The sequence below is a fragment of the Antechinus flavipes genome, chromosome 6 (genome assembly GCF_016432865.1).
Source record: "Antechinus flavipes isolate AdamAnt ecotype Samford, QLD, Australia chromosome 6, AdamAnt_v2, whole genome shotgun sequence".
In the NCBI taxonomy this organism is placed as follows: domain Eukaryota; kingdom Metazoa; phylum Chordata; class Mammalia; order Dasyuromorphia; family Dasyuridae; genus Antechinus; species Antechinus flavipes.
Genome location: NC_067403.1, coordinates 139,797,234 through 139,869,322, shown reverse-complemented (window position 1 = coordinate 139,869,322; position 72,089 = coordinate 139,797,234). Strand labels below are relative to the sequence as shown.

The following is a 72,089-nucleotide window of genomic DNA, read 5'->3' as shown; positions in this document are numbered from 1 at the left end:
CGACTCTTATTGCCGAGGCTAGTGTTTCTAATACGATATTAAATAATAATGGTGATAGTGGGCAACCTTGCTTCACTCCAGATCTTACTGGGAAAGGTTCCAGTTTTTCCCCATTGCATATGATGCTTACTGATGGTTTTAAATATATGCTCCTGACTATTTTAAGGAAAAGTCCATTTATTCCTATGCTCTCAAGTGTTTTTATTAGGAATGGATGTTGGATTTTATCAAATGCTTTTTCTGCATCTATTGAGATGATCATGTGGTTTTTGTTTGTTTGGTTATTGATATAGTCAATTATGTTAATAGTTTTCCTAATATTGAACCAGCCCTGCATTCCTGGTATAAATCCTACTTGGTCATAGTGTATTATCCTGGTGACAATTTTCTGTAATCTTTTTGCTAATATTTTATTTAAGATTTTAGCATCAATATTCATTAGGGAGATTGGTCTATAATTTTCTTTCTCTGTTTTCAGCCTACCTGGTTTAGGTATCAGTACCATATCTGTGTCATAAAAGGAGTTTGGTAGGACTCCTTCAATCCCTATTTTTTCAAATAGTTTATATAACATTGGAGTTAATTGTTCTTTAAATGTTTGGTAGAATTCACATGTAAATCCATCTGGTCCTGGGGATTTTTTCTTAGGGAGTTGATTGATAGTTTGTTCTATTTCTTTTTCTGAGATGGGACTGTTTAGGATATTTACTTCTTCCTCTGTTAGTTTGGGCAAGCTGTATTTTTGGAGGTATTTTTCTATTTCATTTAAGTTGTCGAATTTATTGGCATAAAGTTGGGCAAAGTAACTCCTAATTATTGCTCTAATTTCCTCTTCGTTAGTGGTGAGTTCTCCCTTTTCATTTTTAAGACTAACAATTTGATTTTCCTCTTTCCTTTTTTTAATCAGATTTACTAAGGGTTTGTCTATTTTGTTGGTTTTTTCATAGAACCAACTCTTAGTTTTATTAATCAATTCAATAGTTTTTTTACTTTCAATTTTATTGATCTCACCTTTTACTTTTAGAATTTCAAGTTTAGTGTTTGACTGGGGGTTTTTAATTTGTTCCTTTTCTAGCATTTTTAATTGCAAACCCAATTCATTGACCTTCTCTTTCTCTATTTTATACAAATAGGCCTCTAGAGATATGAAATTTCCCCTTATTACCGCTTTGGCTGCATCCCATACATTTTGGTATGATGTCTCATTATTATCGTTTTCTTGGGTGAAGTTATTAATTATGTCTATGATTTGCTGTTTTACCCAATCATTCTTTAGTATGAGATTATTTAGTTTCCAATTATTTTTTGGTCTACTTCCCCCTGCTTTTTTGTTGAATGTAATTTTCATTGCATCGTGGTCTGAAAAGGATGCATTTACTATTTCTGCCTTACTACATTTGAGTTTGAGGTTTTTATGTCCTAATATATGGTCAATTTTTGTATAGGTTCCATGAACTGCTGAAAAGAAAGTGTATTCCTTTCTGTCTCCATTACATTTTCTCCAGAGATCTATCATATCTAGCTTTTCTAGTATTCTGTTTACCTCTTTGACTTCTTTCTTATTTATTTTCTGGTTTGATTTATCTAATTCTGAGAGTGCAAGGTTAAGATCTCCCACTATTATAGTTTTACTGTCTATTTCTTCTTGCAGCTCTCTTAGTTTCTCTTTTAAGAATTTAGATGCTACCCCACTTGGTGCATATATGTTTAATATAGATAGTGCTTCATTATCCATGCTACCCTTTAGCAAGATATAGTGTCCTTCCTTATCTCTTTTAATTAGGTCAATTTTTGCTTTAGCTTGATCTGAGATCAGGATGGCTACCCCTGCTTTTTTGACTTCACCTGAAGCATAGTAGATTTTGCTCCAACCTTTTACCTTTAACCTGCATGTATCTCCCCGCTTCAGGTGTGTTTCCTGTAAACAACATATTGTAGGATTCTGGCTTTTAATCCATTCTGCTAACCGCTTTCTCTTTATGGGGGAGTTTACCCCGTTCACGTTTATGGTTCGAATGACCAATTCTGTATTACTTGCCATCTTGTTAACCCCGGTTTATGCTTTCCTCCCTTCTTTCCCCTTTCCCCCCTTCCAAGTATTAAGCTTGTGAGCACCCCTTGCTTCTCACAGCCCTCCCTTTTTAGTATCCCTCCCCCCTCCTTAGAGTTCCTCCCCCTATCTTACCCCTTTCCCTCCCAGTTCCCGTATTCCCTTCCCCTTAGCTTATTCCTTCCCTTTCCACTTTTCCCTTCTCACTTTTCAATGAGATGGGAGAAGTTTCACCATAGATTGAATATGTCTTAAGATTTTTCACTTAAAGCCAATTCTGAAGGCAGTAAGATACCCACTATATTCATCCCCCTCCATTCTTTCTCTCAGATATAATAGGTTTCCTATGCCTCTTCATGAGATGTACTACCCCCACTTTACCCTTTTTCTGGTACAATGTCCTTTCCACATCAATTTCTAGAACAAGGTATACATGTATTCTTTATACATCTATATAGTCAAAATATAGTTCCCAAGATTAATCTTTACCTTTTTAGATTTCTCTTGAGTTCTATATTTGTAGATCAAACTTTTTGTTAAGTTCTGGTTTTTTCATCAGAAATAGATGAAATTCGCTTACTTCGTTGAATGTCCATCTTCTTCCCTGGAAAAAGATGCTCATTCTCGCTGGGTAAGTTATTTTTGGTTGCATACCAAGTTCCTTAGCTTTTCGGAATATCATATTCCAGGCCTTCGATCTTTTAATGTGGATGCTGCCAGATCCTGGGTGATCCTTATTGTGGCTCCTTGATACTTGAATTGGGTTTTTCTAGCCGCTTGCAAATTTTTTTCTTTCATCTGAGGGTTCTGGCATTTGGCCACTATATTCCTTGGTGTTTTGATTTTAGGATCCCTTTCAGTGGGTGATCGATGAATCCTTTCAATGTTTATTTTTTCCTCTGGTAATAAAAATAGCAGGAGACTACCACCTTTCTGTATTCAAACCTTCCTAAGTCCATGCTGATATGGGGACTATCTTTTTATCAATTGTGTATCTAGAACTTATCTCAATATCTGGCACACAGTGGCCCATGCTAAGTGTTTATTGGATTAATTGGAGTTCTACACTTTAGGAAAATCATTTTGGCAGATAAGTGGAGGATGGGTTGCAATGGTGAGAGACTTAGGGCAGGTAGATCAATTAGGAAACTTATAGTAGTCAAAGCAAGAAAGGGTAAGAGCCTGGATTAGAGTGAATGTAAATGGAATGACAGTTAGAAGTCAAGGACAACATCAAAAGATTTTGAGCCAAGTTGACTAGGAGAATGTTAATGCCTTTCTCCATAACTGGAAAGTTCAAAAGACAGGACTCTGAGGAAAAGATAATGAGATCTGTTTTGGAGATATCTAAGGAAAACTAGTTTGAAAAGTCCAATAGCAGTTAGTGATGTGGAAGATGGAAAAATGTATTCAAGGATTGGAGTGCAGCAAGGCACTCCATAGGTGAAGATGGGAGGGGTGTATGTCAGATTCCAGCAAAGAGCATCTAGCACTTGAGGGAACTGAAGTGGGGGAAAGGAAAAAAGTCTTCATGGTTTGCTACTCCTGACACTATGAACTGAACAAGTCATTCTGTACTGGTCAGCCACAATGATGGAATTGTGCTTCTATCCCTATTTACTTCCATTGCTTCCTTACTTCCCTTGCTTTCTTTAAGGCTCAATTCAAACTTCTGCTCTGCCAGGAGACCTAGGTCATAATGTAGATTTTCTTTATATATTCTACATTTATCTGGTATTCATATTACATATTCAACATGTTGTTTTACTTCATCAGAACATGTGATATAAATATCCTTATTTTTTTTCTTCCTTCCCACCTTCATTCCTCTTTTCTTCCTTTTTGCCAGCCTTCCTTTTTGTTTGCTTTCCTTCCTTTCTTCCTTCGATCCTTTTTTCCTTCCTCCATTTCTCTTCCCTTCCTTCCTCTATTCCTTTTATTTCCATCTTTTTGCTTTTCTTCCTTTTTTCCTTTCTTCCTTCCATATCTACCTTCTCCTCTCCTCCCTCCCTTTTCATTATCTTTTCCTCTATCCCCTTCTTCCTCTCTTTCTAGCTTTTTCCTTCTTTTCTCCCTTCCTTCTTTCTTGATTGTTTTCCTTCCTCTTCCTTCTTGCCTTCCCTCCGACTCACCTTCCTTTCTTTCTCTTTCTTTCTTTCTCTCTCACTTTCATTCTTTATTTCTAGCTTTCTCTTTCTTGCTGTCCTTTTCTTTTGCATAATGCCTGATTCATAGTAAGAGTTGCTTGTGGATTGTCAACAATGATTGTTGACTGACTAACTGCAATCTGAATCCCTGGAGTGTAGGATGGGACAGGGAAAGAAAAAGTCCCCAAAGCTCCTGTATCATATGTTTATGTGCATGTATTTTTATTAATTATTCAACACTTATTTTATAACAGCATTGTGTAATGTATAGGTAACTAGCTCCAGATTGAAGTCCTACCACTAACAAAGGTCCTGGGGAAGAAGCAACTCTTTAGAACTTAAAATTAGAGAGAAACAAATGAACTACATTGGTGGAAGGATTGCTTTCATCTGGCAGTCCCCTATAGTAATTAAACAATAAGCTCTATCATCACTTTTATGGATAATAAGGGACCTTGGATTCTATTCACCATACCTCCTATCTTCCAAGAAGATTATGTCAACTCTCTCAGAACTTACCTTACTAAATACAAACAGCCTTTTTATCAGGGAATTAGCCACCAAATGATAAATTATTGAAACACCACAATTTATTAAAATTTCAGCTAAGGCAAGGAGGAGTTAAAAATCTGCATTCATAGATGTACTTACACAATGAAATCCTTGAAGTATTTACATGAAACACACAGAGATTGCTCTCATTGGTAAGTCTGCCAGGAAGTCCAAAGGAAGCTGGTCTCTGACTCTGATTTTTATCCAGCTGTATAAGATGCTTAACTTCAGTCTAGTGCTAAGGAAAGCCAAAGTAAAGGACAGGATCTATTTTAAAAAACTGAAGAGGAATCAGGGGAATACTAAATTAAAATATTTTCTCTTTGAAAACTTGAGGAAAATAGAGGTCTGCCATAAATTATCTCTGAGAATACTTTTATTTTCTGCTCCTAACTTTAACTAACATACAGTGTAACAGTGATTACAATAAATATAGAGTAAACAGTGATTAAAAATTCATAGTTTTATAGCTGAAAGGGACTTTAAAAGTGGTCTCCTCCAGAAGTGTCAAACACAGTCCATGACATTCGCACCAAGGTGCCAGAACTGTATTCAAATGTAATTGGAAAAGTAAATAAGTTAAAACTTAGATAACATTACATTTTTAAACTAAGTCAATATGGAAGCCATGGGAATCCTTATAAACTGTTTCAGATATTCCTATTTGAGTTTGACACTATTGCTTTAATCTAATTCCCTCATTTTACATTTGAGGAAATGTAAATCCAGAAGGGTAAAAGAACTTAACCAGGTTAGTAGTCTGATATAGATATGTCTTTCTTAATTTTTTTTACTACTTTATGTATTTGGTGGGAAAAGAGGGATCAGGGGAGGGGAAATGATAATAATAATAACAATAACAATAGCTCCTGTTCATATAGATCAGGGGTACTTAACATTTTGTTTTTCTTTTCTTTTAAAGGTTGGCTGTCCCTATCTCATTCACATAGAAAGGGATGGAATAAGCCCCACTAATGATCAGCAAGGACTTGCTCCCTTTCTGAAAAAATCTGGTTTACCCTTCCTAAAGTTGTCCATTGTCCCAAACTCTCAGAAATTCACCAAGTTGATTTAGTGAAGATACACTATCAGCTTACCTGATACTACACTGATCACTATAATTCAGAACTCCTGAGATCAAGAAACACAGCAAGCCTCAGCTTCCTCAGTAGTTGGAACAAAAGGCAGATTATTATGTGATAGTTGTTAACCTTTTTGCACCATGGACAACTTTGGCAGAAACTCATTTCTGTGTCTCCTCAAAATAATATTTTTAAATAAATGTATATACATTAGATAAAGGAACGCAATTATATTGAGATAGTTACTAAAATATTTTTAAAATATTAATAGTATCAGGGACCCCAGATTAAGAACATCTGATAAAGATGGGTATCAGGACTGAACCTGAATTCCCATCCTGGAAACCCACCAGCCTTTACATTCTATCTATTCTACTCTTTCCCAATTGACAAAGAAGTCAGGATCTGATGGACATCTGATTTTCAGACCAGTATGCATATTTGGAGTATCACAAACTCAGCATTAAAGCTGAATGAGCCAAATTAAGCATATAAGAAATGGAAGGTTTAGATAGAAACTGATGTTTTTAGGATTCCAGGACACCTCTCTGCCAGATCAGTGTGTTGATTTAATGAGGTGCAGCAGCTTGCATTTCAGGAAAGAGAGAGCCCATGTGATGCTGGCACTAGATTGTCTCCCTCTGCACAGTGTCTGTGTCCTGTGCTATTTTTCCTCACACTAAGCAGAGAGCATTTTGAAAATGCTCCTAAAATCAGAACCCATACCACCTCTGGGTCTGGGTCCTCTCTCCAAATGTCCCAGTAATTATCCTGTATATAAATAATTTGCATCCAAATGCCTTTTAAAGCAAGATCTTTTGTTACTTCCAGTTCATGCTCCCTTTTTGCTGCCCAGTTTTTGCTGTCTTCCACTCCTCAATACTCATCAGAGTCTTAGACACCTCAGTAATTGCCCTTCTTAATCTCCTCCTTTCTAGTGAGTATAAAACTAATTTTCCTCCCCTTTCTTCTTCACAGTTTTATAAACATTGATACCATTTATCATCCCGTTGTCCTTTTCTGTATCTCTTCCAAGTCTGTGATAGCCTTCCTGTAATAAGGCATCCCTAGCCATGGACAATAGTGCAATTGAAATCCCCCTCACTGATCAGCCAGGTTATGATGATCAATGACCTTTGGTAAACTAAGACACCTTCCTGCATGGCTGTAACCCAACATTGCCCTTTAGATGAGGAGCTGTCACATCTTAATATCTGCCTCCTGTGAATCTGGCTTTTTCTCTTGATCAGTATATGCTAAGCATTTTGTCCCTGGTTTGAGGCTTAATTAATCTCTCTGGCTAGTTCATGCATTTATTCCTTTTTTCTTTATTAAAATATACCTAGGCTTGGCTCATCAATTTCTCTAGAAATTCAACTAACTGTTCAGTTGCCCTAGATGGTTCACAGAAAACCTAAGTTATATCTACATATCTATACCTATATCTATATTTATATTTATCTACATCTATATAAAGCTCTTTAGAAGTAGAAACATATAGATGTATGTATCATTAGATTTATATTTATATACACTTAAATATACATTTCTATCTGTATCATGCATATATACTCATATATTTATTTACTCACACATAAATTATGTGTGTATGTATGTATGTGAATATAGTATTTTGATTAGTTGTTTTAGTCATGTCCAAATCTTCATGATTACCATTGGAGATTTCTTGATAAAGATACTGGAAGTGGTTTGCCAACATCTTCCTGACTTCAGGCCCAACAATTATCTACTGTGTGCTTCAACTTCATTTCATTCTCTTTCTCTCTCTAGCTTTGTTTTTGTCTCTCTATGACTCTGACTCTGTGTGTGTGTGTGTGTATCTCTCTTTATATATGTATGTATGTATAAATGTATATGTATTATATATACATATGCAAATACATATACACCCACAAATATACATTTATATATGTGTGTGCATATATATGTATGTGTAAGAATATATATGTGTGAATATACATATGCACACAATACACATATATGGCTAGTAAACACAGTAAATAAAAGTCAGTAAGATCTGCATTTAAATCCTCTATCAGCCACTATCTGCATGATCCAGGATTAGTCACTTAGTCATTCTGTGCTTCAATTTCCACATCTGTAAAATGAGCATGATAATAATAGCACCTACCAGACAGGATTGTTGTGAGAATCAAATGAATTAACATATATAAAGTGCTTTTTTAAACGATAATGTGCTTTATAAAAGTTAGCTATTGTTATCTCATTTGATCCTATTAAATAACTGTAAAAAGTAAGTCCTCTTGCAGATAAGGAAACAAAGGTTTAGCAGGGTCAATGATAGATAAGAAAAGAGCAAAACACGTGCAAATAGAAAAAGTGTATACATACATACACACACACACACACACAGAGAGAGAGAGAGAGAGAGAGAGAGATACAATTTGAAAAACAGGCTCAAAAAGGATAAATGGTAAGAAAGACACATAGCTCATCTTCTCTGTGTCTCTCTTTCCTCATCTGTAAAATAAGGATAATAATCACATCTGCCTTATGTGCCATTTTTTAAATGAAATCATGAAAAGAACGTCGCAAACTTTAAACTTGATCATTTTCATTTAAATGTCAACTAACCTAGGTACAAAAATGCAACCTAGGTTGCAAAAATGTAAGTTAAATGTTTCCTACATTCAATTTTTTTTAAAACTTCAAAATGTCACAAAGAATGATGCTTATCAAATTTGCAGATGACACCAAGCTTGGAAAAAAATCACTAATATTTCAGATTGGAGAGTGAGTATCTGAAAAGCCTCAAAAGCTAAAACATTTGACTGAAGTTAATAAGATGAAACTATATAGAAATAAATGCAAAATCCTATACTTGAGTTTTAAAAAAATCACCTTCACAAGTTTAAGATTAGAAGAGGGAGGGCTAGAGAGCACTGGAAAAAAAAAATCAACTTTGTTAGTTTTCATTTATTAGTTTATTTTTAGTGAATCACCAGCTCAATAATACAACAGTGATGATAAAAGTAATAGGTCTCTATTGTAAATATCAGTTATTATAATTATAAGTTTATTTTAGTTCATGCAAAGGAAAGCTTTTGAGGTAACCCGTATACAGAAAAGGAAGAATAGTTCAGGCCAAAGAATTCACTCGGATTTCAGTCACCAGAGAATCAAAGATACAGTTGAATTAGCCTCCCTGGAAAGGACATGATAGTAGTGAGATGAAGGGGGTAACACTAGGTTCAGTAGACACTCCTGATTTGTTATAGATACCTGCTTCTATCCTCCACATAAGAGGTTAGGGACCATGCTATGACAATCTTAGCTACTGAGGGTAATCCACCTACTGAAATAGGTCAGGCCAATACATTTTACCTAGAGGAGGAGTCTTGTTCGGGCTTACTTGCTTAGATTCCCATCTATCTAGATGTTCAGAAAAAGGAGAATAAGGGTAGTAGATAGGAAGGAGAATTGTGTCTAAAGTAGAGACAGTTTTTTATACCCTAATTATACATGTCAAAGAGGCCCAAAACAAGAGGGTTTTTCTTTGCTTTTAGGAAAATGTCACAGTTCCTAAGGAAACTTTATAAATGTGTAATGAGAAATCTCATGGAGAAGTAGTTTCTCATATCCTATCCCCAAGCTCCTAAGAGACCTTCTAGCAACCAAAGATGGCCTAGTATAGACTGAGAGGCTTTGGCATTGAGTTTGGTTTTGTCATTTACTAGCTATGTGTCCTTAAATAAATCATATAATTTCTCTACACCTTATCTTTTCACCTTTAAAATGAGGAAGTTATAACAGATGGACCTCTAAGGTCTCTTCCAAATCTAATGCTCTATGCACTGTTAGCATATCAGACATGTGGAGTATCTTTTCCTTATTGCTTCCATCTACATACTTGCATATTTTTTCACAGCTCTGATTAACATGAAAGGAAATGTATCAAAATCTCATTTGGCTGATATAAAAAAATAGACTCAACATGTTAAATGTATCTCTCAAGGTCAAAAGGAGTATTTTTAATGAATTAGGTCCCACAACTATAATCTCACAGTTCTAGAGATCTGGTTGTTTTTCCCCCTGAATAGTATTTGGTGACATTGAAAATTACAAAAAGAAAGAACTATATCAGTGATTGCTGAGGGATAATGTACAGAAAATCATGAGATTGTGTATGTTTGCTAATTACCTAGACTTTAAAAATAATATTGAAGATTAAACTTTAAAATGTGTCATGTGTACGTTTTTTCCCAGTAAAATGATGATTAAATTTTTACTAGATTATCTCTGGAGTAGACACTATCTTCCCTTTTTTTGTTTTCTTTTTTTCTTTTCTTGGAACAATCATCTTAGAGTATACATCATGCCATTGAGATTAGGAAGCTAGTGGGAAAGACAGGAGGAGAAGAAAAATGTGCTTGCATAAAGAGGAGCTTAAGAGGGTCTTCTCAGAACATATGCATGTGTGGAGATATATGGAGGAGCTGAGGGGGGCAATTTATGGATTATTTAAGTTCTAAAGGCAAAATATTTAGATCTAGTTAGGAATCATTGTTCAGGCAACCTCATAGAGGCAAGACTTGTTGTTATTCAGTTATTTTAGTGATATCTGAATCTCTGTGACCCCATTTGGGGTTTCCTTGGCAAAAATACAGGAACAGTTTGCCATTTGCTTTTCTGGCTCATTTTACAGATGAGAAACTGAGCCAAACAGGTTCAAGCAATTTGCCCAGGTCACACAGCTAGTTAAACATCTGAGGCCAGATTTGATCTCAGGTCCTTTTGATTCCAGACTCAAAACTATGTCCACTATACCATCTATATGCCTCAAGAAACAAGTAAAAGTCATCATTAGCATTTCATAAGGAAAAAAGGCTTGCATATATTAAGTGCCTATTATGTGCCAGGCACTATGCTAAGTACTTTACAAATATTATCTAAATTATCACAACAATCCTGGAAGGTAAATGCTGCTGTCTCCAATTTACAGTCGTGGAAACTGAGGTAGACAGAATGACTTGCACAGAATCACACAGCTATTGTGTATCTGAATTGTACTGCTCTATTCATTTAGCCACTTAGCTGTCCTTATAAAGGCAAAAAGGAATTGGGATAGGGGAGCACAGAAGAGAGAGCATAGAAAATACATATCTACTTAACATACTCAACAGATTCAGCCCTCTACTCTTGTTTTCTCTTCTTAAGACAAATATGTAGACCTCAATTTATTCTTCATTTTAAAAAAGAACTTAAAAATACATTTTCATTTTCAGAACTATGCCATCCCTTATGGGGGCCTTTAACCTTTCAAAAAAGCCAGAAATGGAATTTTTTTTAAAAAGGCTCAACATGTCAGGTTTCATGGTTATGGGTTAATGACATCACTTCTGCCTCTCTACTTCCACGTATAAAATAAAATATTTAAACTAAAAGGGATCATATGTGTCCTTGTATCATTTGGACCTTTCTAAGTTTGCTAAGGAAAACAGACCTGCTCAAATCTTTAGCTTGTAGGAAGAAAGATAAAAGATCAAACGTCAGAAGAACTTTGGTGTAAAGAGAAGTCAGAAATCATGATTTGCCCATAGGGAACATATTCTCTTTCTCTCTCTCTTAAACATGCACATACCGTGCGCATGCACACACATACACACACACATACTCACAAATACACTGAGAAATTTCAAAGTCACTGTGTTAAAAGAAAACTTTAAAATAGCAAGGGTATCTATAAAGCAATCTCTATTCTGCCCTGAGTTATGTAGAAGAGTAGCTTGTTATATTTATGATAGAGTATAAGAAGCAGATTAGTTCCAAGTTTACCATGATTTTGTATAAAGGTTAAATGTGAGCTCAATCAGCTGTCAATAAGGGCTGCATGCCTACACTGACACCTATGCCCTCTGTATGCCCCAAGGTATAAATTGCTTTTAGATCTGGTCTTTTCATAATCCCAGGAGTTATTGCAAAATGCACTCCTAGAGTTTATCAGCTCTTCTGCACCACTAGTAACAAGAGATATAAAGCATAACAATCATAAAGGCAATGGGGGGAAAATTAGAAATTTTTGTGAAAGGAGATTAAAATACTGAATATTTACTCATTGCTTGGTTGATTATTTAGATTTCATCAACAGAAAAAATGTTGATGATACAGATTAAACTTAACATGTCAAACTTTTTTTTTTCTTTCTGGAGGGCCAGTTAAACATTTGCCAACACATTGTTGACTATATCTCAAAATAGCCTTTCATCAATAGGACTAGAAAAAGAAGTAGGTTACACTTGTAGTCTTATTTTTAATTCATTCATTTTACATCATTTTTAAAAATAAACAATTTTGAAGAAGTCACATTCAGATTTTATGTCTTCCTCCAAAGTTGCTTTTTGTTGTGGTCAAAGGCTTCATTACAAGTTCAGAACTCTCTTAACAGTAAAATCATGTCAAGTTTTTACAAATCCATTAATGCAAATATTCCAAGCAGGAAATCCTGATTGGATATATATATATATATATATATAATATATATATATATATAATATATATATATATATATATATATATAATATATATATATATATATATATATTATATATATATATATATATATATAAATGTGTGTATTTTATATATATAAAAGTATGTGTATGTGTGTATATACCTATGTATAGGTATATACACATGTAAAGGTATGTGCAATACACACACACACACACACACACACATATGAGCACATAAATAAATAAATCCAGATACCAGTGAAGCTTTTCTCCTCTGCCACTGAGAAAAGGAAATATAAAAATAGAAGATAGGCTCAAGGGACAAGGTTACTAACCTGTAACTAGGATGAGACAGCTGGAGCTTTGACTCAGAGTGACAGATAGAAAGGTTGCTGATGAACCTTGCCATGCTTTCACAGTAGGGAGGCAATAGACCTTAGTGCCTGATTAGCAAAAATAAATATTTACCTAATGGGAACTAGTATGAACTTCATTTCCTCTGCGCTACTGTACTCTAAAAATAAAAATGAAGGAGTGAGTTTTACACATGGTGGTCAATCAGTGAAAATGCAAGGATTCAGGAGATTATGAGTGGCTCATGGACGTAATAGATAACCAGAAGAATTTGTCTGTTAAATTAGGGGTTTGGGGGAGTCTGTGACATGGTCAGAATATTCTTCTTACTAAATTTGTTTTTCATCTTATTAGCATTGTTCTGTATTGTACTTATTATATTCTGTTCCTTGATACAAAGATATATACTAACTTTTTAAAATTTTGTAATTAATTCACAGCATGTGCAACCTTGCTTATACAGAATTCAAATCCCTCATTGCAAAATAAAGAGAAGAATAACCTAAAAAGCAGGGTAATTTTTTATTTGTATGTTAACATGTCTATAGTATAAAAACAAAAAAAAATACTTTTTTTCCTCAAAAACAAAGTTCAAATCCTCATGACAATATTCAAAAATCCTTAATGTGTTTCAAGTTCACCATAACCACAATATTATGTGATAAACAAAGGCATATTATTCTAGTCTGATAATAAAATATCCTGTGAACACCTGCCAAGAATAAAAATATATGAATCTTAGAACATTGATTACCAGAGACATTAGAAGAAATTTTGGTTTCTGGTCCAAAGCAGAAGTCCATGAGTCCAGCTATGGGAGAAAAAAAAATGGAGGCAAACTGAAAAGTAATTAAATCTGGGATATATGAAGTCTTCAAGATAATGCTTGCTAGCTTTTACCATCTTTGTGAAGTGGAACAGGGTTTTCAATGATATCTTTATGGTTTGATATGGTCATATTGGCACAAGGGTAGCACATATCCCAATAAGTCTTGCCTAGATTATTCTCCTCCCAGCAATGTAGCAGAGGATCTTCCGGGATTCTCAATTTTCTCAACACTGGCATTTATCCAAAAGATGTGCAATGTCCCATGTGTGGCTTTGAATGAACCTTTAGCTACTATTGCCCTCCCCCATAAAACTATGTATTTATATAGGTATATAGATATAAATATGTAGATAAACAGATATACTTATATAGATATATAGAAATAGATATGCAATATGTCAATATATAGAAGAGGGACAGTGTATCATCTCCTTGGACTTTGGCATGGAATTGGAATACATGTCAATCAAGGTAGACAGAGGTCCCTTTGTCCACATTTGCTTATCTCCACAAAAATCTTCTGTCCCCAAGTGAGTTTTATTATTGCTGGCCTAGGGCTTCACTTCTAAGCTTAGGAGGGTCTTAAGTGAACAAAAGCCTCTTTGGTATTATCAGATATCAATCAATAAAAAGTTACATGATCAAAATGAACCCCCAAAGGACTCCAAATATAATATATGACTGAGCAAATACAGGAGAACCAAAGTTCTGCCAAACTGCACTGAAATTTACTTCATAACAAAAGAGGTGAATTTTCTCCATGGCTGTCACAGATTTCATGGATCCTGAGAAATCCAGCCATTTTTAGAAATCCCATGAAATTTACCTTTTCACTCGAATCCACATGAAATCAGAATTTTTCCCTAAGAGTCCCCATAAAATTGGCACATTTCCTTAGAAGACCCCATGAAATTATAAAGAATATTGCAGATTCTTGGCTCATAGCCTCTCATTGCACATCTTAAAGGAATCAGTTACCTAACAAGATTCTTTTTTTATTTTCTGAAATATTTACCTATAGATCTGATTAACAAAAGCAGGATATCAGTCATTAAGCTGTATTTTCACTAAATGAAAATGGAAACAAAGATTATTTTGCATACCCTGAAATTTTCAGGGAGACATTCTCCAAATTAAGATTCAATAAGTCAAGGTAGGGTATAGGGCATGGGAAGGGGAAGTAATAAAAATAGAAAATTCTCCAAAGTTTACTCCAAAACAGAAATCACTTGACTCATTATCAATTTCAGGTTCTAACTGTTCCAAAGAGCTGGAGAGTTCTATAAAAGTATGCTTTTATTTCTAAAGTTTTATACAAAACTAAACTATGACAGTCTGTGTATTCCAGAAAAGATCTGAAGTTAGGAGTGGAAAAAATTATTTTTCTAATTGTTTTCACATTAGGGAAAACATTTCCTATACCAAATCCAAAAAATTGTTGTCACTAAAAATACAAATTAATTTTGTTGCTTGTGTATTTGCAAGGGCAGGCATTCTGAGTTGTAAAGCTTAAGGTATCAAGATTTGCTAAATTAATAATTATTAGAATAATACTGAGACAAATGAGATAAATATTTCTGTTAGTAACAAGAGATGTATTCTCATTCATTCAAAATCCACTAAGCTTTCTCTCTTCCCAAAGAAGAACTGAAGATTTTAGCACCCAAAGGAAAGACATAAAAGGAAACAAAAATACAAAGCAAAGATAGCTAAGGTTGGATTGAACCCAGAAATATTATTGAAATGATTAGAATCCAGATGTTTTGGATCCCTATTTGGATCAGAAAAATCTCAACTTCTGAGTTGGACCAGCTCAACCTGGGCTTTATCCAGTTCTAAATCCCCTTAGGATTATTAACAAAAAAAAAGAAAAAAGAAAACCAAGCACTTAAGTTAACTGAGCTATACTTTAAATGATTCCCTGAATGTGAGCCAGTGCCCCACTCACAAGGGAAGTGAGAGGGAAAGGGGGGAGAGTGGATGTAGAGGGGAGGGGGAAGTTGCTGAAGATTTTTCCTCCAGCATGGTAATTGACCTACAGAAATTCTAGGCTAGTTTTGAATTTACTGTAATGTTTGCATGTTGAATCATGTGAATATTTATTTTAGATATTTATTCATTTATTATTTTCATCATCTGCACCCACTGACACAGGAAGACTCAGGGGACAACCATGAGAATTGGAATAATGAAAGCAGGTACCCGATGCTTTAAGTTGGAAATCTTAGCAACATAAACTATATCCAAAATAAACAAGGTAAACAGATCGAAGGCACAGAGCTGCTTGGCTATTTCTGATGTCTGGAATTTGGGCTCTGATCCAAATGGAACATTGTTGGCCTTATGATGAAACATTGGACTAGAAGGCAGAGGGGCTCTCCCGAATCTCTTATTATACTAATCGAATTCCTCTTTAAATTTATTATTCTTCAGGCAAATTCACTTTCCTTCTGTTTATAGATGATAGGATTTACTTCTAAAAGGAACATAGAAGATCACCAAATAAATAGGTTGTAGAACCAGGTCTTTCTGACTCCAAATACGGTGTCTAACCTTATAGCACATCTTTGAAAAATCCTGTAGAATATAAAAAATATTGCAGGAATGAAGAAGGGTAAACTTTGTCCTATTTTTTTAAAAAGAAAAAATAGCATATTTCAAAATACAGAACAATGAGCACAGCTTCATCAAGAATGATACATGCCAAATGAACCTCATTTGCTTTTTTGTTAGGATTACTAGATTAATAGAATGAGATATTCTGGATATAGAGTTTACCTAGATTTTAACAAAATATTTAACATAGTCTTTCATTTATTCTTATAGTCAGGATGACTAGATGTAGACTAAAAAATTAGGCAGATTACAAATTGACTAAATGGTTGGTCTTATTCACTAATGGATAGAGGTATTTTAGTGTAGGCCCAAGAGATCTGCATTCTGTCCTGTACTAGTTGATCGTTTGACAAATAAATGTAAAAGCTTTATTTTTTAATCTTAAAATTTTTCGTTTACTCTATTACAAAATGATTCATAAATGTCATTAGACCCAGATAAGCAATGCTACATCATAGAAAGAACACTATACTTTACATCAAGGAGAAATCTGTGTTCAAAATCCCTACTATGATTACTACCCCTCTCCCACCTTGTGAATGGAGCACTGGCTCACATTCAGGGAATCACATTTTAAATATAGCTCTGACATTTAGGTTGCCTTGTAGTCTTAGCAAATCAGTAAACATCAGTTTTCTCATCTGTAAAATGGAAGTAATAATGCCTGTAATACCTCCTAATAAAAAAGCAAATGATATTTTGTAAACCTTAACTCATTATTTACATTTGGTCATTATATTTATATCTGGACATTATTTATATTTGAACTATCCAATTCAGTGGTAAGGAAAAGGAAGTATGGTAGTATGGCTAGATTAAATGAATAATTGAGAAAACCTGAATTCATATTCTGCCTATGATGTTTATGTACTAATTTTGCTTAACTGCATTTTTCTCTTCCTAATACACTCTGGACTCCCCAGGCTTTTACATCTCCATCCCCATAGAGATTTCTGAAGATTTCTCACCCTGAAAATATTTCTGCCCATTTGTCTCCCTCCTCCAATTGGTCAGATCCTTCCTGGACTAAACTGCTTTAAGATAGAGATTATCCTTTTTGCTTGTGTTTGTATTCCCAGAGCTTAACACAATGTTTGACACATATGATATATTTAATAAATGTTTTGTCTACACACCTATTTATCTAAATCTATCTATAACCATATCTTCATATCTATCTATCTATCTAAGCCTCAGGCTATGAGCACAGACAATCTGCATAGATAAAAGTTCACAAACCAAGAAAATAATAATGTAATGACTATGAAATTGTTGCCATACAGAGTAGATTTAGGTTACTGAAATAATTTTGGGGTAATAATGCCTTTATTCTCTTAAGTAGATGGCATTTTGAAAAGAATCTATTTGATCCAGGTTGTTTTTGACAGTGATAGTAATGATATTGTTTATTTAAGAAAAGTAGAGGCTATTAATACTTATTCAAAGGAAGATATGGAATATAAGAATAAGCTTGATGTAAATCAGAAGTGTTTTATTAGCATGATTCAAGAAGTGAATCAGGAGTGACAGTCAAGAAGGGGAGTTTATTTGATCCACTGTGAAATTAAATTGGGGCTTCAGAAACAGTGGAATAGACTTGAAAATTTTAAGAAAGGATTGTGATATTCTTCCATATTCAATCAATTAATCAATCAACAAATATTTATCAAATATCTACAAAGCACTAAATACAGTGCAAGGCTGAAAATGAAAAGACCAAAAAAATAGTACTTGTTTTCAAGGAACTTTCCTGGGGTTCAAGGACCCAAGAAAAGTTAAAATTCACACATATTTTATTAATTAAGAGAAAATTATTCATTTCTTAGGTCTAGGGAAAGTAACTCTCCTTCCTAGATTCAAAATAACATAGAATGATTATGGAATCTAGAATGATAACTTAAAAGTGACCTTTTACTTAAAGGTAAATTGCAACCCAGGATCCAAAAAAGTAAAAATAAAATTGGGTTTAATTGACTTAATATGCACTCTTTAAAGGTTTATACTTATACCTAAGTAAACTTTTCTACTGTAAATAACTGAAATATAACCTGAATTATGATCTGGTTATTGGTTATGATCTGGTTATAATTATCATTCTACAAAATGTAGAAATTGTTTAAATTAAATAATTTGTGTTGAACTGTTAAGATAGATAATATATTAAAATAATATTGGGACTGATTAAAAGAAAGATCAATTTTGGGCACAAACAAATATTCCCTTCTTAAATCTCAGTAAGATAATGTTATTATTTGTTATTATAGCCATTATAATTATCTGTTTTATTTTTTTAATATTTTATTTACTTGTAGTAGTTCAACTTGATCATAATTCTACTCTCAACAATTTCGGTAATGCTGTGATCCTCACCTTTTTTGCTTATAATTTCTGAGGGACTCATTGTCTTCTTTTTACATAATTCTAGTAGGGTGCCAAGATGGCACAGATGACATACAGATGGCTTGGAGTCACTTGCAGTCAAGGAAACTCATATTTCTGAATTCAAATCTAGCCTCAGCTTCTTATTAGCTATGTGAAACTGGGCATTTCATTTCATCATGTTTTCTTTAATTCCTCATCTGTAAAATGAGCTGGAGAAGGAAATAGCAAAACATTCCAGTGTCTTTACCAAGAAAATCACAAATTAAGTAATAGAGTTAGACATAACAGAAATGACTCAACAATAAAAGCTTATTTTTTCAGACATATTATAGAGAAATCTATCAACAACATTTCTCAATTCTTCTCCATGACTTTCTCTTTCTATCCAGGAAGTAAAATAACAATAATAATGACTTCTAAAATCTTTGAATAAAACAAAATGTTTTATACTCTTTCTTTATGATAGTAGGATTGCCTTTTTTACTGCATATAAAGAGATTTGCCTAGTTATGGTGACTGTAAAACTCTCTTCTCTATGCCCTAGAATTTCCAATCAGAACAGACACAACATATGCTTGCTTTGCATAATCTAACATTTCTCTATCTTTCTTAGTGCATTTTATAACCCTTCTCTACCCTCACACTTCTGCTAAATGTCACTCATTCTAGACCATCAGTTTTATAAGTCACTGTAGTATTTTTCAAAAAGTTCTCTTCTTGAAGGAACTGTCCTTTTTACAAATATTTACAAACAAAATCTGAACATTATAAAACACAGTGAATAGTTCTTGAAATATTTGCATAGTAGCTTTTCTCACACTTATCCAAGAACACCAAAATGTTGGGGCAAGGAATAATACCTTAGGCTTCAAAACAAGCATATCCTAAACCAAGTGGAATCTCTCAACTCATCCAGAAGGAGAAGCTGAGTAGGATCTAGAACTGTATGATAGAACCCAAAGAAAGGCCACAGTCCAAGTCCTACTAGGTTAGAGATTTTCCAAAAGAGAAAAACCCAAACAAAAGTCTGGCCATTGTCCTGAAATCTAATCTTGAAGACAACCTTTTAAATTATGTATAATGACTCCCAGCATGAGCTTCCCTTATAACTATTATCTTCCTACTTTCTTCAGAAACTGACCAGGTCTTGGAGAATAGGAAGGTCATGACAGATGATTATACCTTTATTATATTTTGGAAATTGCCCTAAAGGATTTCACTAAGCAATCCTAACAGCTCTGCTAGAGGAATGATATTCCAGTTTTTTAATCTGCTATATTTTCAAGCCAAATCTATTTCTTTTTTTGCATGTTTTTCACATTTCTAAATTTATTCTTGTTTAAATAAGGCCTAGTTGTCCTCAGCCTATCTTTTTCATTTCAATTTGTTGAGCTATCGCTTTGTGTCAAACACTGTTGTAGTCACATTCAAGAGTTTTGTCATGGGCATTATAGAAAATAAACTTTTTATTAATATTGAGATGTATATCATCCAATATTCTGAAGTTGCTCTCATCCTAAAAAAATCTGACACATGCATTCCTGATAGAATAATTAATTCTACACTTTTGTTATTATTGTTTGTTTTGTTTTGTTTTTCTCAAAGACATCCAGAACCTATGAGAGCCATGGAAAAATTTTCCTCTTTAACCCAGTTTGATCTTAATATTTAAAAAGAATATGGTAAACACAGAGTAGAATGTAAACAGCCAGAATAAAAACAAGAGGCCAGTAGAAATGTATGGTGGGAGGAAATAGCTACATGTAAAAAACATCAGATGTGTCAAATTTGAAAGGTTTACTTTAACCACATCATTGGATGGAAGAATTAGGAAATGTGTTTTGCTTTGGAATTGTTTTATGGATTATTTTGTCTTTCACAATCATTTTGCAGGTATCAGAAAATCTGTTTTCCTCTTCTCTTTATCCAAAGAGATTTTCTCAGGACACAATGCTGGTACAACTTCTTAAAATTCTCCTTCAGCAGTAAGACACTGAAATGCTGAGATGGTGATATGCGTTATAAAAACTACCAGTTAAATCCATTGATGTTTGTATTTCACACATTACACAATACTTTGACCTCATCTTCAAAACATGTCTCAGAAACATGAGTAGCAAGTGAGTTGGATTTGCTTTCAGGGTCACTGATCAATGAAAAAGTCCTCAAATAAATCATAGTATTACAGAAGCCCCCCCCCCCCAAAAAAAAAAACCCTGTAAAAATTGGCATTATCTTTGAAAATAGCTGTTGTTTGGTTCTAATTTGTAGGAAATTTTTCTAATTTCAGACTAAAGAATGATGTTTTACCTTCATTAGCTTCAAAGCCTCACAAGATCCAAGGGCTGGGGGAATTTTTGTTGACCCAACAAAGAATTTTTTTTTCTATTTTGTGTAAGAGCTACATTTAAATATTATTCTGATCTGTTAAATTGTATTTAATGTCCAGAAGGAAAAAAGGTTTGTTCTCTTCATAAGCTTAAGTTTGAAAGGTGATAGAGACCAATGAGAAGAAACTAGAAATTATTTAATTTAATTTCTATTCAATAAATTTTTTCTTTATAAATATTACCTAACTATTAAATTAGACAGGCAGAGGGTGGGGAATAGTTACAAAAGACACTTTCTTTTATTGTTGTATATATAAGGTAGTTTTATATCATATATATGTAATAAGATTCTATAAAACTGTACTATTCTGATGGGATATGGGTGGGAATGGTAACATCTGAGGGACATGAGTGAAATTGTCTCAGAGTAGTGTTTAGAGAGGTAATGTGATATAACCAACCTCCCCCCACACACACACAAAAAAAGGCATTAGATTTATTTAAGGATTATTTATCCTTTTAAAAAAATTAAAGGATGTTGACTTGGAACCTGCTTGCTAATTACTATTTATTCTACCTTAGACTAGACAAACACTCTGAGTCTCAGTTTCATCATCTGTAAAATGATAAGGTTAAACTAGATGAACTGTAAAATTCTTCCCCTTCTGGCTCAAAATCTATGGTCAAAATCCTTCCTGTCTTTATCTGCAGAATGAGGGTGTGGACAATCACTAAGATTCTAAACTCTAAGCTATGTGATTGAGATCAAGATCTGTCATCTTTGATGGGCAAATGCACTGAGAATTCTAAGATTTGAGGTTCCTTTTAAAACATTTTAAAACAAGCAACAGGAGTCAAATATAGGTAAAGAACCAAAAAGAGAGGCAATTTTTCTTTTCTCCAATCAATTGACCAATCAATAAACATTTAAGTGCCTCCTATGTTTCAGACACTGTGCTGAAAACTGAAGATATCAAAAATAAAAAATAAAAAGATAGGCCTGCCCTCAAGAAGCTTAAAATCTCAGATCCCCAAATTTCAGTAAATTGGGCCCAGCAAGAGGAATCATAGCTAACATGACCCAATTCTTCATTAAAAGGCATCCAAAAACAAGCAAACATTTGTTACTTTTAAACTGTCTTATTTCCACCTATCTTCTAAAAGGTCATGTAAAACAGGTCTGCTTTTGCATTTCTTGCTTTCATAACAAGTCCCAATTTTCGATTTAATTTCTTTTCTTTTTTTTTTAATTATTAAGGCTTTTTTTAGGAAATAAAGTCAGCACTAAAAATTTGGGTCAAGTTCTACATATTAATTCATTATTTGCCTGACTTCATTTCAGTGTGGGCACTCCTCAGAATATTCTCTAATCACTTTTTGTTTTACCATCTCTATACATTTTCTGGCATCAGCTTACTGTAGTTAATGCATGCTGAATTTTTATCAATGAAAATGATAGTTTAAAAGATGTTTTGCCATCTTCTTCACTTTTAAACCCTAAGAATCATATGTCCTTTCTGATTTGCATCTGAATCTTACTATAATATATGTGTTATCTCCCTCAATTAGAATATGAGTTCCTTAAGAATAAGAACTCATAAGTAAGTCTCAGGACTTACTTACTTTTATGTTTTTATCTTCAAAACTTAGCTTAAGTGCTCTGAATAGAGTAAGCACTTCATAAATGCTTTTTCATTCATTTATTCATTTACATGAAGGAATGGCATTTAGTCAGGTTTATTACACAGATTTATGCACACACATACACATAGACACATATATCCATACCTCTGAACTCTTCAGTTTACAAATGTCTATCTTAATTTTAGCTCCCCAAACCAAACACAATAACCCCAAACAGAATATAGACAATAATAAAAAATATGATGATGATAATGACATTTATATAAAATTTGGAAAATATTTTATAATTGTGCATTTGATCTTCACAACTCTTTGAAGTATTTCTTCCCCACATTTTACCAATGAGGCAACTGAGGCTGGGATGTTTTTTTTTTTTAATTTTTTATTTAATAATTACTTTATATTGACACTCGTTTCTGTTCCGATTTTTTTCCCCTCCCTCCCTCCACCCCCTCCCCTAGATGGCAAGCAGTCCTTTATATGTTGGATATGTTGCAGTATATCCTAGATACAATATATGTTTGCAGAACCGAACAGTTCTCTTGTTGCTTAGGGAGAATTGGATTCAGAAGGTATAAATAACCCGGGAAGAAAATCAAAAATGCAGATAGTTCACATTCGTTTCCCCAGTGTTCTTTCTTTGGGTGTAGCTGCTTTTGTCCGTCATTTATCAATTGAAACTCAGGTCTCTTTGTCAAAGAAATCCACTTCCATCAAAATATGTCCTCATACAATATCGTTGTCAAAGTGTAAAGTGATCTCCTGGTTCTGCTCATTTCACTTAGCATCAGTTCATGTAAGTCTCGCCAGTCCTCTCTGTATTCATCCTGTTGGTCATTTCTTACAGAACAATAATATTCCATAACATTCATATACCACAATTTACCCAGCCATTCTCCAATTGATGGGCATCCATTCATTTTCCAGTTTCTAGCCACTACAAACAGGGCTGCTACAAACATTTTGGCACATACAGGTCCCTTTCCCTTCTTTAGTATTTCTTTGGGATATAAGCCCAATAGAAACACTGCTGGATCAAAGGGTATGCACAGTTTGATAATTTTTTGGGCATAATTCCAGATTGCTCTCCAGAATGGTTGGATTCGTTCACAACTCCACCAACAATGCATTAGTGTCCCCGTTTTCCCGCATCCCCTCCAACATTCATCATTATTTTTTCCTGTCATCTTAGCCAATCTGACAGGTGTGTAGTGGTATCTCAGAGTTGTCTTAATTAGCATTTCTCTGATCAATAATGATTTGGAACACTCTTTCATATGAGTGGTAATAGTTTCAATCTCATTCTCTGAAAATTGTCTGTTCATATCCTTTGACCATTTATCAATTGGAGAATGGCTTGATTTCTTATAAATTTGAGTCAGTTCTCTATATATTTTGGAAATGAGGCCTTTATCAGAACCTTTAACTGTGAAAATGTTTTCCCAGTTTGTTGCTTCCCTTCTAATCTTGTTTGCATTAGTTTTATTTGTACAAAGGCTTTTTAATTTGATGTAATCGAAATTTTCTATTCTGTGATCAGTAATGGTCTCTAGTTCATCTTTGGTCACAAATTTCTTTCTCCTCCACAAGTCTGAGAGATAAACTATTCTATGTTCCTCTAATTTATTTATAATCTCGTTCTTTATGCCTAGGTCATAGACCCATTTTGATCTTATCTTGGTATATGGTGTTAAGTGTGGGTCCATGCCTAATTTCTGCCATACTAATTTCCAATTATCCCAGCAGTTTTTATCAAATAATGAATTCTTTTCCCAGAAGTTAGGGGCTTTGGGTTTGTCAAACACTAGATTGCTATAATTGACTATTCTGTCTTGTGAGCCTAGCCTTTTCCACTGATCCACTAATCTATTTCTTAGCCAATACCAAATGGTTTTGGTGACTGCTGCTTTATAATATAATTTTAGATCAGGTACAGCTAGGCCACCTTCATTTGATTTTTTTTTCATTAATTCCCTTGAGATTCTCGACTTTTTATTGTTCCATATGAATTTTGTTGTTATTTTTTCTAGATCAATAAAGTATTTTCTTGGAAGTCTGATTGGTATAGCACTAAATAAATAGATTAGTTTAGGGAGTATTGTCATCTTTATTATGTTCGCTCGGCCGATCCAAGAGCACTTAATATTTTTCCAATTATTTAAGTCTGACTTTATTTGTGTGGAGACTTTTTTATAATTTTGCTCATATAGTTCCTGACTTACCTTTGGTAGATAGATTCCCAAATATTTTATGGTATCAACAGTTATTCTGAATGGAATTTCTCTTTGTATCTCTTGCTGTTGGGTTTTGTTGGTGATGTATAAAAATGCTGAGGATTTATGGGGATTTATTTTGTAGCCAGCTACTTTGCTAAAATTATGAATTATTTCCAATAGCTTTTTGGTAGAATCTCTGGGGTTCTCTAGGTATACCATCATATCATCTGCAAAGAGTGATAGTTTGGTTTCCTCATTGCCTACTCTAATTCCTTTAATATCTTTCTCGACTCTTATTGCCGAGGCTAGTGTTTCTAATACGATATTAAATAATAATGGTGATAGTGGGCAACCTTGCTTCACTCCAGATCTTACTGGGAAAGGTTCCAGTTTTTCCCCATTGCATATGATGCTTACTGATGGTTTTAAATATATGCTCCTGACTATTTTAAGGAAAAGTCCATTTATTCCTATGCTCTCAAGTGTTTTTATTAGGAATGGATGTTGGATTTTATCAAATGCTTTTTCTGCATCTATTGAGATGATCATGTGGTTTTTGTTTGTTTGGTTATTGATATAGTCAATTATGCTAATAGTTTTCCTAATATTGAACCAGCCCTGCATTCCTGGTATAAATCCTACTTGGTCATAGTGTATTATCCTGGTGACAATTTTCTGTAATCTTTTTGCTAATATTTTATTTAAGATTTTAGCATCAATATTCATTAGGGAGATTGGTCTATAATTTTCTTTCTCTGTTTTCAGCCTACCTGGTTTAGGTATCAGTACCATGTCTATGTCATAAAAGGAGTTTGGTAGGACTCCTTCAATCCCTATTTTTTCAAATAGTTTATATAACATTGGAGTTAATTGTTCTTTAAATGTTTGGTAGAATTCACATGTAAATCCATCTGGTCCTGGGGATTTTTTCTTAGGGAGTTGATTGATAGTTTGTTCTATTTCTTTTTCTGAGATGGGACTGTTTAGGATATTTACTTCTTCCTCTGTTAGTTTGGGCAAGCTGTATTTTTGGAGGTATTTTTCTATTTCATTTAAGTTGTCGAATTTATTGGCATAAAGTTGGGCAAAGTAACTCCTAATTATTGCTGTAATTTCCTCTTCGTTAGTGGTGAGTTCTCCCTTTTCATTTTTAAGACTAACAATTTGATTTTCCTCTTTCCTTTTTTTAATCAGATTTACTAAGGGTTTGTCTATTTTGTTGGTTTTTTCATAGAACCAACTCTTAGTTTTATTAATCAATTCAATAGTTTTTTTACTTTCAATTTTATTGATCTCACCTTTTATTTTTAGAATTTCAAGTTTAGTGTTTGACTGGGGGTTTTTAATTTGTTCCTTTTCTAGCATTTTTAATTGCAAACCCAATTCATTGACCTTCTCTTTCTCTATTTTATACAAATAGGCCTCTGGAGATATGAAATTTCCCCTTATTACCGCTTTGGCTGCATCCCATACATTTTGGTATGATGTCTCATTATTATCGTTTTCTTGGGTGAAGTTATTAATTATGTCTATGATTTGCTGTTTCACCCAATCATTCTTTACTATGAGATTATTTAGTTTCCAATTATTTGTTGGTCTACTTCCCCCTGATTTTTTGTTGAATGTAATTTTCATTGCATCGTGGTCTGAAAAGGATGCATTTACTATTTCTGCCTTACTACATTTGAGTTTGAGGTTTTTATGTCCTAATATATGGTCAATTTTTGTATAGGTTCCATGAACTGCTGAAAAGAAAGTGTATTCCTTTCTGTCTCCATTACATTTTCTCCAGAGATCTATCATATCTAACTTTTCTAGTATTCTATTTACCTCTTTGACTTCTTTCTTATTTATTTTGTGGTTTGATTTATCTAATTCTGAGAGTGCAAGGTTAAGATCTCCCACTATTATAGTTTTACTGTCTATTTCTTCTTGCAGCTCTCTTAGTTTCTCTTTTAAGAATTTAGATGCTACCCCACTTGGTGCATATATGTTTAATATAGATAGTGCTTCATTATCCATGCTACCCTTTAGCAAGATATAGTGTCCTTCCTTATCTCTTTTAATTAGGTCAATTTTTGCTTTAGCTTGATCTGAGATCAGGATGGCTACCCCTGCTTTTTTGACTTCACCTGAAGCATAGTAGATTTTGCTCCAACCTTTTACCTTTAACCTGCATGTATCTCCCCGCTTCAGGTGTGTTTCCTGTAAACAACATATTGTAGGATTCTGGCTTTTAATCCATTCTGCTAACCGCTTCCTCTTTATGGGGGAGTTTACCCCGTTCACGTTTATGGTTAGAATGACCAATTCTGTATTACTTGCCATCTTGTTAACCCCGGTTTATGCTTTCCTCCCTTCTTTCCCCTTTCCCCCCCTTCCCAGTATTAAGCTTGTGAGCACCACTTGCTTATCACAGCCCTCCCTTTTTAGTATCCCTCCCCCTGCCTTAGAGTTCCTCCCCCATCTTACCCCTTTCCCTCCCAGTTCCCGTATTCCCTTCCCCTTAGCTTATTCCTTCCCTTTTCACTTTTCCCTTCTCACTTTTCAATGAGATGGGAGAAGTTTCACCATAGATTGAATATGTCTTAAGATTTTTCACTTAAAGCCAATTCTGAAGGCAGTAAGATACCCACTATATTCATCCCCCTCCATTCTTTCTCTAGGATATAATAGGTTTCCTATGCCTCTTCATGAGATGTACTACCCCCACTTTACCCTTTTTCTGGTACAATGTCCTTTCCACATCAATTTCTAGAACAAGGTATACATGTATTCTTTATACATCTATATAGTCAAAATATAGTTCCCAAGATTAATCTTTACCTTTTTAGATTTCTCTTGAGTTCTATATTTGTAGATCAAACTTTTTGTTAAGTTCTGGTTTTTTCATCAGAAATAGATGAAATTCGCTTACTTCGTTGAATGTCCATCTTCTTCCCTGGAAAAAGATGCTCATTCTCACTGGGTAAGTTATTTTTGGTTGCATATCAAGTTCCTTAGCCTTTCGGAATATCATATTCCAGGCCCTTCGATCTTTTAATGTGGATGCTGCCAGATCCTGGATGATCCTTATTGTGGCTCCTTGATACTTGAATTGGGTTTTTCTGGCCGCTTGCAATATTTTTTCCTTCATCTGAGGGTTCTGGCATTTGGCCACTATATTCCTTGGTGTTTTGATTTTAGGATCCCTTTCAGTGGGTGATCGATGAATCCTTTCAATGTTTATTTTTTCCTCTGTTCCTATGACTTCTGGGCAGTTCTCTTTGATAATTTCCTGGAAAATAGTGTCCAGGCTCTTTTTTTCATCATGTTTTTCTGGGAGTCCAATGATTCTCAGATTGTCTCTCCTGGATCTGTTTTCCAGGTCTGTTGTCTTCCCCAGAAGGTATTTCACATTTTTCTCCATTGTTTGATTTTTTTGGATTTGCTTGAATGACTCTTCTTGTCTCCTCGAGTCATTCAATTCCACTTGTTCAATTCTGATTTTCAGTGAAGTATTCTCTTCACTCACTTTTTTAAAATCTTTTTCTAATTGTCCAATTGAGTTCTTTTGTTCTGTGGAATTTTTTTCCATTTCGCCAATTTTGTTTTTTAGAGAGCTGTTTTCTGTTTCCAGTTCACTAATCCTATTTTTCAAGGATTTTACTTTTTTATCCACTCTCTCTTTAACTGACTTCTCCAGGTCTTTTGCCAAGCCTCCCTCTCCTTTTCCCAAGCCTCACTCTGCTTTCCCCATTTTTCTTCTAGCTCCCTTGTGAGAGCCTTTTTAATCACTTCTATGAGGTTCATCTGTGCTGAGGAACAGATGGTCTCCTCCTTTGGGGATTCACCTGGGGACTGCCTGTTTTTAGTCTCCTCAGGATTAAGAGTCTGCTCTCTATCTGTGTAGAAGCTGTCAAGGGTTAAAGTCCTCTTCAGCTTCTTGCTCATTCTGTCTATTAATCAGAGACAAACTAGCAAAGAAAAACAGAAAAAACTGGAGTCTTTCTTTGGGGGGGGGGGGCCTGGGTGTGTTATCGAGCTTCCTCTACAGACTGCAGGGGGCAGCAGTGAGGCACTAGCAGGACTGTGCTGCGCCTGCACTCTGAGATCCCAAAGCGTGCTGAGTCACTGTGGGGGATGGGAAGGGGGCGCGGCCAGGTCCTGAGAGACTCCAGCTGTTTGGGGTTGTATTCTTCAGCCCCGGTGTTTTTAGCTTCTCTGCTGGGCTGCTGACTTGCTGCAGGTTCCAAACCTGTAGCGAAGCTCTCCCCGCAGAGACGGCTGCGATCACTCCCCACCCCCTCTCCAGTCTGCTCCCGTGCTCTCACTGCCGCTGCCCTCAGCCTGCGTGAGGCTGGGATGTTAAGTCACTTGTCCACAATAACATAACTTGTAAGGGTCAGAGATAGAAGTAGAACCCATATTTTCCTGATTTCAAATAGATCACTTTAGTTGCTGTATCTCTTGAACTATAATCTCTTTAGCTAAGCCCTTATCACTTGATGCTAAACTTCTCTGATACTAACTACCTTGCTGGCATGGATCCTTATCCAATGTTTTCTAACAGACTATGGATGCACCAAACTCCATATTTTAATCTAAATATCCTACTCATTGTTGGAGCCTTTGAAGATCATTTGGATGGTGTTAGGATTCCTACAAGATACTAAGTCACTGGAATTGATAGAGACAATAACTATCTAATTTAGTATGGTTTGGTATGATAAGGAGGATATGAAAAGATTTGCCTTTTCAGTGCCCAGCGTTAATTTAGCTGAGCCTTATAAAAGATAAGAATGGACAGTTTTGCCACAGGGAATGAAAAATAGCCCTACTATGTGCCAAAAGTATGTTGCTGATGCTCTTACTCCAGTAAGAAAAGCATTTCCAAAAGTAAGATTGTTACATTATATGGATGATATTTTGGGGTGTGCACCTGAGGAACAAATGTTAGAAGTATGTCTACAAAAGACCATAGAAGCACTAAGAAACTACAAATTGCATATAGCTACAGAAAAAAATCCAAAGGCATGCTCCTTTTCAATATTTAGGATATGAAGTATATCCTAAGGTGCTTACAGTACAAAAGCTTTCTTTAAGAACAGAGAAATTGGACACCTTAAATGATTTCCAAAAATTAATAGGAAATATGCAATGGATGTGTCCAGTTTTAGGCTTAAATACCAATCAATTGCAACTTCTATATGACATTTTAAGGGTTGACAATGCTTTAAACTCACCATGCCATGTGTGTGAATGAGCATGTGTATGTATGTATATATCTACATATGTATACATAAATATATCTTATTTTAACTGTAGCTTGCTTAGAAGTGGGGGGGATGAAAGGGGGAAAAGAATAAAGTAAAGAAGGTAAGCAGTGGAGAACAAAAAACAATTTAAAAGGAAGTAAAGAAAAAAATGAACATTCATGAATATAATTTCTTCTATACACACACATATACTTTCTTGATATGGTAATTTGTTGTTATATATTTTTAATTATCCCTAACATCCTGAGAACTTGACAATGGTTCTCTTTTGTTTTGCTTTATTTTGTTTTGTGTTCCTTTTCTGTTTTTCTTTTTTTCTTACTCTGTTTTTTAAATTAAATTAAAAAAAAAAAAAAACTTACCATGCCAGCTTACAAAAGAAGCACAAGACGCTTTGAGAGAAGTTGAACTGGCTTTATCCAATGTGGTTGAAAGAGTCACTCGAAAACCTTTGGAAACATCAGTTTTTGCTACAAAAGAGGCACACACAGTATCCTTCATCAAGGAGACAGTGTAATAGAGTGGGTGAATCTTCCAGCACAACCAGAACAAAGCCTTACTCCTTACCCAGTGCTTGTGGCTAGAATTTTATTAAAGGCTATTAAGCAAGTAGTACAATTATCTGGCATAAGATCTGACAAAATATACACATTTTATACTAACACACAAATTAATGTTTGCTGTGAAACCATCCCAGAGTGGCAAATTTTACTGACCATGGCTCCAAATTTTTCACATGGGTCTCCATTAAAGATAACCCAGCTATTACGTAATTGGCAATGGATTTTTGAAGAAAAGGTTTCTAAAGTTCCTCTTAAAGGAACAAGCTTTATATTTACAATTTGGGATAACAAAAGAGGAAGCTAGGAGCATAGTAAAAGCCTGTACAGCTTGTCTTCCTTTCCACATTCCCATGCTCCCTCCAGAGAAGAACCCTAGTGATTTGAGACCCAATGAAATCTGGCAAATGGATGTGACCCATTATAAATCTTTTAGTCATCTGTCTTTTATCCATGTTGTGATAGACACCTTTTCAGGATTCAATTTTGCAATACCAGCAGCAAAAGAGACAGCCCGAGTGGTCATTGCAAGCATTTGCAGTTATGGGTGTGCCACAAGCAATAAAAACAGATAATGGACCTGCATATACTTCTAAACATTTTGCACACTTTTGTGCACAGTATAAGATTTTACACACCACTGGCATATCTTTAAATCCTCAAGGACAGGCAATAGTAAAGAGGAGAAACAGAGCCATTAAGACACTCCTCCAAAAACAAAATAAAGGGGGAGCCACAAGTAACCTTAGAAAACTTCTAAATTTAGTTCTCTATACCATTAATTTTTAAATTTTTGATAAAGATGTACTGGCTCCAGCAGACAGGTTTTATAACCCACTAGAAGGGACTGTCCAATGCAAGCAGCTCCACTAGATAGCTTCCACTATCCATTAGTGGATAGATCCACTAGAAGCGACTTAGATAATCACCAAGTGATGTGGAGAGATCCAGAAAGTGGTGAATGGAAGGGACCAGAGAGGTTAACTGCTTGGGTAAAAGGGTTTGCTTGTATTTCTACAGATGGAGAAGGAATCAGATGGGTGCTAATGAACTGTATTCACCTTATACATCAGAGAGAGACAGAAAAAGAGAAAGACCTGGAAACAAAGGAGAAGACCTAAGAACAAAATCTGCAGGAATCATTGGATTCCTTCAGATGAAAAATTGTTGATGAGACTATTGCAAGACTTCAAAACTTGCAGGAATTATTGGATTCCTGGCACATGAAGTAATGAACAATAGATTCCTTTTGGACTATTTCTAGGACTTATGGACATGTATAAATTCTCATGTTGATTCATGTTATTTGTTACATCACTACTAGCCTGTGTTACTTTGTGTTTATGTAATTTATGTAATTATGTATAATATCTCCCATAGTGATGGATTTATGTATACCTGTTTTAAGAGTGAGCCCCTTCAGAAACCCACTAATCTGATTTGATTTCCCATTTCCTTTGGTGTTTTCATCTTCCTTCCTGAGATGTCAGGGAGAGCGTGATCACCTCCTTTTTATAATGTTTTCACTCCTTTTTTGAGCAGTCAGGGAAGGCGTGATCACCTTTTTTTGGGTTCTCACCTCCTTGAGAAGTCAGGGAGGTCATGACCACCTATGTTCTAAATCAAAAGAAAACGGGAGATGTTAGGAGTCTTACAAGGTACTAAGTCACTGGAATTGATAGAGACAATAATTATCTAATTTAGCTTAGTTCAGTATGATTGATCTGATCCTACAAGGAGATGTTATGGGCCAGAACTTGAAACAAGGTACTAAGTATAATTGAGGAGACAATGGTTAAATCTAATTTAGCATTGATTTAATCCTACAACAAATAATGTTTTCCTAGTGATATAATGATTGGTATGTACTCAGTGTACAGCATATAATCAAGAAACTCTCAGGGCCAGATACTTCTGTATCTAGCCCACTAGAAGCTCTTGGAGGAGGAGACAGATTCATTCCATCTTTCACCTTTGTGCTGGCTGGAGGCTGAAGCTGGCAGAAGCAAAGAACTAGTGGCAGGAGCTCTCAGAACCAAGGAGAGAGATAAGCCCCTAAGAAAGCTAACTGGGCCGAAGGAAGGAAACATGACTTTGAAGGAGACAATAAAGGATTGGGACTTTAATTCATGGCTGCACTTGTGATTACTCTGAACTGAAACTAAAGCTGCCTCCAGAAGCCCCCCAAGAAACCTGCTTTTAGAGAACTTTACATTTTAGAGGAGAATATTACAGGATGGGTTCTGGGAGTACCCTCTAGTCTGTATACCCTTTTCTGTCCATCCAGCCAACCCATTAAGATTCAGGACTAAAATGCAATTTCAGGAACAGAGGAAAGAGGGAGAAGTTACAAGACTATATAGTTTTAAAATTGCTTTTAAGGGGACTAAGAGCAGTAGATAGGACTCCATATCAGCAATTTTACTGGTGTGGACAAAAAAGATTCTTCACCAATGAAAATTGGAACCTTTACAACTTTAAGTATTACAAGATGACTTTGGATACTGTTTTCCTTCAAACTATTCTGTGTTAGAAGCAGGTGTTGGACCCATGTCTTCCCCATAATGAGATTGTACATGTAGAATGTTTTGCAACCTTTAAAGTGTTTATATAAATACTGGTGCTGCTGGTGGTAGGGGTGATGGTGTTTGTTTTTGTTACCTCCAAATTCCCACCTTTCTTGCAATTCTGCCAGACTGCTTCTCAGGATTTCATGGAGGCTTTGGAACATCATGAAGAGAGTACTATATATGTAGGTAAAGGACCTACTCTTACCTTTTGGGGTTAGAGATACAGAATGATGGCTCTCAGACTTATTCAGACAACACCTAGCAAGTCATTAAATCTCAGGAGATTTAAGGTCTTAGTTTCCTTAGCTGTAAAATGAAGTATTAAATGAAATAATTGGGTAACACAGTGGAGAGAAAGCTGAACCTGAAGTCAGGAGAACTGAGTGCAAATCCTGCTTCATAACTCAATGTTATCTGTTAAAGTTAGGTGATGATAGCACTTGATTCACAAGATTTGGATTGTGGATTGTGGGGAGGATCAAATGAAATAATACTCAAAATGTTTTGCAAATCCTAAAGCACCATAATATAAATATCCCTTCCAACTTTAAATCTATGACACTATGTGTATATTTTTCACAATAAGTCAGAGAAGAAAAAATGACTGTAAATAATAGAACGTGATTGTAGACAAGGGAGCAGGTGAATCATTGATTTAATCTAAAGATACAGAAGAAAAAGGGCAGTTGGGGAAAAGGCCTAGAGGCAAAGAATATCTTCATAAGATTACAAAAACAGGAGGTTTTAGCCCTCTTTAACCTCATTTTTTGAGCCCCTGAAAGCCCCTATCATATACCAACTATCTACTTACACTCATCCCCACTGAGGTCAATGAAAAAATATACTAGATAGGCCAAGAATAATGAATGGTTCAAAGCTGAATCCTAGATCATTCTTCATGAAATTTTCTTCTCTCTCTCTAAACAATCAGTAATTCAGATTTATCAGAAGTGACAACTTTTTATTGTTATTGTTCAATAATTTTCAGTCATGTCCAAATTTTTGTGATCCTATTTGGAGTTCCCTTGGAAAAGATAGTATAGTGGCCTACCTGTACATCATAATCTATATCTTGATAGAGTCTTTCCCTTATGGTTGCAGAGATATTTTACAACCCAAGAAATTAGTAGAATAATAAAATCAAAGAAGTATAACAGTGGAAAAGATCTCAAAGGCTATCCATTCTAACATACTCCTTTTACAAAGGAGAAAACCAAGACTCATAGGTGCAAGGTCACATTCTAAAGTCCCACAGGGAGTTAAATATCTAAGATAGGCTTCAAAATCAAGTCCAGTAGATATTGCTAAAAGGAAAGGTCAATCTGTGTACATTTCTGCAAAGAAGAAAAAAGTGGCTAGAAGCTGTGCAAACATTTTTGAAATAAGGTGATGATGCCATGAGTTTAAAGATTGAAGAGGCAATTGCTATTTTTGATTGGCTTAACCTGTGCATAATTATGTAATTACCTCCTAAAATTTAGCCAGAGTTTTGCATATCTAAATCATTAACTTTAACAATTGACAAGCTGCTTTGATTAGTATTTTCATACTGTAGTATAGCATGCTTTTGTCTGCTTCCCTGTGATTAGTTATGATTTGGAATTTGTTTATGCAAAATGTTTTCATTGCTTGTTTTTTGAGGGAAGGAAAAGGGGGGGAAAGAGGAGAGAATGGAGAGGAGGTTTAGGCATCCCAATATCAAACTCAGAATGGCTTGCCTCTAGTGGTGTAAATGACATATACATACATAAAGATACCAGCCTCAGCTTCTCCCCTCTATTCTTTTTTATTATTATTATTATTTTTTTAATAATTACTTTATATTGACAGAATCCATGCCAGGGTAAATTTTTTTTTTACAACATTATCCTTTGCACTCGTTTCTGTTCCAATTTTTTTCCCCTCTCTCCCTCCACCCCCTCCCCTAGATGGCAAGTAGTCCTTTATATGTTTGATATGTTGCAGTATATCCTAGATACAATATATGTTTGCAGAACCGAACAGTTCTCTTGTTGCATAGGGAGAATTGGAATCAGAAGGTATAAATAACCCGGGAAGAAAAACAAAAATGCAGATAGTTCACATTCGTTTCCCAGTGTTCTTTCTTTGGGTGTAGCTGCTTTTGTCCGTCATTTATCAATTGAAACTCAGTTAGGTCTCTTTGTCAAAGAAATCCACTTCCATCAAAATATGTCCTCATACAATGTCGTTGTCGAAGTGTATAATGATCTCCTGGTTCTGCTCATTTCACTTAGCATCAGTTCATGTAAGTCTTGCCAGTCCTCTCTGTATTTATCCTGCTGGTCATTTCTTACAGAACAATAATATTCCATAACATTCATATACCACAATTTACCCAGACATTCTCCAATTGATGGGCATCCATTCATTTTCCAGTTTCTAGCCACTACAAATAGGGCTGCTACAAACATTTTGGCACATACAGGTCCCTTTCCCTTCTTTAGTATTTCTTTGGGATATAAGCCCAATAGAAACACTGCTGGATCAAAGGGTATGCACAATTTGATAATTTTTTGGGCATAATTCCAGATTACTCTCCAGAATGGTTGGATTCGTTCACAACTCCACCAACAATGCATTAGTGTCCCAGTTTTCCCGCATCCCCTCCAACATTCATCATTTTTTTTCTGTCATCTTAGCCAATCTGACAGGTGTGTAGTGGTATCTCAGAGTTGTCTTAATTTGCATTTCTCTGATCAATAATCATTTGGAACACTCTTTCATATGAGTGGTAATAGTTTCAATTTCATCCTCTGAAAATTGTCTGTTCATATCCTTTGACCATTTATCAATTGGAGAATGGCTTGATTTCTTATAAATTTGAGTCAGTTCTCTATATATTTTTCTCCCCTCTATTCTCAAATAGCCCATCGTTTTAGTTTCAGGTTAAGTGACCAAAGATCTTCATCCTAGAAGAATTGGATTTTTTCCTTGGGAAAATTAAGCTGAGGATATGATTACATATGGTGCATCAACTTCTCAAATTATCACCAGCATTTCCAGAGTTAGTCAGGCAGCTATCTGAAGCTGCAGAACATTGAACAACAGGGCCTGAACTTCTAAAGAGGATGTGTGTGTCAATATATTTGTCATTTATTTTTCTGGAGAAACATGGAGGCAGCAGCAATTTTCAAGAGAATCCTTTGACATATCTCATTTCCCATCAGTCCTGGGTACTATTGACTGTGAGCATATTCACGTTCCTGTTAGACCAGCATCTCAATATATAGCAAGCTATTGGAATAGAAAATCCTTTAATTCTTTGGTGATGGTAGGAGTAGGTGATGCCAAATTTCAACTCTTGGTGAGAGGCAAAACGTCTTCAAAACTCATAATGATTCTTGCTTCCTTCTCTGGAGGAACTGGCCCAGTTCCTGTGCTTAAAGCAAAGATTACTAAAGAGAGCTTGTATAATTTTTAAATGAATTGTAAAGTATAAATATGCTAATAGGGCTCCTTTACCTATATCATTCCTTTAAGGGTATTAAGGTTAAGATGAGTTGGTAATAACACTAATGAATTTGTCTTTCTTGTTTCTTTCAACATTTTATAAGATAACTTTCTCTGCTATAAATGGAAGGTGAGAAAAACCTATCAAGATGGTTTGCCTAAACAAGTAAATCCAAATCTAATTCTTTCTTCCCTACATTATTCAGACATTGTGTTCCATTCCAAATATGCAGTAAAAGGAGCATCTTTCTAGTAATCTAATCATTTCCTGTCATCTCACCTGAAAGAGAAATGTAATTATGAATGCAGATATTAGGAATAAAAAATTGGACACAGAATGAGGTATCATGTGAAAGATCCATTTTTTTTTCCAGATTGGAGTGTTAGACTCAAAATTCAGAAAATACTGATTTCTAAAAATCAGACATTCCCATCTCTATCTCTCATAATTGTGTATAACTCCATGGTTCACAATCAAGTACCATTTCCCACAATCATAAAACCTCACTTAGGGTTTATATCTTTTTTAACTGTGTGAGCTTAGCTACACATTTTTAAAAAACCCTTTCCCTAAGTGTTACAAACAGCAGTATCTCTTCTCTGTATCTTCTCTTAAACTTGTCTTTCCTGGTGTACAATTTAATCTCTCTAAATATAATATGCAAATGATGAATCTTTTTTCCCACTTTCAAAATACCTGCTGGCCCCCTTCTGTTTTTCTTTCCATGTTGCAATGTTTCTACCTTCCAGTCCCACTCTAACTACCCACATTCTTTGTCCATTGAAGAGACATATCCATATAAAAAGAATGAAGTAGGGGGATGAACTGCATTGTTCTGCTCATCATATAAAACAGTCTACATTGTCTCTCATTTCAAATTAAAAGGAAATGGTATTCAGTACTCCCAGTATTCTATTTTCCAAAAAAAGAAATTCTACACGATGGAATTACACCCTATGGAATATTTGTTTTATATGTTTATGTTGATTTTCTAAATTCTATTATCTCCCTAATCTTATATAAATATTATTAACAATAGTACATTGGAGGGAAAAAAATTTTATGAACTTTGTATACAGCTTTTTTTTTCCAAAAAGCCATTAATTTATTAAGAGTACATCTTCTTCCAATTCCCCCCATGGTTCCCTGCCCTTCCTGTCTTCCACCCCACCATATCCAACTCCTTGGTCATTTCGACCATTTGTTGATCTTTGCCATTTCCAAGAAGAGAGATGGGGGAAGAAGGGATAAATGCTTTTCAATGAATCCCATCAATCTATTGTAACTTTCTGTTGGAATTCTTACAAGGTGCTAAGTCAATGGAATTGATAGAGACAATAATTATCTTATTTAGCTTGGTTCAGTATGATTGACTTGATCCTACAAGGAGATGTTATGGGCCAGAACTTGAAACAAGGTACTAAGTAGAATTGAGGAGACAGTGGTTAAATCTAGTTTAGAACTGATTTAATCCTACAACAAATAATGGTTTCCTAGTGATATAATGATTGATGTATACACAGTGTGGGGCATATAAGGAGGAGCTGTCAGGGCCAGAAGGACAAGCTCACTAGAGGACAAGCCCACTAAAACAGAAGTCCACTGGAAGCTCATTTGGAGGGAGGCAGAAGCTGGCAGAGGCAAAGGACTAGCGACAGGAGCTCTCGGAACCAAGGAGAGAGATAAGCCTCTAAGAAAACTAATCAGGCCCAAGAAAAGAGACAAGACTTTGTGAACTCCGGGTTAGCACCCTGGATACCTTAGAATCAGCCAAAGTCAGGATAAGCAAAAGTCCTTGGTATTCTTGGTCTTTAGGGATAGAAGTGAATTGGATGGATGCAGGATCTCCACGACCTCCTTCTTCCTTGTCTACTGCCAAAGTGACTCTGGCTTGTCTTAGTCCACCCCCTAATCCTTCCCACAATTCTCTGTATACGCCAAAAGATACACCAGCACAGAATAATGGGAAGGGCCATTTTCCAAGCATATGCTAATAGAGTATTGTCCAATCAGTAGTTAGCCTTAAGTGCTTAGTTGTCCAACCTCAGTGCATCAATTCAGAGTTTCAGCCCTTTACAGACTTTGAAGGAGACAATAAAGGATTTGGATTTTTAACTTCTGGCTGCATTTGGGGTGATTACACTGAACTGAAAGGAAGGCTGCTCCCAGAAAGCTCCCATCCAAGAAACCTGCTCCTAGAGAATATTACATTTTAGAAAAGAATATTACACTTTCTTCCTCAACCTGATGAAAAGAGTAGGCAATTCAAGTTTCTCATAAGGTTCCTTTACTTTAGCAAACTTCTCTGGATCTTTCTGTCCCTAACTCTCCTCCAGCATCTTTCTTTGCTCAGTGATGCTAGGTGATGACACTTCACCACCAGCCAAATGCATTTATTGTCCTGGATGCAATGCCAATCTTGCTAGTCACACTGGGATCATCATAAGGGGCAAGGTAATCATTCTGAATCTGAAAAACTTCCCCCATTTCCGGAAGGATGCTCTTGGCATTATATATTCTTTCTCCCCATCTATGCCTATCATGAACATAGCAGCAGCAAGTGATAAGTAGAAGGAATAGAAAGCTGCCTTGTATTTGACAATGGTATTATATTTCTGCTCATTGAATCTGGTAAGATCATCTTTATCCTGAGGGGATGTGATGAAATCCAGGATCTGGTCAATCACAATCTGATAAGTGCCCTAAAGGAAAAGCTCAATGAGATTCAGATAATAGGGTTGCCCATAGCAGTAATGCTTCAAGAGTAGATACAGCTTTGTAACATGGCATCATTGATGGCATCCAAGCCTATGCCAGGCCACTTATATCAGCATAGCTATCCCCAGGGATAAGAGAGGAATTCATGATGTCATCTATTACTAAGAAGAAAGCTTGAAGCAATCCCACACATCAGCCCACTGCTAGTGTTCTATGTAGACAGAATCCTGTGTTCAGGGTTCCACCAGTTCCTGGAAGACCATGAGCACTGACAAGCCTCAGTTGCCTTTTCCCCCAAGAGCATCATACTCTAGGAACTGCTTGAGCCTGGTTATGACATCTCCCACCTCAGGATGACCATAATATCTTCTGTCAAGATCTTTACAAGCTGGGAGAAATGCTGGACAAAATCTTGCTTCTCTTGGGCAAAAACTGATTTCTGATCTCCATTTATTCTGTTAACAGATGCAGCCACAGTCTTCTCTCAGGGGTGGAAGCCATATAAATCTTAATAATCCCCAGGGATCCCTCAATCAATCATAGAATCGCCGATTTAGAGTTAAGGGTGATCTTAAAAATTGAAGTTAAGTGTTTGGTCTAAGGCATCATAACTACTAAATGACAGAAAGGGAAAGGAAGCTAGGTCTTCTTTGCTCTAAATCCAGCACACTTTCCTCTAATAGATGAACAAAGCTTTATTAAATATCTGGATATAAATAGCATTACAAAGACCAAAATGAAACAGTCACCATTGTCAAGAAGGACATATCCTATTCAGAGACAATATGTACAAATCAGCTAATAAATATCAATCAGAGCTCAATCAATAAACATTTATTAAGTTCCTACAATGTTCCAGGTAATATAAAATTTTAGTACTACAAAAAGTCAAAAAACAGTCTTTGCCTTCATGGAGTTGTCAATTTAGTGGGATTGGCAATGTGCAAACAAATATATGTGAAGCAAGTGGTTTATAAGTATACAGCTAGTTTGGGAAGGAAACTTAGAGACCTTTTTCAGTAGGTCATTCTTCTTAAAGTTTCCTTTTCTCAAATGTATCTAATATGTACTCTCTTAGCTTACAGTTGAATATATTATTGGTGGTTTATTATCTCTGATAATACAATTATAAAGGGGGTAATGTGACCTTTTTTTCTAGGATTTCTTAAAGTATGGTCTGAGGACTCTTAGTGGTTGCCAAGTCTCTTTCAGAGCAACTCCAAGGTCAATTCTATTTTCATAATGTTATAAAGTTGTTTCTTGCTTATAAAACATTTTGCATTTTTCAAACTACATATTTGTATGAGGCAAAGTTTTCTTTATATACAGTCTGAACTACCTCTTAGAGCCTCTAATAATGCTATTGTGTTACTCTCAGTACTCAAAGGAAAAAAAAAAAAACAAAACTTAGACATTCCATTCAGAAGAATGCAGAGCCTGATCCTATACATAAAGTCTAAAGTCAGGCAATAAACTAGTAGAATAAGCCTCCTTTCTCCAACATACCATATAGCCTTCTTTCTAACCTTCATACTTTATATCAGTCTCTTTGATAGTGAAAATGTTCAGGTGGTTAGCAGATCTGATCAAAAATGGAAATAAATTAGTCACTGTCTAATCTGACTATGAATAAGAAAAATTATCTCACTGACCCTCATTTTCTACAAATGTACTGAATACATTAAAGAATGATATAAATATGAGTTTATTTTGGTCTTCTAAGCCCTGCCTTTAAACATCACAGATAGGAAAGAGAGCCTGTTATATCAAGTTCTCTTGTTAAGCAAGGGAGTCTTACAGGGCAAGAGGGGAGTTGTCCCAAGGGGTTTCTGCATCCTGTTCTCAGAAATATTTGCAGCTGTTTCTGCTGACTCAGTATTTCTGCTTATAAAATCCTGGCTGGCTTAGATGTCTTTGGATAAAAGGAAAGCCATTATTATTATTTTAGTAGATTCAAAGGTCTGTGTCACCTCCCCCAATTCTCCTACACTCTTTATTTGTTTATGTTCTTAGATTTTAAAAAATGCAGCAGCCATTGCCAAAAGGCCCTCCAAAGGAAAATCACACAAATGCCCATAGAATTTTTTTACTTAGAGCTTTTATAGATGGGAAATTTATCATTTTCAAATGTTGGCAGGTGTGTTACCATCCGCTCTACATAGCCAGGATTATGCTTATAGATGATTTTGCATTTATAAAGGCTTCCTTCCTTTCTTTTGCTGCTGTTATCAAATATTTTTTCTATATTCTTCAGGAAATGCCAGATTCCCCAGGTTACAAAAGTTCTTGCTATTTCCTAAACAGCCTGAAAAGTTGTTTCATAATCTTTAGGGGTGGTAGGAGGTGGTGGGAAAGATAGACAGTACAGACCTTATAAGTATATCTTGAAATACTAAAACGCAGACAAGGATGTGGAAATTCAAAATGAATTTATTTTAGTTGACTGGAAAGAAGGGGAAAAAGAAACTGGGCCATATGTTACCATCAACCTCATTTTACATATTTTGGGGGGGAATTCTAAAACTAGACCTTATAATCCACAATGTGTCTTCCAGAGGCAGCTACAAGTTTGTAGAAGTATTTCCACTTCTGAATTCAGATAATTCTTTAAGATGAGTTTGGAGAGAGGGAAAATGTTATAGAAAAAATGTAAAAAGAAGAAATAACTAAGAATACTTTCCACAAGAAGAGGGAATTCTTCCTTTTAATAGGAATGATGACTTAGAGCCATAGATTCTGTCAGGTGATAAATCATACATTAGAGGCCAGGAGAAGAAGAATTTATTAACAAATTGTGGTGGTGAATGACTTATCTGAAGGGCATGATTGAGATTTATTTACCATATATATAAACTCATTTGATCTTCCCAACAACCTGGAAAATTAAGGAAGAAGGGAAATAAGCATTTATATAATGCCAACTATGTTCCAGATCCAATGCCAAGAACTTTAAAAATATTATCTCATTTCATCATCCCAATAATCCTGAGGAAACAGGATTGAGGTTAAATGACTTATCCAGGGTCACACAGCTAGATTAAGTCAGTAACCAAATTTAAATTCAAGTCTTCCTGATTCCAGAGCCAGTACTTTATTTGTTGTCTATCCATAATAATCTCTTTTAATCCTCCCAGTTGCTGGGTCCAATTAAGATCTCCCTGTATCATAGGAAAAAAGAATTTGTCCATCCACAAAGATCCAGTGCTCATGTTCAAGCCTATGGAAATATCTTAAGGTTCTTTTTGATTACCTCTGCTACAAAAATATTATGAAGGTATGAGGAAAGCATGAATGTTCTAGGTATCCCAATAGAACTCAATGGGGGAGAGACAGACAATTTGAAAATAAAAGATTAAAGGGATGGGAACACTATTAAATATGAATTAGTGAAACAGATCATATATACTCATTCAGTCCCTTATTTCTAGAGAATAAATTTAAAAATCCTTCATGCATTCTGGAATTGGTATCATATAGATTTTTACAATGAAAAAGCACTTTATTTCCTGGAATAGCAGAATACAGGCTTTTTTCTTGGAGTTTTAATCATTACTCAGATAAATTGGGCAAAAGTAAAAGCAGATTTGTCTATCACAACACTCCTTATTAAATCCTTAACTAAAGAAAGATGACTGAGATTTGGTTCTACAATTCCAAGTTTAGAGATATTGATAGTACTTGTAGTCTCTCAACAATGTCAAAACAAGAGAGCTTAGTACTCAGTAAGAATAGTTAGCCTTGGTAGATAAAAGATATCAAATGGAAGAAGTTCCTTTTCTACCATACCTTGCTCCTCTTTCCCATGCAGCAACTTTCATAACAGCAATCCCTCATATGATCAGAATTCTCTATTCTCTGTCATTGGATTGTACCTCACGCTCCACTAAATGCACCTTGTGATACAGGAAACTCAGATTTTTTTTAAATCAGGTATGGTTTTGAAGGTGATATAATATTTATGTTCACTTCAATTCATTTTTAAAACCTTTTTTTACAACAACCTACTAAGTATACAATACTCTGATAAGAATCAGAGAGAAAATAATAGATATGAAATGGAAGCTATTTTTAAGGAGCTAATAATCTAACGAGCCTGGTTTGAGGGAATCACATTTGTGAATAAACGATAATAGTGCAATATGAAAGTAAAGACATCCAGAAAAAAATGCTTCAAGAGGAAGAAATGATTTAAACCTAGATAAATCATATAAGATTTCATATAAAAAGTCTCACCTGAATTAAACCTTGGAAGACAAGAGATGTTTCGATTGAACTCAATTTAATGAATGTTTATTAAATATCTGGATCATGTTCTAGGCATAAAAGACAAAGTAATTCCTTGCTTTTAAAGAATTTACTTTCTAATTAGTAGAGTTAAGAGAGAGGCTCATCTAAAGTATGTGAAAACAGGAGAAAATAGAAAGGTGAGAATAGAAGGTGAAAAGCAGTCCAGCATGTTTGAAAAAAGCAATAATAATAATAATAATAATAATAATAATAATAATAATAATTGGATTCCATAGAACAACATAAAATTATTTCTCTTCTTTATGGAGCCATTTGTCCATTGGAAACAATGTTGACTCTAGATTCAAAGAACATAGCATCAAATTCTGCCTCTGAAATTTCCTAACTATGATCTTAGGCAAATCATTTTCCTTCCCTAGTTTTCCATTTCTTCATCCGTGGAATGAGTGTTTTAGACAAGATGGTTACTGAAATATTTTCCATCTCTCATCTATGGTCACATAATTTTATCTCCACTCATACTCTACCTAAACTTTAAAAGATAATTATAGCTTCATAGTCTAGAATTGTAAGAGATTTTAGAAATCAGTTGGTCTATTTCATTTTATAAAGAAAAATACTAAGCAACAGAGAATGTGATTTCATCAAAATCACACAAGTAGTAGGTATCAGTAAATATGGGTGAGGGAAATGCCTGGAGTTTAAGAGGAGGTATTCAAAGGATTAATATCTAAAAGAAAAAATGGGGAAGGGGAAGAACTTTTTAAAAGATTAAATATTAAAAAAATAATAATTTTAGAGATAAATGTCTGAGTAGCTACAAGGAGAGAATTGTTTCCTTGTTGTTCTTCCTTTGTTTTGGGAGAGGACTAATGACATCACTGGGTGAAGTCTTGATTTGCAAATGAATTAGATTTAATTGAATATGAATTGCATCAAAATCCAGTAGCAGGACAAAAGTCAGGATGATTAGTGATAGAGGGTTCCATGTGAACATCAGGATAGAGTACTCAGTCCAGCAGGATAAGGAGTGGGGCTGGAGGCTAGGGGTATATTGCATAGCTCAGCTGCAGCAGCTGTGCATGCAGAAAGTGGTGGTCACCGTATTAAAAGAATTATCTATTCACAAGATTCAGGATACTACGTTCCAGTACAGTGCCAAATGCTTTGAGCTTACCAGGCCTCCATGCAGCAGGTTCATCCATGAAATCAGTAACATCAGTATTACCATGATTTCTTGACCCAGGCACAGGCTTCCAGTGAACTGGAGAAATTTCAGAACTACATGATTTGATGCACCTTACACTGCAATGGCAAAGCCAAAGACTTGATGGATGCCAGGGGAAAAGGCAATTTGAATCCAGTGTGAATAAATAAATTACCACCATAACCAAGAAGATGGATTCCCTGGCATCTACAGCAAAAAGAGAGTTGTAGAGGGCAGGAACTCTGGAAAAGTATACTTGAAGCAAGGATACTCACAACAAGGTGTTAACTCAGTGTGATTGATGAGATGTTGGTTCTTTAGTTTACATATACTTAGTACTTAGTATAGTGAGGTAATGGTCCTCTAGTTCACACGTACTTGGTATGCTATAATGGCGTAATTGTAATAGAGTATTTAAAAGGCTAAGAGAAGTGGGGACACAATCAGTCAGAGTGAACAGACTGTGAAGGAGACAGACTGTGAAGGAGATAATAAAGACTTTAAACTCTATTCCTGATGATCCTTGTGGTGACTATCCTGGTGAAACCAAGGCCAATTCAGAGGACTTTGATAAAGCTAGCCCAGACCTTACAGAGAGTAATTGTCAGTAGTTATTTGGGATGAAAAAATGAATTTACTTATAAAATTATGTTGTTTTTTAGTGAAAAATTAAGAATAAAGAAATGGAGGCTAACAGCAAGTTTAAGAATACCTTTATAGAAATGTTGAATCTTTTTCTGCACTCTGTTGATTCCATTATATGTTTTGGTCCATAGGTGAAGAAATGGAATAAAGTGGTGCTCGGATCTGGATTTGAGGTAGAATGGTGGACTCATAGTTCCAAGGCCCATTCCTTCAGTGAATATGACTCCTATCCTATCTATTATAGCCCTTAGTGGTTTTCAGTTGATTCAGAGATGTTTTATTCCTAGAAAGTGAAATAACCCTTTGAATTTATGAGTATCAGCAGTTCCTTTCACCAGCCTACCTCTCAGATAGTATAAATCCCCAAGGTAGCCATTCACTTTTGTTTGGTGGCAACTTCACATACACCTGATTGAGCCATTTCCCATTGACCATAAAATAGCAGCCATGAGTTCACTGCTAACTGGAAAAGAGAAGCATAGTTGTGCTTTTCTACTCAGTATAAGAACCTAGCATTCAGAGGGGAGTCTGGGGGAAAAAAATTGCTTGAATTAGAGCACTGAGTAGCTCCTGGATGTTCTTTCCTATGATGAAGACAGTGTTCATGCCAGCTTTCAACTGGGACACCAAGGAAGATCAGGAAAGGGGAATCTCCAATCAGGCATGTGTAACTCTGGTTCCTTTACATTGGCTTCTGTAGGACTTTTGCTCAAGTTACCTTTTCTTGACTTTCTGAAAGTGTTGCCTTACAGGGACAGCACTTTAGATAAAATGTTTTTTGAAACTAACAAGAAATAGTTTTGAGATAAAGGTAAAGAAAGTCTCTTTTTGCTTGCAGAACAATCTTAAGCCTTTTGTTTAAGGCAATGGTAGATGACTGGTTTGGAGAAAAGTTAGTTTTACCCTAAGCAGAAAAAGATGTGATACCTACACTCTTCAACAGAAACTTGCTGAGAGGACCTTCTTCAGACAGGAAAGGGTAGGAAGTCAACTTAAGCCTCTGGAGCAGAAGCAGATTGCAAGGGAAAGCTTTTTCTGCCCCAGAATACAGGCAGCTAGCCCCAATTATCCAGTTATCACTATAGGGTAAAACTTTGAGCAACATATTAGTACCAGGCATTGTGTTGGAAAAGATCTTGTACCAACTTTTTACTGAAAGCAATTATGGATTTTCTTTTCAGTGTTTCAAGGATATGTCATATTTTCCTAGCAGTTTGATTAAAACATAGTTTGATGTTTTAAAAAAATTGACTAGTGATGTCCCAGAATGCAGTGAATGACTTCAGCATCTTTGATTAGCTATCATAGACTGGGTGTGTAGGCTGAAAGAATGCTGGTAGATGATAAGATGCTTCAGAACTGCTGAGGCAAATTTCAGTGCAGGGTACCATTTCTCTCCATGTTTGTGATTAGCTAAGTTGTGGTATTGTGGTAAAGGAAAAAATATAGGCCATCATAAGTTCAAAACAATAACAGGACCTTGCACCTGGATTTTGATACAAGATTTTGTTTAATTTTCTACAATGCACAACTCTATTGTCAGTGATGGCATTTATAATGATTTAATGAAATAGGATCACTAAAACTGGAAAGAATGAGAAAAGGTGGCATGGAACAATAAGCTTTCACAGAGGGGAAAGCCAGCCCCTTAAAATTTCATTAAGGTGATTCTTGAATGTACGTGGCAATAGTGCCATATAAGTGGAGGTCAAAGTTTTATTATTATGCAGCAGTGTCTAATGGGTAATAGGCTTTTAGGCAAAGACTGATGCTGTCCTATTTAAATGTTTGCTTTTTTAAAATGTGGACAAATATCCCAACTTCAGATATGCTTTAAAATCACAAAATCATGTTCTATGAATAAAAAATTGTTGGTTTTCCTCATTTTTATTTGACATAGATGATTTGGGCACAAAATAGAGATGGCAGACAAAATGCTGGCAAATGAAGTCATTAGAGACATACATTGCATCAGGAATAGATTTTTGTCTTTAATTATAACAACAGGAAATCAATTTTTAACTGCAGGCCCTTTGCAAATATTGACTGTCACCTTTTTAAGGCATCAGGTGGAATTCTAGATCCCTCAAGCAAAGGCCAGATGCTCACTGAAGTTGAGGAATTGAGTCATAGATATGACAAGTCTCTTGCCTAAGGTCACACACATAATGTCAGAGATAGGATTTGAACCCTATGTATGCTATAGTGATCATTCCTATTTCAGTATCAATTTCTATTCTAATAGATCATCTCTGAGGTCCCTTCAAACTCTAAAAATCTGTGATTCTACAATCTTCCATCCAATAATTTATTAAAGCATTTATTAAATTCCTGCTCTGTTCCAGACTCTGCTAAATAATGGAGATATAAATACAAATGACCAGATCCAATAGAGCATCAGACTTTTAATCTGAAGACTTACATTTCAAATCTCTAGTCAGACAAAAATCTCTTGTTTGAAGCAGCAGAGTATAGTGGATAGGGCATAGAACTTAAGAGCCAGGAAAATCTGATTTTGGTTCCTTTTTCAGACACTTACTAGTTGTGTAACTAAATGTAAGTCATTTATGTGTACCTTAGTTTCATCATCTGTAAAAAAAAAAAAAAAAAAAAGGAATTGGACTATGTGGTTTCCAAGGTTGCTTCTGATCTTAAATCTATGATCCCAAGGTGCCTGCTCTCAAGGCATGCTCACAAATAAGCACATAAAAATTATATATGAACAGATATGCTGAGATGGTAAAGGCCATTAAGAACCAGGGAGAATAGGAAAAGTCTCTTGAATGAGAAGTGTCTTTATTTGAGTCTTAAAGTTTCCAAGACAGAGAGTTGAGGAAAAAAAAGGATGAAAGGCATAGAAAAAAACCTGAGGAACAGTACAGGGGCCAGACAGAGCAGTATATAGGTTTATTTGGCTTGAATGTAGTGTGCATATAGGGGAATAATGCCTACCTAATTTGGAAAAAATAGTTTGGAGCCAGATTGAAAAAGGACTTTAAATGACAGAGCAATTTGTATTTTATCTCAAAGGTAATTAATTGCCACTGAATCTTCCTGAACAAAGAAATGAAATGATCAGAGTTGCATTTTGTGAATATCAGCATGTGAAGGATAGATTGAAGAACAAAGAGGTTGAATATAGGGGGTTCAATTAAGAGACGTTTGCATTAATATGAGTAAGAGTTTTAATCCAAATTCTATACTTGAATAAAAATAATTTCACGTAAACTCCATAATCTCTATGACTTTCACCAAAAAATATTAATAATAATCATTACATAACTTTGTCATATTTAAATTATAGATTTAAGCACTATATATTCTATATGCTTTCTAAATGAAACCAGCATATCTTTAGAAAGTTTAGTTATGAAAGGTTGATTTCCTAGTATATTTATGTACTGCCCTTAGCCTACTGGTTTCACATGTGATGGTGGCAAGAAATAGTTTAGGAAAAGAGACATTGAAATTATTATCTATCCAAATGGTCACATCCAGATCTCAGAAGATGAAAAATAGTTTCAAATCACAAATATACACTTCACTTAATAAAATCAATGTTAACATTAATAATAACAAATCAGTATTATTACTTCTGTAAGTCAAATATTTATGGATTACTTTTCCTGATGAACTTCAATTGCAAAATTAAAGATGTGTCCCTAAAACAAATTATTGTATTTGTGTTTTGTTCTCTAGTATGCATTATAGATGATTTTTAGATTTGCTTAAAGATCTAAGTGAAAGAGCAGCAATGTCTGATTAGACCAAAAATTGTAGATTTGTAAGTTCACCCAAAGTTTATTAGACCAAAAAGACTTACCTGATTTCCTAAGCCTGGGACAATTTAATCCTTACCTACTAGTCTGAGTCCTTGTTTAGGGTAAATTTGAGAAGTCCTAATTTAATAGCTCCCAAAGCCCTGTTTTAATGCCTCATCCTGGCATAGACATCCTCATAGGACCAAACTCTGACAAGTTTTTTCTCTATCAGAAACATTGAGAATTATTCCACCAAACACTATGCCTACTTTCCAGAGAGCAGCTTACTACAATTAGCTATTGTTATCCAAGATTTGATCATTAACTGGACATTCCATTGGATAAAATGATTCACATTACTCTTGACATTCTCCTTATAGATGAGATGAAAAGACAAAAAGAAGTTGTAGCTAAATAGGGAGCATATTCTCCCTGGAGAGGAAAACAAATGGATTGGCAGGTTTTATATTTTCTTGCATGCAAATATAACAAAAAGAGTATCATTTTCTTGGACATTTGGTTATCATGGAATAAGATTTGTAAGACTTGAATTTGCAAATTGTTGCTGTGGAAGGAATTGAAATTGATGCACCAACATCTGTCAGAGGCAATGAAGACAGAGAAACTAGAGGAAGAGTTGAGAAATCTCTCTAAAGTAAAGCAAAATATATCTTGGTACTCAAGAACTAGAGATCATTATTTATCATGAAATAGATAATTTTGATTATAAGTTTTTGTACAAATAAAACTAATGTAGACAAGATTAGAATAAATTGGGAAAACATTTTTTACATCCAAAGGATCTGATAATGGCCTCATTTCTAAAATATATAATTGACTCAAATTTATAATAGTTCAAGCCATTCTCTAATTGATAAATGGTGAAAGGATATGAACAGACAATTTTTAGATGAAGAAATTGAAACTATTTGTAGCCACATTTTGAAAAGGTGCTCCAAATAACTATTGATCAGAGAAATGCAAATTAAGAAAACTCTGAGATATCACTATACATCTGTCAGATTGGCTAAGATGACAGGAAAAGATAATCACAAATGTTGGAGGGAATGTGGGAAAATTGGGACACTGCTACATTGTTGGTGGAACTGTGAACAGATCCAACTCTTCTGGAGAGTAGTTTGGGACTATGGTCAAAAAGTTTTCAAGTTGTGCATACCCTTTGATCCAGCAGTGTTTCTACCAGGATTATATCCCAAAAAGATCTTAAAAGAGGGAAAGGGACCCACATGTGCAAAAATTTTGTGGCAGCCCTCTTTGAGGTGGCAAGAAACTGGAAATTGAATGGATGCCCATCAATTGGAGAATGGCTGAATAAATTATGGTATATGAATGCTATGTTCTGTAAGAAATACCAGCAGGATGATTTCAGAGAGATTTGGAGAGACTTCCATGAACTGATGCAAAGTGAAATGAACAGAACCAGGAGATCATTATACATGGCAACAACAAGACTATATGATGATCAATTCTGACAGACGTGGATCTCTTCAACAATGAGATTATTCAAACAAGCTCCATTTATGCAGTGATGAAGAGAACCATCTACACTCAGAGAGAGAACCATGGGAAGAGAGGGTGGAACACAACATAGCATTCTCACTCTCTCTGCTGTTATTTGCTTGAATTTTGGTTTTTTTTTCCTCAGTTTTTTCCTTTTTCTTTCTTCTTGATCTGATTTTTCTTGTGCTACTACATAACTATATAAATATGTATACATATATTGGATCTAACATGTATTTCAACATATTTAACATGTATTGGACTACCTGCCAGATAGGGGATGAGGTAGGGGGAAGAAAGGGAAATTTTCAACAAAAAGTTATGCAAGGTTCAATGTTGAGGAAATTAGCCATTCATATGCTTTGTAAATAAAAAGCTTTAGTAAAAAAGTGTTATCTAACACAAGCAGAAAACTAAAAAAAAAAAAAAAAATCTTGGTACTCAGTAATGGCAGTGTAAAGGTAGACAAAGCAAAAGATCCTAAAAGAAAAATTTTGGGAAAAAATTGTTTAAGAATAAGAAATGTGATATTCATAGGCTTGTAGATTATATAGAAGATTCATAATACATATCATGAAAATTTTCTTTGAAAAGGAAGTCATGTTTGAACAAAATAATGAAGAGTGAAAAGAACAGAATCAAGAGAACATTGTATACAGTAACAGCAATATTATTTTAAGAATGACTTTGAACAAGTTATTTTTGTCTATTATAAATATTCAAATTAGCTATAAAGGACAAGAGAGGAAAGATGCTATCTATATCTAGAAAAAAAAGAACTGATAAATAGAAGTATGTATAGAATAATTATATATGTGTGTGTGTGTGTGTGTGTGTGTGTGTGTGTGTGAACCACCTATTTGTGTCTAATGGTAGCCAATGCTAAAGTAGAGTGTGGGAGGGAAAAAAAAGAAAAAAGTAAAGGGAGTCATGACACCTTGGCCCTAATAAGCATGAAAAAACCTTTCTCTCTCTCTGTCTCTCTGTCTCACTCTCCCTTTATCTCCTTTTTTCTCCTTCTCTTCCTCTCTTTCCCTCTCTTCCTCTTTCTATCTCTCTGTCTCTCTCTCTTTCTCTCTCCCCCCTCTCTCTTTCTCCCTCCCCTCCTTCCCCCCTTTATCTCTCTGTCTTTGTCTCTTTCTTTCCTTTCTTCCCTTCCTCCCCCCTCTCTTCATTCACTCATACACAAATAAGTTATATTTTAAAAGACAGGAAATATCTAGTTGCTAATATGGGAGTTATTTCTAAATGAGAGGGCCATGTTTAGTCAGACACCTTAGTTCTTAGAGCAAAATTCAAGAATAGTATTCAATTATAAGACAGGAAAAAGTGTTCAGATATCTAAACAATGGTCATTTTCTAAGAACATTAAACCAATTTAAATCTATCATCACAAGGAGGCAGCTTCATCTTGTAAACATTATCTGGCCACATAGAAAGATGTGGCACGCAAGGAAATACATATTTAAAAGAAGAGAAATTATTCAAGTCATACAAGAAATTTGCTTTCTTTTCTTTCTTTTCTCTTCTATTCTTTACTAATGTGGGAATGTGAAGGAAAGAAAACAAATAAGTTTCTGTGTTGTTTATTTTAATAGAGAAGTATAGGAGTAGTACAGATATAAAATGTTGCATGAACTTTTAAAGTTACTAATTTTATTTAATCATTTCACTTTGTTACAAGAGAATTTTCACAGTTGAAATATTAAATAACAATATAAAAACAAAAAATGTAATATGGATATAATGTTTAAATCAGCTAAACTGAAAAAAAGAAAAATGCTGGATTGCCTTGCTTTTAAAAATTTGAAGACAACAAGAGAATATAAATAATTCTCATTCATTCAATAAACATTTATTAAGTCCTTAGTATGTGACCTGGACTTGTGAGACATTTGAGATTATTAAATTTAATTTTCAAATTGTTAAATTTAATTTTAAAGAAAATTTTAATAGTCTAAAAGATTAAAAGAATTCAATTCATGAAGGAAGATTTTGGACCTTATGAGCTAATAAGACAAAACGGGTTTGAAATAAAAGTGGAATGTATTTTCTTTTCTTTTCTTTTCTTTTTTTTTTTTGCCGAGGCAATTGGGATTAAGTGACTTGCCCAGGGTTACACAGCTAGGAAGTGTCAAGTATCTAAGGCCAGATTTGAACTCAGGTTCTCCTGACTTCAAGGCTGGTGCTCTATCCACTGTACCATATAGTTGTCCTTATGGAATGCATTTTCTTATAATCCTATAAAGAAGTTATACTTTCTGGGAGAGTATGTATCTGATAGATTATTGCTTCATGTTTCTGTGATTTGGAATGTACACTTATGAGTCTTTCATGTTTCAAGTATTTTCTCTAGTGGAATAAATAGATCACTGCCCTCTGTTTCATATCTGTACTGCACAATGGACTTCTTTAGAGGACTCCCTCTTATACATGTTTTGAAGATATCTTATGTTTTTTTTTATTAGTTTCTTTTTTTAATTTAAATTTTATTTTATTTAATAATAACTTTGTATTGACAGAATCCATGCCAGGGTAATTTTTTACAACATTATCCCTTGCACTCACTTATGTTTCGTTTTTTTCCCCTCCCTCCCTCCACCCCCCCCCCCAAGATGGCAAGCATTCCTATATATGTTAAATATGTTGCAGTATAGCCTAGATACAATACATATTTGCAGAACCCAACAGTTCTCCTGTTGCACAGGGAGAATTGGATTCAGAAAGTAAAAATAACTCGGGAAGAAAATCAAAAATGCAAATAGTTCACATTCGTTTCCCAGTGTTCCTTCTTTGGGTGTAGCTGTTTCTGTCCATTATTTATCTCTTGAAACTCAGTTAGGTCTCTTTGTCATAGAAATCCACTTCCATCAGAATACATCCTCATACAATATCGTTGTCGAAGTGTATAATGATCTCCTGGTTCTGCTCATCTCACTTAGCATTAGTCCATGTAGGTCTCTCCAAGCCTCTCTGTATTCATCCTGCTGGTCATTCCTTACAGAGCAATAATATTCCATAACATTCATATACCACAATTTACCCAGCCATTCTCCAATTGATGGGCATCCATTCATTTTCCAGTTTCTAGCCACTACAAACAGGGCTGCTACAAACTGAAGATATCTTATGTGTCAACTATGCATGTCATGTTTTAAAATGTTTCCATGAATTTATCCTGCAAGCATTACATAATTATCCAGATAGATGAGGAAAAGGAGGACTCATTATGTATGTGGTCTGGTTCCTCCACTCCAACCTTAACTCCCAGGATTAATTTCAGGCCATGTGAGTCCAGAGCTAGAGAACATTTAGAGAATATGGACCCTCATATAACATTTTTCTGGTGATATATAGTTGTAATCTATGTAATTACAGAGACTCTGAAGAATAAAAATGGAGAATCATCTAAAGGGCAATGGGAAAGGCACATGGTAGGTATGAACAAACCATAATATTAGAAGTAAGGATTTTCATAGATGAAATCATATAAAAGACACTTTCAAATTCTGAGAAAAATGATGGGCCAGTCAAATAGCTAAAGTGAGAAATGACTGGTTTTGACCTTGTATTTCTATTAATATTCATGTAATGCCAAAAGATCTATCAGAAGGTCCCCTAGAATGTTATCTTTTAGCCTGGTTAGTTTGTAATTTTGGATTACTAGAGATACTGCCATAATTTTTAAGCTAAGATTTCTATTGTGCCATAAGAGTTTCAAAATGCTTATAGATAGTCCCTCATTTGATTCTCACAACAACCTTGATAGACAGGTGATATTATTATGACCAAATTACAAATAAAGAAACTGACTAAGACATAGATTCAATGACTAGCCCAAGGTCAAATTGCTAGTAAGAATCTGAGACTGAATTTGAACTCAGATTTTCCAGACTTTTAAGACCTGTATTCTATATACTTTGCCATCTATGTATGATTTAAGAAAGCATATCATTATCAGAGAAGAATGTTATGAGTTTATGAGCTCTGCAACTTAAAATGTGGCTAGTGTTGTTTTAACCAATCTATCCTAGGTTTAATACAAATTCAGTCTTTATGACAAAGATCTTTGAATTGTCTCCATTACTCCCAGATTTCCTAAATCTCCACCACTGTTGCCTACTATTCAATTTCTTTCCTTTGGGATACCAGCTGATCTGCTGGATTATCAACTGCTTACTCTTCCCTGGTGCTAAATTCTTGAATGGTTTTCCTTGTATTTCTTCTTACTGAGGACTGCCTTGCCAAATGTGGATAAAATAATAAGAAAATAGTTCACCCAGGAAAATGAAAGTTTTGGAAGCCACACCACAAAAGGATTGGGTAAAGGACTCAAAGATATTCCACCAAAGAACAGAAGACTTAGGAAAGGGATGATCACTATCTTCAAATATATGTAGAATGATGATATATGTTGTTTTTTTTTTTAATTGGCTTGACCTTGGATTCAAAAAGAAGTGGAAAAGGAATAGTAGAAAATTGTAGAAAATTTATTTTTCCTTTTTTTCTATTGAAATATTTGTTACAAAGGATAGTTTAGTTGGAAAGGAGAATAAAAAAGGATATATATTTTTTGTAAGCTAGGAAGATTCCTACCAATTAGGGAATAGATGGAGAAATTATGGTAAATGGATATAATGAACTATTATTATGCTATAAAAAATGACAAAAGAGATGCTTTCAGAGAAAATGGGGGGATGGAGATTTGGATGAATTGAAGCAGAGCACCATTAGAATAATCTCTATATTGAAAACAACATTGTAAAAATGGACAAATTTGAAAGATTTAGGAACTCTATTAATGTAATGACCAACCACAGTTCTAGAGAAGTGGTTATGAAGAATGTGTTCTACCTCCAAAGATAAAGGATTAAATAAGCAGAAATGAGACCTATAAATTTGATCATGGACTCATTGAACCTGAAAAGGAGAAGAGAAAAAGTTTTTTTTTCTTTTGTTATTATTTTTAATAAACCTGAGGTTGAAAATCAAATTACCTGGACATGTTATCTCATCAACAGAAAACAGAAAGCTTAGGGGAAGGGTAGGTTTAAGCAAAAAAGATGAACTCCATTTTGGAATTTTAATTTTGAAATGCCCATAGGACAAGTGAGATAAAGTAGGCCAAGACAAAACTTCAAGAATTATATGCAATGGACTTCCAGCCAAGATGGTGGAGAGGAGGCACACATCTGTGTAAGCTCCACATTATCTCTCAGAATTCATTCATGACAAGTCTTGGAATTAATGCTTGACTGAAAAAAAAAAACGCAAATAATTACCAAGAGAAGACATCCTTAAAATTCACCAGGAAAGGTCTGTTTTTGCTCGAGAGCAGGGATGGTTTTAGATCTGGTGCAGGCTGAGGGCAGGCAGCAGCAATGAGAGCAGGGCAAGAGGCTCACAGCCGAGCAGACCAGAGTGGGGTGGGGCACAATCTCAGCCATCTCTGCAGGGAGAGCTTTGCTACAGTATTGGAAACTTTGCCCTGGTAGCAAGCCAGCAAAAGACAAGCAGAGAAGCTAAAAACATAGAGGTGAAGAATCAATCTCAAACAGCTAGGGTCTCTGGGGACCTGGCCACCTCACCACAGTGTCTCAGCATACTCTCAGTCTCAGAGTGCAGGTCCAGCACAGCCATTGCTGTCCTGCTAGTGTCTCACTGTTGTCCCCCACAGAGAAAGCTCAATAACACCATCCAGTCAAAAAAATAATAATAATAACAGAGTCCATTTGTTTTTTTTCTTTTTTTGCTAGTTTGTCTTCTTTGATTCTTCCCTGACAAAATGAGAAAAAAATTTAAACGAACCTTAACTATTGATGCTTCTATATGGATAGAGAACAGACTTTAAACCCTGAGGAGATTAAAAATAGACTATCTCCAGATGAATCCCCAAAGGAGGATATTATCTGGTTCTCAGCACAGATGAATCTCATAGAAGAAATTAAAAAGGCTCTAACAAGAGAGCTAGAAGAAAAATGGGAAAAGGAAAGGGAGGTTTGGCAAGAGAGTCTGGAGAAGTCATCCCACTCATTTAAAAACAGAGTGGATAAAGAAATCAAATCCTTGAAAAATAGAATTAATGAACTGGAAAAAGAAAATAGCTCTCTAAAAAATAAAATTGGCAAAATGGAAAAAAAAAATGCCATAGAACAAAACAACTCACTTAAAAATGCAATTGGACAATTCGAAAAAGATATTTTAAAAGTGAGTGAAGAAAATAACTTCATTGAAAATCAGAATCAAACAAATGGAATTGAATGACTTAAGGAGACACCAAGAATCACTCAAGCAAAACAAAAAAATTAAACAATGGAAAAAATGTCAAATAGCTTCTTGGGAAAACAACAGGCCTGGAAAATAGATCTAGGAGAGACAATCTGAGAATAATTGGACTTCCTGAAAAAATATGATGAAAAAAAGAGCTTGGACACTATTTTCCAGGAAATTGTCAAAGAGAACTGCCCAAAAGTCATAGAAACAGAGAGTAAAATAGACATTGAAAGAATTCATCGATCACCTACTGAAAGGGATCCTAAAATCAAAACATCAAGAGATAGAATGGCCAGAACTATCAAACGAAGGTAAAAATACTACTAGTGGCTAGAAAAAAATCAATTCAAATATAGAGGAGCCACAATAAGGATTCCCAGGATCTAGCAGCATCCACATTAAAGGATCAAAGGGCCCGGAATATGACATTTCAAAAAGCTAAGGAATTTGGTATGCAACTAAAAATAACTTACCCAGCCAAAATGAGCATCTTTTTCCAGGGAAGAAGATGGACATTCAATGAAATAAGTGAATTTCACTATTTTTGATGAAAAAAACAGAACTTAACAAAAAGTTTGATCTACAAATATAGAACTCAAGAGAAACCTAAAAAGGTAAAAAGAAATCTTGGGAACTATATTTCTGCTATAAAGATATATAAAAATACATGTATACCTAGTTCTAGAAACTAGAGGTAGAAAGGAAATTATACCAGAAAAAGGTTAAAGTGGGAGTACTACATCTCATGAAGAGGCAAAGGAAACCTATTAAATCTGAGAGAAAGAATGGAGGGGGATAAATATAGTGTGTATCTTATGCCATCAGAATTGGCTTAAAGAGAAAATTTTTAAACATAAATATGTTTATTTATTATTTTTATTTATCATTATTATTATTAATTTATTATTTATTAATATTATTATTGTTGTTGTTATTAAACATAAATATGATTTATGGTGAAACTTCTCCCACCTCATTGAAAAGTGGGAAGGTAAAAGTGAAAAGGGAAGGAATAAGCTAAGTGGAAAGGAATACAGAAATTGTGAGGAAAAGGAGTAAGATGGGGGAGGAATTCTAAATGGGGAGAGGGTAAAAAGGGAGGACTGTGAGAAGCAAATGGTGCTCACAAGTTTAATACTGGGGAGTGGAGTAAGGGGGAAGGGAGGGAGAAAAGCATAAACAAGGGTTAACAAGATGGCAAGTAATACAGAATTGGTAATTTTAACCATAAATGTGAATAGGGTAAACTCCCCCATAAAGAGGAAGCAGTTAGTAGAATGGATTAAAAGCCAGAATCCTACAATATGTTGTTTACAGGAAACACACCTGAAGCAGGGAGATACATACAGAGTATAGGTAAAAGGTTGGAGCAGAATCTACTATGCTTCAGATAAAGTAAAAAAAAAAAGCAGGGATACCCATCCTGATCTCAGATCAAGCAAAAGCAAAAATTGATCTAATTAAAAGAGATAAGGAAGGGCACTATAGCTTGCTAAATGAAGTGATATCAATAGTAAACATATATGTTCCAAGTGATGTAGAATCTAAATTCTTAAAAGAGAAATTAAGAGAGCTGCAAGAAGAAAGAGACAGCAAAACTATAATAGTGGGAGATCTCAACCTTGCATTCTCAGAATTAGATAAATCAAACCACAAAATAAATAAGAAAGAAATCAAAGAGGTAAATAGAATACTAAAAAAGTTAGATATGATAGATCTCTGGAGAAAATGAAATGGAGACAGAAAGGAGTACACTTTCTCCTCAGCATTTCATGGAACCTATACAAAAGTTGACCATATATTAGGACATAAAAACCTAAAACTCAAATGTAATAAGATAGAAATAGTAAATGCATCCTTTTCAGACCATGATGCAATAGAAATTACATTCAATATAAAGCTAAGGGAAAATAGACCAAAAAATAATTGGAAACTAAATAATCTCATACAAAAGAATGATTGAGTGAAACAGCAAATCATAGACATAATTAATAACTTCACCCAAGAAAATGACAATAAATGAGACATCATACCAAACTGTGTGGGATGCAGCCAACGCGGTAATAAGGGGAAATTTCATATCTCTAGAAGCCTACTTGCATAAAATAGGGAAAGAGAAGGTCAATGAATTGGGCTTGCAACTAAAAATGCTAGAAAAGGAACAAATTAAAACCCCCCAGTCAAAGACTAAACTTGAAGTTCTAAAAATAAAAGGAGAGATCAATAAAATTGAATGTAAAAAAACCATTTAATTAATTAATAAAACTAAGAGTTGGTTCTATGAAAAAGCCAACAAAATAGACAAACCCTTAGTAAATCTGATTAAAAAAAGGAAAGAGGAAAATCAAATTGTTAGTCTTAAAAATGAAAAGGGAGAACTTGCCATGAATGAAGAGGAAATTAGAGTAATAATCAGGAGCTACTTTGCCCAACTTTATGCCAATATATTTGATAACTTAAATGAAATGGAAGAATACCTTCAAAAATATAGCTTGCCCAGATTAACAGAAAAGAATTAAATAGACTAAATAGTCCCATTTTAGAAAGAGAACTAGAGCAAGCTTTTAACCAACTCCTTAAGAAAAAATCATCAGGACCAGATGCATTTACATGTGAATTCTACCAAACATTTAAAGAACAATTAACTCCAATGCTATATAAACTATTTGAAAAAAAGAGGGATTGAAGGAGTCCTACCAAATTCCTTTTATGATACAGACATGGTACTGATACCTAAACCAGATAGGTTGAAAACAGAGAAAGAAAATTATAGACCAATCTCCCTAATGAATATTGATGCTAAAATCTTAAATAAAATTTTAGCAAAAAGATTACAGAAAATCATCCCCAGGATAATACATTATGACCAAGTAGGATTTATACCAGGAATGCAGGGCTGGTTCAATATTAGGGAAACTATTAGCATAATTATTGATATCAATAACCAAAATAACAAAAACCATATGATTATCTCAATAGATGCAGCAAAAGTGTTTGATAAAATCCAACATCCATTCCTAATAAAAACACTTGACAGGATAGGAATAAATGGACTTTTCCTTAAAATAGTCAAGAGTATATATTTAAAACTGTCAGTAAGCCTCATATACAATGGGAAAAAACTGGAACTTTTCCCAGTAAGATCAGGAATGAAACAAGGTTGCCCACTATCACCATTATTATTCAACATTGTATTAGATACACTAGCCTCAGCAATAAGAGTCGAGAAAGAGATTAGAGGAATTAGAGTAGGTAATGAGGAAACCAAACTATCACTCTTTGCAGATGCTATGATGGTATACTTAGAGAACCCCAGAGATTCTATTAAAAAGCTAGTAGAAATAATTCATAACTTTAGCAAAGTTGCAGGATACAAAATAAATCCACATAAATGCTCAGCATTTTTATACATCACCAACAAAATCCAACAGCAAGAGATACAAAGAGAAATTCCATTCAGAATAACTGTCGACAGCATAAAATATTTGAGAATATATCTACCAAAGGAAAATCAGGAACTACATGAGCAAAATTACAAAAAACTTTCCACAAAAATAAAGCCATATTTAAACAATTGGAAAAATATTAAATGCTCTTGGATTGGGTGAGCAAATATATTAAAGATGACAATACTCCCTAAACTAATCTATTTATTTAGTGCTATACCAATCAGACTCCCCAAAAAATTTTAATGATCTAGAAAAAAATAACAACAAAATTCATATGGAAGAACAAAAGATCGAGACTCTCAAGGGAATTAATTGAAAAAAATCAAATGAAGGTGGCCTAGCTGTACCTGATCTAAAACTATATTACAAAGCAGCAGTCATCAAAACCATTTGGTATTGGCTAAGAAATAGATTAGTTGATCAGTGGAACAGGTTAGGTTCACAAGACAGAATAGTCAACTATAGCAATCTAGTGTTTGACAAACCCAAAAATCCCAACTTTGGGGATAAGAATTTATTATTTGACAAAAACTCCTAGGAAAATTGGAAATTAATATGGCAGAAATTAGGCATGGACCCACACTTGACACCGTATACCAAGATAAGATCAAAATGGGTCCATATTTTAGGCATAAAGAATGAGATTATAAATAAATTAGAGGAACATAGGATAGTTTACCTCTCAGACTTGTGGAGGAAAAAGAAATTTGTGAACTTGAGATCATTATTGATCACAAAATAGAAAATTTTGATTACATCAAATTAAAAACCCTTTGTACAAACAAAACTTATGCAAACAAGATTAAAAGGGATGCAACAAACTGGGAAAACATTTCACAGTTAAAGGTTCTGATAAAGGCCTCATTTCCAAAATATACAGAGAATTGACTCTAATTTATAAGAAATCAAACCATTCTCCAATTGATAAAGGGTCAAAGGATATGAACAGACAATTTTCAGATGATGAAATTGAAACTATTTCCACTCATATGAAAGAATGTTACAAATTACTATTGATCAGAGAAATGCAAATTAACACAACTCTGAGATACCACTACATACCTGTCAGATTGGCTAAAATGACAGGAAAAAATAATGATGAATGTTGTAAAGGATGTGAGAAAACTGGGACATTGATCCATTGTTGGGGGAGTTGTGAAAGAATCCAACCATTCTGGAGAGCAATCTGGAATTATGCCCCAAAAATTATCAAACTGTGCATACCCTTTGATCCAGCAATGCTACTACTGGGCTTATACCCCCTATGTGTATGTATACATATACCCTTTTACTAAAGAAGGAAAAGAGACCTGTATGTGCCAAAATGTTTGTGGCAGCCCTGTTTGTAGTGGCTAGAAACTAGAAAATGAATGAATGCCCATCAATTAGAGAATGGTTAGATAAATTGTGGTATATGAATGTTATAGAATATTATTGTTCTTTAAGAAATGACCAGCAGGATGAATATAGAGAGGCTTGGAGAGATTTACATGAACTAATGCTAAGTGAAATGAGCAGAACTAGGAAATCAGTATATGCATCAACAACGATACTGTTTGAGGATATATTCTGATGGAAGTGGATTTCTTCAACAAATAGAAGATCTAACTCAGTTTCAGTTGATCAGTGATGAACACAAGCAGTACACCCAAAGAAAGAACACTGGGAAATGAATGCATTTTTGTTTTTCTTCCTGGGTTATTTTTACCTTCTGAATCCAGTTCTTCCTGTGCAACAAGAGAACTGTTCAATTCTGTACACATTTATTGTATCTATGATATTCTGTAACATATTTAACATGTATAGGATTGCTTGCCATCTGGGGAAGGGAGTAGGGAGGGGAAAAGTTGGAACAGAAGTGAGTGCAAGGGATAATGTTGTAAAAAAAAAAAATGGGTAGATTGCAGTGATAAGATAAAGGAACAAAGATTTATAATTTGGTTGTTATTTCATAGGTTAAATAAAAGACAACCTGAAGTAATTGGGAGGGAACTGATTTCAAAGTCAGAAAGATGTGTATGATATTGGGAGAGTCATTTAATTTCTCATTGTTCTAGGTAACTTTTTTAATACTCTAAGTTTCAAAGAATGTGCCAACCTGGTTTGGGGAAGTTCTTCCAAGAAATCCCCTATGTTATTGAAATTATATATTGATCCTTATCCAATTCCCATGCTAACTATACATATGAAAAAAGATACACAGAGAATCATAGTCATATGTCTAATAATGCCTGAAAAACTCAGCTGAGACTCCTGAAAAACTCTGAAAAGCAAAGTAAACCAAATATGCTCCCTAATTCAGAAATCCTAAATATCTGCATTTATACATATCAAATTTATTTTAATTATGCATATCAGTGCATACCTGTTGTTTAATTGTCCTTTGTCCTTTCAATGGACTAGATGGGGAAAGGAAATTTAGTACTTTTTATTTATTCCTAATTACAAAGTCAAATAGTTTTGTCTTGTTTTGTTTCCCTAGAACCAGATATATTACCCAAACTGCCCTATTTGACAATTTAACAATTCACTTGTCAATTACTCTCTAAATGAATTAGGACATAACAAAAAAAAATGCCATAACATTTTAAGTTTGTCTTATTTTCAGGCTACTTATATCCCCTACTTTGGCTCTGAATATTTTAAAATCTAATATTCCTACTAAATCTATTATTGTACGGGAAAAGTCTAGTGATAGTCTCTCTTGAATTGTCTATTCCACTTCCTAGTACCATGGCAGAATTGACTTTATTATTCCTAATTTATCTCTGTTGGATGGATGTCAAGTGCTACTCTGAGTAGCATCAGCAAAGGTGATTTTCCGATTTCCCCTGACAATTTACACCATTGCTAAATTGTTCTCAGAGTCATACAATTTTCTTTATACTTAACCAAAAAATTTCTCCAATGCAGTTTAAGTGAGCCCATTACTTCCTCTTTTTCTCTCATTGACTAATGAAAATTGGTCCCTCTTCTCTTTGTTACATCCTTTACATCTCTTAACATATTTGTAGAAAGTTATCACAATTCCCTTTAGCCTTCTTTTCTCTAGACTTAAAACTTCCAGCTCTTCTAACCTTTTGTCTTACATCTCACAATTGCCACTTTTGTCATTCTTGTGGTTTCCCTCTGAACTCACATTATTTTGTCTATTTTTTTTTATTTTTGAGAAAATGTCATAGCATGCTGAAATTTTAGCCCCTGCCCAATTACTACTAGAAACACAAAAGAACAGGTAACCTTATGTGTACTATGACTGCTGTAAGTGTAGTCAATTAATACTTGTTGAAGCTCCTTGGGAATCAGGATTATAAACAAACCCATACACTTGTGCTCTCTATACCAGGAGAGTGTTCCTCATTTAAAGTACCCCTAAATCAAGGAAAACATAAACCTGGTTCCAAAATAAAAAGATCTACCAACCTGAGAGATTCATGTTATTTTGTGATTGTTACATTTCTCTGTGATGTTCTTTGTTAGTTTTCTGGAGATCTTAGAGCAGGCTTCTTTTCAGTAGAGTAATCACCACAAGAACAGCCAGGTGTTAAAGTCCAAAATCTTTATTTTTTCCTTCACAATGTAGTTTGCTTGCCTGGGTCCTGAATTGTTTTCTTAGAGCCTTCCAGACCATCCTTGGTCTCAGTGGGGGAAGTGCAGGAGGCCACCCCCCCACAGTGGTGTGATTGAATCTGTCTCTCTTTGGCTCCAATAGCTTGAACTCCCGACTCCAGTCCTCTTGTCTTCTCTGGCTCTATCTCTGAGCCTCTTGGTCCCCCAGGAGAGCCACCAAAAGCCTAACCGAAGATGGAATGAATGTGTTTCTGGATCCCTTCCAAGTCTGTGTCTGGCCTTTCTGAGTCTGTCTATGGCTCTCACTCTGGCTGACTTTGTCACAGCTTTATATGCTTTATTTTGAGTATAAATCAATCATTATATCACTAGGAAACCATTATTTGTTGTAAAATTAAATCTGTCATACTGAACTTAGAGAACTATTAATCACCATGATAAACTAGATAACCATTGTATCATCAATTCTACTGAATTAGCACCTTGTAAGAATCTTTGTTTTAAGTACAGAGTTCTGGCCCATAACATTTCTCTACTCTGACTTCATGAATTATAAAACCCAATATTTTCTATTATATAAACTGTTGCATAGAATGATAATATAGCAGGTAGCATTTATATTATACTTTAAAATTTGTGAAGCACTTAACAAATATTATCTCATTTAATACTTACAACTCCCCTGTAAATCAGGTACAATTATCCTTCCCATTTTAAATACAGAAAAAACTGAGGCAGATAGAGGTTGAATAACTTCCCCAGGTCACATAGACAAAAGTGAGATTTGAAATGAGATCTTTGTGACTCCAAGATGAGTACTGTATGAGATAGAGAGCTAGCTTTGGAATCAAAAAGGCCTAAGGTCAGATTTTTCCTTGATCCACACTAACTATGTAAACAAAACTAGACATTTACCTCACTGACCTTATCTATCTAAGAATATGTCTAGAAGTAAAAGTTTCTAATCTGCATAGGTGTAGAAAAGTTATTCATCAGAGCTTTCTATACTGAAAATTATAGGTCTTTCCCCCTCCAAAAAAAAAAAAGAATTTGTAGCATATAATTAAGCCACATATTTTATTATTTGTCTATCAGTACCATCTTTTGCACATAATAGAAGCACATCATATACCTAATGAATTGAATTATACTTCAAGGACCCATGATTCCATTGTTTTGGAAACTTCCTTCAATGACTCAGGTCTGCAACTTAATGACAGCCCTTATGACTTAACTGTAGGAAAAAATCCATCCACTTGGTAGTAGGTCTTCTCTATATGGAATTGGGTAGCCTTTAATTAAGTTAGCAGCAGCAGAAGAAGAACAAGAAAAGCAAGAACAAGAACAAGAAAGAAGAGGAGGAGAAGGAAGAGGAGGAGGAGAAGGAGGAGGAGGAGGAAGAAGAGGAAGAAGAGGAGGAGGAGAAGGAGGAGGAGGAGGAGGAAGAGGAGGAGGAGGAGGAGGAGGAGAAGGAAGAGAAATAATTAATCACTAGGTTCATATTCAAAGTTCCTCCACCTTTGCATAACTTTAAAGAATCTATAGCACCACTATATCAGAATGTATATCAGAATGTAGTAGAAGCATGGGAGTTATTTAATTCAATAAATGTGTTTTTTTTTTTTTTAGAATTAATGCCTTCAATGAAAATATCTCTGTCTTATGAAGTCCCAATTAGAGACACTCCACATTTCAAAGGTGAATCCTCTGCCCATCAATTGGAGAATGGCTGGATAAATTGTGGTATATGAATGTTATGGAATATTATTGTTCTGTAAGAAATGACCAGCAGGATGAATACAGAGAGGACTGGCGAGACTTACATGAACTGATGCTAAGTGAAATGAGCAGAACCAGGAGATCATTATACACTTCGACAACGATATTGTATGAGGACATATTTTGATGGAAGTGGATTTCTTTGACAAAGAGACCTGAGTTTCATTTGATAAATGACGGACAAAAGCAGCTACACCCAAAGAAAGAACACTGGGAAACGAATGTGAACTATCTGCATTTTTGTTTTTCTTCCCGGATTATTTATACCTTCTGAATCCAATTCTCCCTACGCAACAAGAGAACTGTTCGGTTCTGCAAACATATATTGTATCTAGGATATACTGCAACATATCCAACATATAAAGGACTGCTTGCCATCTAGGGGAGGGGGTGGAGGGAGGGGGGGGAAAAATCGGAACAGAAACGAGTGTCAATATAATGTAATTATTAAATAAAAAAAATTAAAAAAAAAAAACAAAGGTGAATCCTCAGGATAAAGTTATCCCCTTATTAAAGATATCCTGTGGGTTCCCATCTTCTCAGAACCACAACTCCCTCCAATGTGAATACATTTAGTTTAAAGCAAATGAATAAGCAAATTAATGAATAAAAAACCATTTTTAACATTTACTAAAGTGCAAAGCACTGTTCTAAACAATTAAAAAATAATTATTATTCCTGGTCCAAGGAGATCAGTTCTAATAAAGAAGGATAACATATATAGGAGATTTCAGATACAAGTTACCTGAGTCCTTTAAGGACTCCATGGTCTTTTAAGGTGCAGCCATTAAAAAAAAAATTGGAAGAGCATCTGCTTTGCCATTTTTCTTGGGGACAAAGGGACATGTTTATCTTTTGGTATTGAACTATTTGGATTCTAATAATGAGAACTTTATTTTTGAGGTCTTTAGTATCTAAAACCATTAAGGAAACTAGAGTTAAAGCACTCATAGAAACATTTGTTGATTACATCTTCATAAAGGATGATTACTTGAATGGATAGATGGATGAATGAATGGATATAGAGGCCTGAGCTGGAGGCTAGTGGTCTAGAAAGGTACCTTTATTCCTGAGGTTCTTGGTTGCAGATCAAGGTCCTAGACTATCTCTCTCAGAGTGGGTGGTGTTTAGTGGCAGTTTGATTGACCTCCTTATGCCTCTCTTTCTCTTGGTGCTTCATTTAGTATTTCTTGCCTGCTTTCTGGATGTCATTAAATCAGTAGTTGATGGGAATAGCAGACCCCTTCTTCACAGAAGTTGATCCCTTGAATAATTAGGCAGTCAATAAAAATTATATTATAAGAAAAATAGCAGGAAAACCTCTTCCTGAAAATTTGGGCTATACGTTTCCACAAATATCACAAATACCTACTATGACCTTGGGCAAGTGACCTGTTTTTCTGGGTCTTAGTTTCCTTATCTCCAAAAATGAAAGACTCATACAAGGTCTCTTTGAGTTCTAAACCTGTATTTCAAATGCACATACCACAATGTGTGTATTCAAATCATTGGCATCAACAGTCAAATGACATTATGATGAACTATACTAATGGTACTAGGGATTTCCAAATATAATTATTTTGAAAGACATCAACTGTTATGGGGCCAGAACTTGAAACAAGGTACTTAGTCACTGGAATTGATAGAGACAATGCTTATGTACTTAGTTCACACCTTTAGAGTTCACATATTTAAGAGAGTTCACACATTAGAGTTCACACCTTTAAGAGAACACATATAAGGAGGAGCACACTAAAGGACAAGCACACTAGAGACTTTGGGAGATTCACAAGTCAGAAGCCCACAAGCCCACTCTGTCAGAGGCAGAGGCAGATTCATTCCATATTCCACCTTTGTGCTGGCTAGAGGCTTTGGGTTCAGAGGGAGCTAGAGGCTGAAGCTGGAAGAGACAAAGGACTAGTGGCAAGAGCTGTCGGAACTAAGAGCTCTAAGAAAAACTAACTGGGCTATTTTGAAGGAGACAATAAAGAATCTGGACTTTTAATTCCTGGCTGCATTTGAGGTTATTACTTTGAGCTGAAATGAAGGCGATCTCCAGAAGCCCCCCCAAGAAATCTGCTCCCAGAGAATATTATATTTTAGAAAAGAGAATATTACAACCAACTGTGGTTATTATGAAAGACTAGAATGTATGAAATGTTTAGGAAAAAGTGTGAAGACTTTCCAACACCTTTTCAGAGCTATTCATCCACCTTTTATGTGCATCTATTACCTTTCTTGTGTCTCCAGGAAACTATAACAAGCATAGAAGCCACATATCAGTAAAATGTCTCAGGAGATGGACTAAACCCTATCAGAATAACTGACAGCCTAAAATCCATTGGTGAGTTAGAGAAATGTCTAAACCAAACATGTGAAAATGTTTCTTGGTGTAATGGTTGATACAAATGACATGGCTATGAAGGCAACTGAAACAGATGCTGTTAACTACCTGGAGCATGGGCAGGTATAAAAGGTGCCAAAGCCATCCAATGGAATGCAATGGGATGCCAAACTTTTCTTTTCTTATAATTGGGCCTCTCTACTTCTTTCAGATACTTGGTCAAAATAAACTTTTCTCTCCAAAATAAATTCTTTTTCTCAAGCATCAAGCTGTTTAAAACATAGACTGGGGCTAGTTCTACTTACATAATGCTCTCAGACTTAATTCCATTTTCAAAATTGTATTTCCTAGTTATTAAGCATTGCCCCTCATTAGAATCCTCATTGTAGCTTTGTTATTGTTGCTTAGTTTTTTTGTTTTTTTTTTTCAATTGTTTCTGATTCTTCAAGCCCCCATTTGGGATTTTCTTGGCAAAGATACTGGACTGGTTTGCCACTTCCTTCTCCATTTCATTTTATCTCCTCCCCCCCTCCAAAAAAAAAAAAAAAGGAAATTTAAGCAAATAAGGTTAAATAACTTGTTCAGGATCACATCCTTCTGAAGCCAAATTTGAACTCAAGTATTTCTGACTCCAGGCCCAGCACTTTATCTATGAGTCACCTCAAATATATTAGTTGACTTCAATAATATTTTAGTTAGATAGTTATCTGACACAGTGGATATTGTGCTAGGACTGAAGTTAGGAAGACTTATCTTTGTGAGTTCAAATATAGCTTGGACAAATCACTTAAATGTGTTGGCTTCAATATTCATATATTCATTTTTTTAAAAAAATCACTGACCTACATCTTGCTGTAGTTCCATTTTTTTGCTATTATAAAAAAAAAAGTTATACTCAAAATATTGTGGTTAATATAGGACCTTTTTTTGTTTTTTTCAGGGACCTCCTTGACATGGCAAGGAAAGTATTCTTTCTATTGCACAACATAGGGACAGAGAAAACACTTGAGATCTCAAGAAAGGTGGAATTGTCTTCCACATGTCAGTAGACTGAGGTATTTCCCAATAATTGTATTTGTTTCCCCACCCATGTGCCACACCCTGATCAATAGTTGTAGCTTTTTTGTATAACTACCAGGTTTCCAATCCACTATAGGACCCATAATGAATGATTCATGGCAACTAATCAGCCAGTTGTTCTCCCTTTTGCCATTCTCCAGAGTGCAAGATAAAACTCTTGCATATGAGAGCTTGTCTAAAGTAGAGGAAGGAATAAGAAATCTTCCATGCTTTCCCCCCCCTAATTTGCTAGGGATGCCTCAGAAGAAAATCTCAAGGCATGACTGCCAGTTGTTCAAGTCCTTCAAAATCCCTGTTTCAAAATTCAAAGAAGGAACATTTCTAAAAATATTGAACTTTCTAAACATGTTTTGGACCTAGTGGGAAAGTCTGGTGAGCAAATTAGTTCCATTGAAGAGTTCTGATTTTCAAAAAAAGGACTAGGGTGAGACTATAAAACTATACAAAGAGGGAAAATTTGAGAACATATTCATAAAGGGCATGCCAGTTTTATGGGCTGGCTGGTCAGCCCCTGGAGGCCCTAGACTCCCACCCTTTATGGGCCACTCTTCCTAGACCCCCTACCAGCCTAGCAAGAATGGGGCTGCTAGAGGCACTGGGAAGAGGTAGCAACCTGGGGGTAGAGGAAAGCTGAATGGGGAATTCAGGAAACCTGGGCTGTACCCAAGATTTGGTTAAGCACTGACCCTCTCTCTCTTTCAGCCTGCAGCTTTCTCTTCTAGAAAATGAATCAAGAGCACCCATTATTCCTTAATCTCTTGGTCCCAGCTCAGACATTATTCATTCTAAGATCCCTTCCAAAGCCAATAGTCTAGGTTCTGTATCCTAGGAACTTTGAGATTGGATATTGTTCAATTCAACAAACATTTACTACAGGTTTTGTGAAGAATTAGAAGTGATCTAACTTCATTTTCTCATTTTAGTAAATAAATTTTCCTAGTAATTGAGAGAAATATAAAAGACAAATTAGGTCTTAATTTCAGCAGGCTTGGCAAGGTTTATATGTTATCTTTGCAGGCAAGAGATGGGAGGTAAGATAATATAGTTCAGCAGACTAAGAACAAATTGAATGAGTAGAACCAAAACATAGTAAATAATTAGTCATTTCAAAAGTGTAGAAGAGGTCTCTAGTGGATAACCCGTAGGGTTCTGTCCTTGGCACTTGGCTTTTTCAAAACTACCAATAAATTTCCTGAATGAGGGAATGGATGGCTTGTTTATTAAACTTGCAGGTCACATGGAACTGGAAGGATTAATTAACACACTGAATGATAGAACTGATATCTAGAAAAATCTCAACCTGATTGAATCTCATTAATAGAATAAATTTCATAGCTATAAATGCAAAATCTGCATCCATCTTTTAAAAAATCAACTTCAAAAATAAGGTGGGTGTGATATGGGTAGAAAAAAAATCTGAAGGTTTTCTGTTCAAACCTGATCACTGGAGGATTTCAGTACAGCTACAATCCTGATCATGGGTGAAGAGTGAAGGGGCGGAACTCATGAAAATGATCAAACAGGAGTTCATTTATTCAAAATTCCCTTGGTAGGTTGAGGGTCTTATATCTCACCTGAATTCCCCACTATTTGTGATCCTGTACATCACCTGCTTTCTTTTGTTTTGATTGAAGCAGGTATACATTAATAGATAAATCCATCAGTATGGGAGGAATCAACACAGGCAAGTAGTAATATTGCACAGGCAAGTAGTAACATAACAAACAACATAAAACAGGACACTATAAAACACTTCCACGAATCATAGAAAGAAGATTAAGAAAATAACTATTGTCTTGTGTTTCTCATCCATTCAGCTGCCTCATTTTTATTTTTGTATATTTGTGGTCACTTGTTGTGAGTTATTGATGTACATACAAGAGGACTTCACAACCACACATATACCTTCTTCAGCAGCCAAGAGATAGTCCAAAGCCAATCTATTGCCATCACTTCATGTGAAAGAGAATCCAATGATTCCTGCAGGTTTTGAAGTCCTGTTTCAGCCTCATTAGCAATTATTTTTATGGTCATGGTAATGTTTGTTAGTCAGTTGCCATATACATAGGGCTAATAGCCATGCTCTCCAGTCAACTATAATCAAGTAATTCAAACCCTCTTGTACTTTCAGATTCTAATTGGTAACTTTTAAATCTGGACATGTCATTCTCAAGATTAATATTCAATGAAGTCTACTCAGAAAGGGGAAAAAAAGAATCAACTAGTACTCTGAGATGCAATTTCAGGCTTACCTGGACTGTTTCAGCAAAGAGGCTAGGATGGGAAACCATCCTTTCCATCCACATGGGAAGTCTCAGAATAACGTATCACCATTAGAATTAAAAAAAAAAAAATGATAAAACCAAAGTCTATCACTTTTTTTAAAGGTCCACTGACTCATTGGTTTTTGCTCATTAAAAGTCAATAAAAGGATTGTTTTATCCCAAACACGTTCCAACTTTGGCACATGATCAGCTGAAAACAGTGGGGAAAGTTTTATGCATTTTCTATGCAACCTTCACTTACCTTAAGGTGTACAATGAAAAGTTGAAGGTGATTCAATTAGAGGGTTAACTGGGATGGTAAGGAACTTGGACACCATTTCATGTGAGGAGTAAATGGAAGAAATGGCTCTGCTTAACCTGAAGAAAAAAAAGTTTGGAATGCAGAGAGTGGAAGAGTAATATTCATGAAGCCAAATCAAGCATTTATTAATCTCTTACCATTTAGTACTGAACAAGCTCTGAATACTTCTTCAATAGAACGAATACTCATTCAAACAAAAGATTAGACTAGCTCTGTTTAACCTTAGAGAGAAGAATAAACATTAGTATATTGAAGTTGCCAAGAAAAAGAAATATGCTTCATGGAAGGATAAAATTAACAAGTAGAGTCTCTCAAATGTGGAAATTGCCTCAGGAAGTAATAGGGATTCTTA

At 34.9% G+C, this 72,089-nt stretch overlaps 1 pseudogene; it reads right to left on the bottom strand.

Moving 5' to 3' along the window:
- Window positions 1-37,744: 37,744 nt before the first annotated feature.
- LOC127541449 (farnesyl pyrophosphate synthase-like) lies at window positions 37,745-46,494 on the bottom strand (annotated as a pseudogene).
- Between the last annotated feature and the right edge of the window lie 25,595 nt (window positions 46,495-72,089).